Source organism: Salvia hispanica, chromosome 2 (genome assembly GCF_023119035.1).
Source record: "Salvia hispanica cultivar TCC Black 2014 chromosome 2, UniMelb_Shisp_WGS_1.0, whole genome shotgun sequence".
Lineage (NCBI taxonomy): Eukaryota > Viridiplantae > Streptophyta > Magnoliopsida > Lamiales > Lamiaceae > Salvia > Salvia hispanica.
This window is the reverse complement of record NC_062966.1, coordinates 17434704-17506792: the sequence shown is the minus strand read 5'-3', so window position 1 is coordinate 17506792 and position 72089 is coordinate 17434704. Positions and strand designations below refer to the sequence as shown.

Sequence of the window (72089 nt, the reverse complement as noted above, 5' to 3'; positions counted from 1 at the left end):
CATCATGCTCTACACCGGCGACACCACCGACGCCGTCCAGGTCCAGTGCCTCGCCTACCCGGCCAACCTATCCGACCCGCTTCTCATCGACTGGGTGAAGAGCCCCAGCAACCCGGTCCTCTTCCCCCCGCCCGGGATCGGCTCCAAGGACTTCCGGGACCCCACCACCGCCTGGCTCAGCCCCGGAGGCGACAAGTGGCGCATCACCATCGGTTCCAAGGTTAACAAAACCGGCATCTCCATGGTCTACGAGACGGCCGACTTCATCAAATACGACCTGTTGGATGGCTACTTGCACCAAGTTGCGGGCACGGGTATGTGGGAGTGCATTGACTTCTACCCTGTCTCGTTGACCGACTCAAACGGGTTGGACACGTCGGTCAACGGACCCGGGGTGAAGCATGTGATGAAGGCCAGCATGGATGATGACAGGCACGACTATTATGCCATCGGGATATATGACCCGATCGGCAACAAGTGGACACCCGACAACCCAGAGCTGGACGTCGGCATTGGCCTCCGATATGATTATGGCATTTTCTACGCTTCAAAGACGTTCTACGACCATAATAAGCAGAGGAGGATTCTGTGGGGTTGGATTAGTGAATCTGATGCTGAAGGGCTTGATCTCATGAAAGGATGGGCTTGTGTTCAGGTACATTTCATTTGCTAGTTTTGCTCTTGCATTCGAGCAAAAATTCAGTGATCTGGACATATATATATTGTCATGTAATATGTGTCCAGTAAATCATAATAGCAGAAAGAAAACAGAGAAAAAAGGGGAAAAGAGAATATTTCTGCAATTGTGATTGGGTGGACATACCACGTAACAATATGCTTGGACCATTAACTTTTCATTCCTTGTTTTCTGAGATGACAATAACTCTTGTTTTGGTTCAGTCTATTCCGAGAACGGTTGTGTACGACCAGAAGACAGGTACGGACTTACTTCAGTGGCCAGTGGAAGAGCTTGAGAGCTTACGAGGTGACAGTGTTGAGGCTGATGTGAAGCTTGGACCGGGATCCATTGTGCCTGTTGCAATTGATTCCGCCTCTCAGCTAGATGTGGAGGTGTCGTTTGAGGTCGACCAAGAGGCCGTTGAGGCAGCCCCTGAAGCTGGAGCGGGATACGACTGCACTACCAGCGGTGGTGCTGCCAATAGGGGAGTCTTGGGACCATTCGGAATCCTTGTTCTTGCTGATGACAATCTAACCGAGTCGACACCAATCTACTTCTATGTAGCTAAAGGGCCTAATGGCAAGACAGAGTCTCATTTTTGTGCTGATGAATTAAGGTTAGTTTCTGGTCAATTCACATTCTGTTGGATTTCTTAGTGCTTACAAATTAGGAGTATCCATTAGTGTAATGTTTGTTTTGATTTAGATCTTCCCAAGCTCCTGATGTTGTGAAAACAGTTTATGGAAGCACTGTTCCAGTTTTGGGTGGCGAAAAGTTCACTATTAGATCATTGGTATGTGAGAAATGAATGAAACTCTAACTAACTTGTTTATTTATTCTATTTGTTTAAATGTTGATGGTGTGGGTGCAGGTGGACCACTCGATCGTTGAGAGCTTTGCTCAAGGAGGGAGAAGAGTGATCACTTCAAGAGTGTATCCTACAAAGGCCATCAACGGCGCAGCTCGAGTTTTCTTGTTCAACAACGCTACTGGAGCGAGCGTCACTGCATCTCTTAAGATATGGAAAATGGGGTCTGCCGATATTCGCCAGTTTCCCCTCTGATTCATTTGCATCTGCCTCATGCAATTCTTCTGCACAAAAAAAGCCTCACATTTTCAGAGATGATTGCTTTAATTATTTTTTAGAATCATTGGTTTTTTCCCTTCTTTATTTTGATGTTTTGTATCACGTAGATTATGTAAGGCTGTAATAGAGATCCATGTTGATTGTGCAACGCTGGAAATAATATTGCTATTTGAGTTTTTGCGATTTTACTTCATAACTTCACTTGCTTTCACACACTTTCGTCAATATTTTATTTGTGGTCCAATAAATGAAAATAATGCTGGTTTATTGATATTTTGTTAATTTTATATGTTGTCCTATTTTATTTATTTAATTGTAATGATTTTATATTTATTAGCCAAAAATATTTTTCATGTAATTTTCTAAAATATTTATTGATATATTTAAGGGAAATTGGTCTCTAAAACCATGAACTTTGCCCAAAATTTGGTATTTCCCATGAACTTTGAAATTGGTATATAATATCACGAACTTTGTATTTTGTTTGGTATTTCCCAAATTCACTCAAATAAGATATTTTCATCAAAATCTTATTTAACATAGGCAACCGTGATATGTTTTATAATATTTGAAACCATTTTTTAAGTTCATAACATGTAGCATAAAAAGTCACGTTGAAAACCACGTTGATTTAATTGTGTCAAGTATGATAAAAGCCTCGTAAGTTAGTCAAATATAGTAATAAACATGCCATGGGAAATACCAAACAAAATGCAAAGTTCGTGATATTATATACCAATTTCAAAGTTCATGGGAAATACCAAATTTTGGGCAAAGTTCATGGTTTTAGAGACCAATTTCCCTATATTTAATGATTTCTAGTGAATCATTTTGGGCTTGGGCTTGGGCTATCCAAAAGGCTTAATGAAACACCCAAATAAATTGAACTTGAACGGATTCTCTTAATTGGGTGCAGTATATATTGGTGAGCTTTTGAGAGGTAAAATGCAAAGTTATCACGAATCAAAGTCTTTTAAAGGTAACTTAAGGGGTGTGGTTAAGTGGCAATAGACTCATTCATCTTTAATTATATGGTCAGTGAATCTTACCATTCAAGATGCCACATCAGCAAGGAAAATAGTGACTGATTCCCCCAAGTGGATACCCTTGTCTAATAACAAAAAGCACAAACATTTCATCACTTAGCAATTTTAGTACTAATATTATTTTAGCCCGGTCCTTGAAAATAGATGAAAAATCATTTTAATTTTGGAAATGATATGCAAATCCAAGAGCATCAACGGAAGCATAATTCATCTTGGAGATAGAGGGTTCTTTGTTTTTTCTTTTTCTCGTAGCATCCGCAGGATATACTATTTCAGTTACTTGTGCTCTTTGTTTTTATATTATACTTTTTTGTTTCTGATTCTTTTAAGAGTGTTATAGATAAAAGTGCTCGTAGACCGCATGCATTCCCACACAATTTTCTCACCTCTTCCTCGGTTTCATCCGCTCTCAATTCAAGTCAAAATACATAATCAATTGATTCAAATTAACGTGATCATTACAATTTTATAAACATGCTTACAAAACCATGTGCATACTATATAAAACAAGAAAATTTGTTATGCTGTCTAAGAAAGACAGGTACGAAATTATAAAAACTTCACTAAAGCATCATAATTCATAACTCAAAGTATTCATTTGTTTTTAAAACATGGATTTGCGGTGTAACTGTGACAATATTATGGCGCAATTTAAGGAATCAAGGGCGAAATTTTGTATTTGTCCCAGTGGACCATGTGTTATCCTAGTACTATTAATCAACATACTGAAAGCATTTAATTAAGGTTATTAGTACAATTATATAGTACTTTTTTTAATTGCAAAAATTATCATTACTATTCATAACTCATTAAATTAATCAAAACATCAGTATGAAGAATAGTCACTAGGCTTGTCGTAGATACCCTTAGATCTAATAACCAAAAATTATCAAAGCATGAATAATACTCCATATAGGCAACCGTGTTATGATACAATCTTATGCTTCTCAAGTAATGAGCTTAAGCTTGTAATAACACATGAAGTCAATTTTCACCTTTTAAGTTTTAACCTTTTAGAACCAAAATGTTTGTAAATCTTAAAGATATTTTAGATTTTATGTAATAGATTGAGTATCTGACTTGTGAGTATAATATTTCTATTAGGCACCTAACCTAAGGACTGTGATCAATACATAACCAATCTTAAACGCTAAACGTCGAACAATATTATTATAAGATATTCTGGAGTTCATTATAATGAACTAATAAAAAAGTTATAATGATCTCTGGTTTTTTAAATTATTACGTTAGATGATGTCATTGTTTTTAAATCTTTGAATTTTCTATAATGAAATACAAATAAAGTTGTAATCAACTCTGTGTTATTTTATAACGGTGAGTCTGACGTTTAGCATTTTAAACTAGTTTTGTACTCCCTCCGTCCCAAGATAAGTGACCTACTTCTTTTGGGCACGTGATTTAAGGAATGATATTTAAATAAGTTAGAGTGGAGAGAGTAAAGTATGAGAGAGGGAAAAGTAGAGGAGAGAAGAGAGAATAAAGTAGGTGGAGAATAAAGTAAGAAAGATGACTTTTTGCTAAAAATGGAAATAAGTCACTTATAGTGGGACACTCCAAAAAGGAATACAAGTCACTTATCTTGGGACGGAGGGAGTATATAATACTAGTAGAACCCGGGCACCTGATATGATATTTAAAAGTGTTTTTAACATATTTGAATTTACTTGTATTTATTTAATTTTTTTCAAAGTACATCAAACTGTGTTAACATAATTCTTCTCTACTAAATCTAATTCTTTTAGAAAATTTTAAATTATATATATGCTGTATAGATATTTTAATTTTTGCAAGTCAATTTTGATAATCAATGAACATGCCTACTTTAATCCATTATATAAACATGCATGTAATTAGTTATAGTTTAAACATGCATGATTATCTGGTAAATAGTGTTGTGGCACTATTAGGACTACATTAAAATGGCATCTATAAAATGACTAAACTGATTTAAATACATATTTAAGTTTTTTAATAGTGCTGTTAAATTTGGTAAAATACAAACATGACAGTAATCAAGATGATCCATATAATCAAAATTTCCAAAATCAATCCGTGGAATTAAAATAAAGAATAGATGGTAAATCATACACGTTGATGGATTTAGGCTATATATGAATATTAGTACTTATTTGAATAGGAAGAGAAACAACTATATCAAAATCCAATGTATTTGAATCATTAAATTTAACTTTTAGTAGTTATTAAAAATGCAGTAGGAGGTGCCATGTATTATTATGAGAAAAGAAATAATACCAGACATAATTATCCACTCAGGAAAATAGTTGTGGAAATGATTATGTTTTTGTTTTGGAGTTGACTGTAATATATAGGAAAAGAACACAGGGGAGGAAGAATGATGGACAGAAGAATGTGCTGTCTCCCTAGTGGCAGACTGACTACTAAACATGAAGAAATATATATGCACTATTTTATTATACACTCCCTTTTCGACAGGGGTCGGTATTAAGGAAATTCACATTTTTTATGTTCCAATACTCACTTGGAATATTATTTCGACTTAGTATATATTTCTATAACTCAAATCATTTATAGAGTAGGGTATATATACATAGTTGGAATTAAACGCAAAATGTAGATAAAGAGACATCACTTTTAGTGATGAACATATTTCTTGTATTGAGTGTGAGCGTAGATACTACCTAGTACTTATAAGGGTAAGAGAGTAGATGGTACAAAAATGGGGTAATATTTGTGAGAATGCAGGCTGCGGAGAGTGGTGGTGGAACATTATACCATTTCACATGATCAGTTAAGAGTGTTTAATCATGTTTACTTCCGCGGCACACAATATATTAATCACCCCCATCATCATGCTGCTCCTGCACCTGCACACATATACTATAAATCTCTCTCTCTCTCTCTCTAGATAACACACATTGGTTTGACCGTAAGAAACATGCATTGACTAGTGGATTCCTTAGATTCAAGTCAAATGAGTAGTGGGATTTCAAACCATCTTTTCCCAAATTAGAAATCCTGCGACATTTCTTGATAAGACACTCCAACTGCGCCACCATATCTCCATATAAACACCAATATTTTTCTTAGCATCTCCATACTTGGGGGATTGCATGCCGCAATTCAACAAACTGGAAACTGCCAAAGAAGACTCCCCACCCACATCTTGGTAATGGTATACGATCGCACATGCATTCATTGCATTTGCATACATATGTATTCTACATGCATGGACATATCTATATATTTCTGGCCTTAATATCTGTAGTCTGTATGTACCATTAATTCTTCAACTTCACAAATTTTAAAGCATGCACATGCAATGCCTCTTCTAATACATTCTGGAACACATTTTTGCCTAATCCCCCTACCCTTCTGAACCTTCCACAAGGTAAAGCGCCAGATATTTAAATTTCTTTTCTTAAAATATACTACTACTGTATGTCTCTATTTTTTGCAATTTCGGGCATCCGACACTTAGCAATATACACAAATGCAGAATGAAGTGCTGCAGAAGATTCAACCGGCAAATGTTAAATGTTACAACTATATCGTTGTTGAATTAAATATCATACAAACTTAAAAAGGTTTCTATACTCATGCGTCGTCGTTTATATTTGATCGTTTAACTCATTTCACCCCACAGATATTTCACCTATAGTTTCATTTGTGGTCACTTTTATTTGATCGTTCAACTCATTCAATTCACTCCACATATACTTCACTAATAATGTGTGTGAATATATATGCAGAAAGTAGGTAGACAGGCATTGGACCATTTGTATCTTCATCATCATCGATCAATCAATTAAACTCGATAGCTTTTACAAGTAGATGAGTTTACTTATGTGTAAAGGATAAGAAAACTTTTGTAAAAGTATCGGACCATCCTATACCAACTATCAAGATCACAAAACCAAATATTGCACAAGCCTGCCCTTCTAAGTGACGTTCTTTTCGGACACCAAAAGCAAACAAAAGAAAAGGAAATTATTCTGTTGAGATCACTCACATTCATTTCAGCACTGCATAATTATTTTGTATCATTACCCATTAACATTAACGCGCTTTTACTATTATACATTTATGATTTTTGACTCCTCCTTATTGATGAAGTTTGGTAGTGCTTGTATATTCATAAATACTACTACTAGTAGTATATCTTCTCATTTCAATAAGCAAAATTTGACACTCAATCAACATCGCCTACATACAAAATAAAGGAAAATAATTTAAAAAATATCTAAGTTCATGAAAAAAATGTTCTTCCCACGTTTGTTCCACTAAATTTCTTGGTTAATGACATAAAAATAAAAATAAGTCGTTTTTACAATAATAGAAAATGGAAATATATTTTTCACCGATGAATACAGAGGCATTACACAGATGATCTTCTGCAACCACAATTACAACATAAACATCTGTGTGGTTATATGAGATCAAAACAAATAGGCAAACGCTGCCGTTTCAACTCATGCAGCAGCCAAGGCTAGCTTCCTCGGACCACTTCAAATTATCTTACAAGAATAACATATGTACTAAGTTTTTTCAGCCCACTTTTTTTTTTTTTTTTAATTTATCTTCTATAGTAGTAGTATTGCAAGATCAATAGCTAGGTCATATTATCAGTTTTATTATTTACAAGAAACAGTATAATCGATCGCCACACTTGATCCACTCGCGCGATCACTTCCACAGATCAATCTGACAACTGGAAGACGAGGTGGTTGCATTATCCGGCTTGCTCAAATCCCCGGAAATCAGACCGGCCTCCTCAGCAGCCGGAAAAGTCTCATTGTCCTTAGAAGCCTCCTCATGGCTGAGCTGCGACGCCACGAACTTGTCGAGAACCCTCCAATCCGTGACTTGATCCACAGATTGGTCGTTGGTGTTCCTGAATGCTGAGGGGTAACCTTGATCGAGGTGTTGGTGGTGGTTACCGAAGCCGGAGGAGCGGCAGTTGATGGAGGAGGGAGGCTGAAGAACCTTGGGGCTTTCTAGAAGGGGCAGCTGGAGGAAGTGGTCGGCCGGGATTCCGTACTGCAACGACATCTCCTTCTTGTACGGATAGCTGTTGTATGCGAGATTCGGATTGAACGTCTGCTGTTTAGGGGATTCCATATCCGGCATGAACGACACATGATCCTCGTACCACACCGGAGAATCGTGCTCGCTCATTTTCTGCGTCGTCGCGATCCTCTTCTTGAAAACCCTGCACACCACCCATCCTTCTTCCTACATTTTTTTAAAAAAGTTTTGATTACTTAAATATCACAAAAACTGCAAAAATGGAGGAATTAATTAATACCTGAGGGGTTCCGTTTTCGTCTGTTTCGAGGCGATATTCGTGCATGATCCAGTCTGATTTCTGGCCATTTGGAGCTCGGCCTTTGTAGAAAACTAGGGTTTTTCTCATTCCGATCAAGTCATGCTTGGAGTAGATGGCCTTATCGCGGCCGGTTGCTTTCCAGAACCCGGCTGCTGTGGCTCGATTCGTGCGCGTTCCCGTTGGATATTTCTTGTCTTTGTGGCTGAAAAAGTACCATTCGTTTTGCTCTTCCGTTCCTATTCTGCATAACTCTACCAAAATCAACCATAACTAAGTCAGATTTCAGTATGTACTGTTTCAATTAATGGAATGATGATATTGTACTACCTTGGAGATCCCAGGGCTCAATTTTGTAGAGATCAATATCTTTGATGACGTCCATGTCGATACTCCTGTTAGTGATCTTCCTCCGGAGATAATAATCTACGAGTTCTTCGTCGGTGGGATGGAAACGGAAGCCCGGAGGAACGTGTGAAAACGTATTCATGATCTCTCAATCAATTGGTTTCTTCGTCTCACACCTGCTGTTTCAGCAAAATTAATTATTACTATAAAGTAAAGGGGTTTCTCTTTTTTCATTGATTGTATAAAGGAAAGAATTCGGCGCATCATGTTCATCAAATACCTGCCTAATCATCCAAGAACTCAACAAAACCTACCGTGGCTGGTCTGCTTAATGTTCATATTATAATTTGCGCGTGTTATATTTTCCTAATTTTTTATGTGCTAAGATTTTGTTGCACTACTTTATATGTTTTAGGTTGTTTATGTGTAGGTAAAGAAACAAGAACATACATGAATGAATTACTTAGTTCTTGTCTAGCTAGAAGCAAACATGCTTATCTAAGATCACACTGCTTCCGTTTTGAATTTACTATCAACAATATAACATCATCTCACAATTACATGCCTGTCCACTTTTATTTAATTAGTAAAGTGGCAAAAACAAAAGGTGTCTTCACGAAAAATAAATGATCTTCATAGAATGCTAATAATGGTACTAAGTACTTATCCATTTGGACCAACACAATCAGAGTCTTGTAAACTATCTAAATATGGCACCATTTGAAATTCATATGGATTGAAATTCTAAAGTTTTTTCATACACCTTCTAAGGCTAAAAAAGAAAAATATCACAAAATAAATTAACGTGAATATTGAGTCTTAAGTGTGCAGTCAATGATGAGGGATTCCAACTAGAAATTGTAAGGCTATAATAATCTCATCTTTCATTACCGAAAAAATTTCTCAATGCAAGATGAATGGTTAAATCTATATTATATAGTGCTGTGATCATTATGATAGAAAAAAATAAAAATAGGCATGTGAGATGCATGCAAAGTCTCATCACTCCCGTTATAATTATGTACTACATTTTAAAAGAGATCATGTAGAATCAATTTGCAGTATCAAATACTATTTCCATTGCACACTCTTATTCATAGTAACAAAAATACTCATCACAAAAGTGAAATGAAACTAGATGAGAAACAAGAAACAAACGTGAAACATGATTTGGATCAAGCCACAAGAAGTATTACTTTCTCAAAAATCAAAAGATTGAAAACCTCAAATTCTTTTGCAAGCACGAATCAATCGATATATCAACAGCCTCATTCTTAATAACATGAAATAATAATCATCAGCTAAATCTAAATCAGCAAGTTATCAAATTAACCTTAATCAGCATAAAGTAATAGTCGTCAATATACCCTAAAATCACATTTTTTTAGTACCCTCTAATGGCTGATCACCTACATAATCCATTTTTTCTCACACACACACACACGAGAGAGAGACAGAGAGAGATGAAGTGAATAAAAACAAACCTTGATGAGATGTATGGAAAATAATACAAGTGATGGATGGATCTGGGATAGAGCAGTTGAATCGGGGCGTTGGCGAAGTGCAAAAAAAGGGAGGCCGAAATGAAGTTGTAAGAAAGCAGCAGACAAAGGTCAGAAGAGGAAGAAGGTAGAAGTAGATCTTCTCGGGACCAAGACTCCGTGCACGCAATGTCTCTCAGGTGTCGGGTCTGATCCCGAGGAAGAGAGTTTATGTTATCAAAACCCTACAGGCTGAGCAAGGAGAGAATGGAAAGCCTAAACGGGACTTATATATATATATAGTTATATATTTATGTCGATTGGAGCCCTAAATGATGAAAGGCTAACATTTATGTTGATTGTCCCTCGCTCGCTGTCAAGACTCAGCTGAATTGCTGGGAAAGTTTTTTTGGGCACGAGAAAAAGGTGGCCACCCGCAACTGATTGGGACCTCTCTCTATATTTCTTCTACTACTAAACACCTTCCTTTTCCAACTCTATTTCTTTTCCCATTTTTTCACAGATTATACTATTATTTGTATATGTGATACATTTATTCCCTTTTGTAGTTTTCAATTTTTCAACACTTATTTTATTCCCTGCTTGAAAGTACACATTTCATTTAACTCTATAACTAATCATTCATTACTTAAATGATTAAATTAGTCATCCTATATCAATCCACAAAAAGCAAAAAGAAAAAAAAAAGCAGTAATTATCTGTCTTTTTATTTGTATGAAATATGTGTATGTGTTCGCCTCCTCGTCATCCTTATAACTGAAACTTGTCATTTGTACTCATTTAAACATAGCCAGATTTTTTTTGAATTAGTAACTTTTATGATTATTATATTGTAGTACTTAAACCCACCACGTCAGGGTAAATTAATCACACTACTTGATGTCAATAGTATTGGCTGGTATTGGCATTCTCCAATTCGTCACCAATAAAGATCCTTTTCCCATTATAAATAAAATCTCAAATTATTAAAGTTTCTTGGTGCTTTCTCTTCTTCTTTTATGACTACATATATTTTAAAAAAGGTAATTCAAAATTTGAACTAGAAGCCCTCTGAAGATCCTTCAGGAAGATTGGAAGAAGCTTTTCATGTTAGGTTCATTAATCTCAGTAAATTGTTGCTTTTCTATTATTAATACTAATATTTCAGTTAGCCGTATTTTTTTGAATTCGAGTGTACGAGACAATTCGTTTCAGTGGAAAAAAATTAAAACCTACCAACCAATAGGAAATAGTCTACTCCAAGACTTCAATAAGACACCAAAAAGGGACAGTAAAATATTCATTGGTCCCTTGTATTAATTTTCTATTATTTCTTTTTGTGGGTTTTTGATGACTACAAATTGGAAATATTTAGCTCTCAAACGCAATTAAAAACCCCATGTGTCGAAATGGGGAAAATGGACCCCTATCAACCCTAGATATCTATGTTAGAATTTGTCCCTACCAAATTCTTGTTCATCACTAATGAGCCAGCAACATGGGACCCAAATGCGCACGGTGCATACTTGATTTGTTTGGGGATTTTTCATTTTTGATAATTATGCCCATAAATACTTTGTGTGGTGACAAATAACTTTGGTGTTTGTTATGTGAATCATTGTAATTAATTCTTGTCCTATCTTTCATTTATTTTGAGGGTTGTTAGCTTGTTAACTTTCTCAATTATTACCACCATCATTGTCCCACCCATCTCGTCCCCTCAGGTTAAAATCCATAATTTATCTTTTTCAACACTTTTAATTTCTTACACAATTCAATGTCACAAAAGTTTTACCAAGATTGTATTTCTATCCAACCGTGTTTGTGGCACAATTCTTGATCATGTGATGCTAGATATAACAACTGAAGTGGCTAGCAACCTTCTTTGTCGTTGATCTCAATCACATTATCACATAAATTGCCACAGTTAGAAGAAGCAAAAAAAAGGAAACAAGAAAATCTTACCGCTCCCTGGAGTCGTATTCCTTTTTGATTTGTCCCAAGGTAATTGAGTGATTTCCTATTTTTGGTAAAAACATTATAATCTCTCTTGCTTTGCTCTCATTTAGTACTTTATTCCTTTTCTAACTTTGTTCTCTCTACTTTAACCTTTAACAAATCAATTTCTTAAATCTTATGTCCAAAAGAAATGCTCCATCTACCTTGGGATGGAGGGAGTATAATAGTTTCACAATGTTGGTACTGAAATAGGTAAGATAAAAAAAAACAGAGGCATCAAGTGAAAGATGAAAGTATAATGTATAGATGGTCCAAAGGCAATAAAAATTTGGTATAGATATTCACTCTTTCATCATAATGAACATATATTTGCATGACATCATTGAAGTTACCAGCTGCTTCTTCCTCGTGAGCTATACGCCTCCCGCTCCACCACCGACTGTCATCATTGTACCCCGTTATGTCTAAATATATAACTATATTTTTCATATATTATTATTTGTCATCATCAAGTACTTTTCATCACTATATATTTTAAAAACAAGTTCCAATATTGTTCACTTAAGCTGACTATAACGGAGCTTCAGCCTGTTGGATTATCCCCGTTTTAATTTTACATAATAATTAAACCTCAATTAATTAATAAAGCACCTAAGAATTTACTAATATTCACGATACATACTCGCACAAAAGTATAGCAATTGAAATTTCATTCCATAAAATTATATCTAAATGCTACTTACTACTATTAATTTCCACAACTTGTACACTTTTTTTTCTCCACAAATAGAATTGAGACAGCGTAATTTAGCCGCTAGAGAAGCCGGCTGAATTATTTAATTAGCGAAGCGCGCCGAGCTGCGATGAAAAGTGGTAATTAGGAAATAGCGACATATGGTGGTTGTGGTGGAAATAACAATTAAGTTGAGTAATCAGTAATACCAATTTAGTGGTCCGGCGTGACATATTTTAAGCTTGTTCGGCTTCAATTAAGTTGCCAATGGCGTTGCGTTCCATGTGTTGTCTTATTTGTAATTAATTACTCTAATTAAATATCATATCCTCACAAATTTAAATCATTATATTATCATAGATGCAATATAGTAATTGATAACTTTCACATGGAATTAAGAGGAACACCGTTTTATATTTACTTTAACAGATCAGTGCGCTCTGTTCACTGTTATCTAATTATCATATACATATCCCTCTATGAAAACAGATCCCGTGGATAACATATATTTATGACATAAAAGTACAGTGTAAAAGAATTGAAGATTGGAGCATGATAAAAGTAAGAAACTGGGAATAAATTGAATTTTCACAATAAATATATTTATCCGCTAATGAAATTTGCTTTTAAAAGTTTTTTCTTCAATAGCATAATCTCCCTTTATAATTTAAAAAATAAATGATATTGCGAATAATGCACCGTATTTATAGCTCAATTAAAAACACACACACAAATGCATAAACTGCAATTAGATATGGAAATCTTGTTAAATTTACTGTTCTAATTAATTTTTGTGTTTCAGACTTTCATTCCGTAATCTCTATTGAACAACTTATGATTTGTTTTTAAATTTTTAATATTTTATTGGAATATTGTAAATTTGTAATTACTATCAAGACTTTATTGCATCAAATTAGAAAGTGATATTAGAGTTGATAAATTTTGAAGTATGGCATATATATAATTTTAGAAAGTTAAAATTTTATAAAATATATATTAAGTTAATAATTAAAAATTGCATCTTATTGACTTAAGATCCAATTATTCACTTTTAATGTCCCACTTTACGTACCAATTTCAGGTTTTCATATACTCCTTATAATTCGATTATTAAGAAGCTTGAATTCAACTGAACAATAAAATCTTCATTCTAGAAACCCTTTTTGTCGCATTATTGTCAAGGAGGTTATCAAGCACTAGTCAAAAAATTTATGTTTTGAACAACATTTAACGATTCAAAGCTCTACCAATTTGTTTATTAAAATTTAAATGTAACAACTTCGAAAACTTAGCGAATTAATACCATCAACATATGATAGCTTACCCACTAACGGCATAAATGATTGTTGGGCTCTTAAGTCTAAAATGTCACGAGGAGTTCGAAGTCAGGCTACTCATGTGGCGTCGGTCTCTATTTACAAATTCATAAAACATTAAAATTATTTGAACTCCAAAAAATTGATGAACCAATTGCAAAAAAAATGAGAATAATAATAATAATAATAATAATAATAATAATAGTAATAATAGTAATAATAATAATAATGTAGTGAATTTGGTTATTTTTCTAAAATTAGTTCACATGAAGATTATATATTCACATGCATTTATTCCAATTGACTGCAGGTGTGAGATGTGTGTTAAGATAATATAAATTCTAGGAACACTAGAGTTTGAAATAAGTACTATATATACTAAATACTACTCCCTACTACTGTTTTTGGGATGAATTTTTTGGCTCTATAGTAACTCGTTCTTAAATGAAATATTAGGTTTGTAGTGTTGCAAGTAATATAATATATCTAGAGGTAATTAGGTAATATAATCTTAATCTATAGATGATCCAAATAAGTATGTACTCTCTCCGTTTTGTAAAAATGGAGAGATTTGAAGCGACACTGGTTTAATGCACAATTTGGCAAAGTAAGAGAAAGAGGGAGAAAAATTGGTAAAGTAAGAGAGAGGGAGAGAAAAAAGTAATGGGATTAATATTAGTGGATCATGTGGTCCACTTTAAGTTGTTAATTGTAGTGGTATAAGTGGTAAATAAATTGATGTATAGAGGTGTAAAGATTTCCTAAAATAAAAAGTTTGAAAGTTGTTATTTTTAAAGAACGGACTAAAATGAAAAGAGTTGTTATTTTTAAAAAACGGAGGGAGTAGTATTTAAATCCAGAAATGTAGCCCAAATCGTGGTCCTAAGATTAGGCGATCTTATGGTCAATAATGAAACAAAAAACACGGGAGATCATTATTAATCAGTTTTAGGCCACTTTATAAAATTCAAGTTTGATGCCATTTTTAGATCATTTTAGATCATCCTTATTTAAAATGACCTGAAAATAAATAACAATGACCTAAAAATGCACTACGTATGTATGTATGATTTTGATCGGCATTTGTATTAAGATCTAGTTCGACATAAATCAAAATCCGATGTAAATCGAAATATAAAAATAATCCAGAAAAGAAAAATAAAAGAGCAAGGAGTGAATCTATGGTATTGGTAGCTTTCCATTGACGAAGGGAAAGAGCAAGGCAGAAGTAGAATAGTGGCCGTGTTAATGGGGCGGGCGGGTGGTGGAGAGACGGCGTTAATGGATGATGAGGTGACAATATCTGATTGGATGGATTTTACGGCAACCAATAGGCTTGCGGGATCCGTACTATTTGAATGGACCCACCAACCTCGTAAGCTAAAACGGTGTACCTACTCCAAACCCAGTTCTCCTGCATACATGGAGAGCCCTTTATTGGCCCACCCGGCTATATATTGCTTTGGGTGTTTCCTAAGTCAACAACTAAATATTATATTTATATATACAGGTTAAGCTAACGTCTAAATATTAAATTTTTGTGGACAACAATAAGAAGTTTCTCTTGCAAACAATTGAGATTATTACTTAGCTAGTCTCGGAACCATTCTCATGTCGGACTGTTTAATCAATTTTCTCACTAAAATTAAACAATAAGTGATGAAATGTAGAAAAGAACCGAAAATGTTACTGGATATCTGAAACAATGAAGTGACAAAATGGGACTAGGGATTCAAAATCCCAATACTAGAAGGATGAGACCCAAACGCGAACCAATGTATGCTCCACAGTCTCACTTATTTTAAAGAGTGAACTACGTAAATGATACATGATCTTTCATTTTCGCACGTAAATGGTATCTGATCTTTATTTTATATCGATTTTGGTACCTATAAATCACATTTTTGGTACCTGACACAATTTTCTTCCCAAAATGTCCTCTAAACATAAACATTTTCTCATTTATGCCATAAAGAATATTTTAGGTATACATAAAATTAGTACCAAAAGTAATATTTTAATATCTTTTCTCATTCTTCTCACTCTTTACACTATTATTATTAATCAATATTAATATGGTTATTTTGATGTTATAAATTAATAATTAATTTATTTTTAATATCATTCAAATATAGTTAATTATAATTATAGTTATAATTATAGAGTATTTAATTATTATAAAAATATTATTATTATAATACTAAAAACTAGTAGTAATTAATAAATAATTATAGTATAATTATATAAATTATCAATCATATAATATTATGTAATAATAATTGTGAATTGTACTCGTAATGATATAAAGAGTTGAATATTTTTAGTTAGGTGTTTCAATCTTAAAATGAGTATAAAGTAATTTAATAAAAAAATATTCAATATTTAATTATTTTAAATAATTAATTGTATTAGACATTTTGTTCTTGATTTATATTATGAATGCAATTGATGTATGTATAAAAAATTAAAAGGAAAGAAGAAAAAGAAGATAAAAGAAAAAAGAAAGAAGAAGAAATATAAACTAAGATGACCCACTTTCCTTTTTGGTTTGTCCCAACTAAGATGACTCATTACTTAAAATGGAAACATCTTTATCTCTACTTTATTTCTCTCTCTTACTTTACTCTCTCCTCTTAACACACAAAATATAACTGCATAAAATCCCGTGCCACCCAAGAAAGGGGTCATCTTCCTTGGGACGGAGGGAGTACTATTTAATTGAAATTTCCAAAAATATCCTCTATAACAAAAAAAATACTCCCTCCGTCCCACTTTAGGAGTCCCATTTACTACTTTTGGGTGTCCCACTTTAGGAGTCCCGGTTGGAATATTCCATAATTGGTAATAGGCCCCACATTTCACTCACCTTTTTCCACTCACATTTTATTAAACTAATATATAAAAGTAGGACCCACATTTAACTATCTTTTTTCATCAACTTTCCTTTGTATTTCTTAAAACCCGTGCCGAACTCAACCAGGACTCCTAAAGTGGGACGGAGGGAGTAACATGTTTGGTACCTTGGGTTAATTTTTGTCACAGGGAACCAAAAACGATATAAAATAAAGATCAGATAACATTTATATGTGAAAGTGAAATATCAGGTACCATTTATGTAGTTCACTCTATTTTAAAACATAGTATACTAGTACTAGACTCCATAGGGAACTAAATGGGTTCATGGATTTCCATGCACATGAGGCAATGGCATTCACATCCTATAAGGGTCAGGGGCTTACTATCATATGGAGTATGAAATATTTTTTTCTATGGTTAATTTTATCAAAATTAACTAAAATCATCTTAATCTCATTAAAGTGATGCAAATAAAGACCAATTTCAAAGGTTAGAGGCGCTAAAATTAGAGAATAAATAAAGAATAATTGTTGTAAAATTTTAGTTAAATATCAAAATGATGAATAGAGAGTAAAAATGGCTTTACTGTTTTTAGTGTGATTAACGTGTACTAGTACTACTTTCTCCACCTTTCCCTTTTATTTTGTTACACTCAAAATGTCCACTTGCTGTATTTGGAAATAATCATTCTCTTTTCTCTTCTCATTAGAATACTATTTAACTATTATTTTTTTCTCTACTTATTCCACTTGACAATTTCTTATAAAATTATGTGGCACTAAAGAATATGGATATCTTGAATGGAACAGAGAGAGAGTATGATTTTATATAAGATTATGTACATATTTATTCAACTATAAAAACAAGTCTTGATAAACTCTCAGCTCCACCAACATATTTTTTCTGCGACAACCCTCGTTGATCACCTTCCCTATTGTGACTCCACCACTTCAAATAGGTATACTATTAACATGAAAGTCAACTGAACTATGATTAACACGATGAATTCTAACATGAAAATCCAAATTTGAATATTCCGATACCTTGAATCAGAAACACGACAACTATTAATAAGCAGTGGATATATATAGATGTGGTTTTGTTTACTGTACTTTCTGAATATTAGATCGATGCATGCAGCAGTGAGTTTAAAATGACATATACTAAAAAAACTCGTTTTATAAGGACACAAAATCAGAGACACAAATACTTGCCTTGATTTTTTAAAAAAATTACTAAAATTACCAAAATTATATCTTAATTATTTGCTTGTCTGGGATGATTTTATTTGCGTCCTTTACTTTTAGTTGGAAGACCAAAAATGAGGATGCTTTTTTTGAAGCACAAGTGATGTTTTAGAAGCACCAATTAACATCCTTAATCAAATAAAGAATATCTGTAATCATTGTTTTGGAAGTAACATGATTCTTCAACAAAAATAATCTGCATAAATCCGAGTCCTTGCTCTTGTTTTTCAAAAGTAGCAATTGATAAGACTACTTAAGGCTTATTGCAAATTATACTGATGAAACAGTTAAAATGTTATAATGGCATTCTAGAACACTAAACAATGACGTATTCAATTCACTTATTCATGTCATTTTTACTTTCTCAAGGGAAAGAGCCTGAATAGTGTTGTACATTGATGACATGAGTTAATAACTGCCTGCAAATGAAGTTTTAAAAAGGATATTAATGCCACTTAAGCAGGTTGACAAACCAACACTATAATTACTAGGAAAAGATATGGAATGATGAGGATCTAAAATGGCTAAACAAGAGTGGGGGAAAACTATGGCATACCTAAACATCGTGAATTTCAAGCCAACGCCATTTGCAAGTGTCAGCCACCATCATCAAATCTATACTCATCACAACACATCCATTAAAAAACATAGTAAATCACATATTACTTTTTTACTTTTACAAATTCAAAATATTTGACATATGAAAGTATAGTATGGATGAAAGGACATTTCCCTACCGCGCGATATATGAAACGCCAATATACTTTGTTTGTGACACTCCAAACAATAATAATTGGTCTTAAATAGATTATATAGATCGAAAATGGCAATTCAAATTAGAGTGTTAATGCAACAAAAGAGTATTAATAAGTACTCCATCCGTCCCAAGGAAGATGACCCCTTTCTTGGGCGGCACGGGATTTTATGCAACTTTATTTTGTATGTTAAATGGAGAGAGTAAAGTAAGAGAGATGAGATAAAGTAGAGATAAAGGGGTTTCCATTTTAAGTAATGAGTCATCTTGGTTGGGACAAATCAAAAAGAAAAGTGGATCATTTTTAATGGTACGGAGGGAGTATAATTTTTCAATTTTCGCCCCATTCGACGTGTGTATTATTATATACGTACATGTGTATTTTCTTATGAAATTAAATTATTCTCGTGTGTACTCAGTGAGATGAAACAATCATTGTTTATAATTAATATGCCCAAACTTATAAAAGCATTAGTGGAATTGGAACAAGAAACCTAATTATAGTAATTTAGTCAACGTCTAAAAGGATTGCGCATCAATTTCTTCTTGTGTGTACCTTATTTATTAATTGGGCTGAGCCCAATTAACAATCCAGTGACTCCTACTACAAGATTGTGTAGCCCAGCCCATATATAAATCTGACTTTTTCTTAACTTAGTTGAATTGCTGTGGACAGCTTCTACTGGACATCTATATTTATTTATCATCGATTTATGTCTTTTCTTAACTGCATTTAATAAAACGGTTAAATAAAAAAATGATTTATACATATAGTATACTATGAAATATCAATATGGACGTTGCTTCTACTGGAATACTGATAGGGAATTGAAACAGTGGGCATCTATACAATTTAGAATAACTTTTTGCATCTATTTAATTCAGAAATACAAATAAATAAATAGCAACAATGTACAACAAAAGAAAGATAGAGGGAAAACAATTCCGATGGAGTGAAGTTTGATTAATAAATATAATGTCATAACGGTATGACATGTACAAAACTAAATCACTAAAAAAATAATGTCCACAATGATAATAATTAAGGCACGTGCATATATAATGAATCACAACCCGGCCGTAAAGGGTACGCCCGTAGACGGCAGCCACGCCCGACCCGCTATGAGGCTCCCGACCGTGAACCGCGACGCCACATTCGTACCCGTTATGATATGGTAACCGGGCCACTTGACCCGCTTCCTCGTGGACCCGCCCGGCCCGAAATTCATATACTCCCCGTAATACAAAGTGGAGAGCGCGAAATCGGAATCCTCCCACCTCGACCAGCCCTCCGGCACCACGAAGCCGTCGATGAAGCTCTTCATGATGACGGTGCGGGAATACTGCTGCCACGGCCGGCCCAGATAGGTCTTGAACGAGCCCACCACGGGTTTGAGATCGGGCGCGGGCATGATCCGCGAGTTGTGGATGGATATGCCCGTGTTCTGGAACGGGTCGCCCCGGCCCTGCGCGGTCACCACGTTCGCCTGGCCCCACAGCGGCTTCCGCACGTAGATGATGCAGTTCTGGAAGACGACGGCCGCGTTGCCGAAGATGAAGTCGATGGTGCCGTAGATGTAGCACGATTTGTAGAATTGGCGCTGCGCGTGGACGAACAGAGTGTCCTGATACCCCTCGAACCCGCACGCGTAGAACACCGACAGATCCGAGGCCGACCGGAGCGCCACCGCCTGCCCTCTCTGTGGGCCCGCCGTGTTGCGGAAGGTGATGCCCCGGGCTATGAATCCGATGCCATCGATTCCTAATCATCAATTTACAAATATTTTCAGTACTAATCTAATTAATAATTATCCAAGTCAACTAGTACACCCTTAGTCCCGTGACCCAATTTTCCATTTTGGAATGTCTATTACTAGTATTAATTGTCTTATTTCAGTTTTTACAATATTTAGTAATGGAAAATATATTCTACTAACTCACTTCACTTATAAAACTTGTACTATTATAAAAGGGAATTCATATTAACTAACATTTTTCTTTACATTTCTTAAAATTCATGCCGGTTCAAAGTGGAAACATAATGGGTGATGGGGGAGTATAATTTTCTTTAATGATGAGATAGTAGTAGTAAGTGAAGTAAAGAACTGTATGAATTCAACGTAAAGATACAAAATTACGTTTTAGTTGGAGCATCTTGTTAGGTAGCTTCAAAGATATGATGATTCAAAGGGAAGTTAGTAATATGACCTTGGACAAGAAGTAAGGTGTCGGGTTTATGGTATTGAAATTTGTGAGGTGTATATATTTTATTAGCATAATGAAAAAATTATTGCAAGGGAAAAGAAAATAATACTAGACGATCTATTAATCATTTACTAGTTGTTTTCAGATCGAGCAGAATCTCAAATGTCAATTAATTAGTTTTTTAGTTGATTAATGCCTATTGGTTCATTCTGAGAACTGTACGCGCACAATTAATGTAACATGCATTGTTTCCATTGCGATAATTAAAATAGTGGGGAAAGAATTTTTCGGGCCAGAAGGTATATATATTGATTTACATTACATATCATACCACTGAATAAAATAAAATCCCCTGTTTAGTCAACTGTTTACACATGAATTGTTATTTATTAATCAATACAGACTCTGACTCTAGTGCAGCACAATTATTTTATATATGAACTTGAATATTGAGATTGTAATTCATTGTACTAATTTCGTTCGTGATCATCTTCATTGAGATTTATTCCATTTTTATACTTGCACTACTGATAATAAATACATATATTTGCTCAATGTGTGTATTAATATTAATAGTTATGATAAGGATCAGTTGAGTTTAACTTGTATTAGTACGAAAAGCGCTAATTATAGATAATTAACCAATTAACTAGCTATAACAAAATACCTAATTCTAATTATAGCCACAGTTGCACATGCAATTTAACTCACTTTAAAAGTAGTAGTAATTTACTAATTATTGGGTTAATTAACGAGGACGAAACTCACCGACGGTTGCAGAACTATAAGTAGTGAAGCCGGCAGAGACGCTCCGGCTGCCGGTGATGATGGTGTACCTGAGGCCATCTCCGACCAGCATCACCTTATTCATGGTCCTGCTTATCAGAATATTCTCTCTGTAAACCCCTCTCTTCACATACACCACCACTCTCCCATTCCCCACGCGCCTCGACGTCGCGTAGTTAATCCCCGCCTGGATCGACTTGAACTGCCCCGTCCCGTCCTGAGCCACCACCACATTCGCCCTCGTCGCCAGCTGCAAATCCTGCAGCATCTTCCTCTCCCGCTTCGTCACCCACGCCGGGAACCCGCCGCGGTGGGCCGTGCTCGAGTTGGTGTCGAGCAGCGCGTTGTTGGTCGCGAGGCTGTTGCTGATGAGCTCGGAGACGTTTCCGGAGAGGATCGGCGAGCTGAACTTGGTCACGTTGAGGTCGTTGGAGCTCCGGCGGCAGATCTCAATGTTGGTTAAGGCCGTGCTCAGCCACGTCTGCGCGTCGAAGTCGGTGAAGCTGGCGTTGTTCTGGATGCTCTGCAGCGTTGTGTTTAGTTGGTCGACTGTGTTCTCGATGAGTTTGTTGCAGTCGCGGTACACGATTGTCCTTCGCTTGCTCGTGCAGTGCATTTTGCTTGCTAGGGACTGGACGTCGGCCGCCCTCTCCAGGGCGGCCATGATCGTCATCGTCCTGAAATCCTCCCGGGAATTGGGGTTGAACCTGGCCGGGTCCCGGCCCATGAAGTAGTTGCATGGGTCTGGGTGCGGTGTGGTACTACACCACAATGCTATGCCAGTGTTGCTACTACTGTTAGTTGTAGCATCACTGGCATGTACTATTATGGGGAACAAGAAGAAGAAGAAGAAGAAAGAAGATAATAGTATAGAATTTGAGGTCATGGTGATTAATTAGGGTGGTAGCATGAAAGGGGAGATTGAGGGAGGTCTTAAAAGATCTTGGATTTGTTGGAGGGTTGATGACTTTATACAAGTAAATCATGTTGTGACAGTTGGAATAGTTTGAAAAGGAGGGAATGGGAGAGTTCAATTGAATAATGAATTTGAATGAAATTTCAATGATATGTCTTTAAAATGAAGAGATCCTTGTTTCATGGATCACGGCCATTACACTCAAGGTAAGATGGCGCATTTGGAGAGAGAAATGTTTTGCCTCATCATCGTGTCAGGAGCCATTAATTGATTGGAACAATTTTAATTTGTTGGAAATGGCTGGGAATCTATTTCTAAAGTCTACTGTATGTCCTATTATTGCAAACTTAATTCTCCTGTCTCGACCTAGTATTTTTTAAACACTTTGTGAGATCATAGCTGATGCATGCAATCAAAGTTTTATTGCATATTTGCAGGGGCAAACCAAAATTTGAAAGTTAAGGTTTTTCCAGCCATATTTAGTGGAAACTTATAGTACTAATAATTAATAATTTTCAATTATAGTATTGGAATCTAAATAGAAGTTATTTTTTAATTAATCCTGACCGACAACTCATGTAAAATGAAATTGTGTATAAAAGTCCTTTGAAAACCATAGTTTATAGATAGATCTAACTCGATCTGTCTGCAATAATATCTTTCGTGCATAATTAGGTTTAAACAAAAGCAATTAAGAAGTTAAGTGCGATTCCGTACCTCATCTGATAATCGATGGTCAAGCAGTACACATGAGGGAGATCTGAGCGTTAAGTAAGGAGCCTATATTCCACCTTTAAATTAGATAACACAAATGTCTGATCACCTAAGCATTGAAATTTGCAGGTTACCCCATGTGCTTAAGAGTTTTAATTACGCTAATCATGCTTTAATTAGTGTCTCAGGAAATCACAACTTTATTTCTTCTTTGTTTTATGGTCAACACACCGATAATTATCTTGAAACTCATCTGCCAAGAAATAAGGGAATGACTAATTATAATAAAGAAAAAAGATCATTGTGGGACTCTGTTTTTCAAGTTTTAGTTCGCTATAGATGATTTATTTTCTATCTTTTAATGACCACAAATGGTGGGATCGGCTCCTCTATTTCGATATATTTTCTGCATTGAAATTTTATAATTCTCTGTTTTAGTAGCAATGCATCATATTTGCATTTGAAAGGGTTTGTGGATATGAGTTCTTATAGCCCATTAGCCAACCAGTAGAGCCCATGCAGTTTACTGGGCCAACTACCCAATTCCTCACATGACTAATGGCCCATTTTCTCATGATCAGTCGAGCCCATATAGTTTACTCAGCCCAAACTACAGCAGCCTGTCACCGTTTGACTAAGCCCACCTACAGCAACGCCGATGGCCCACCACAGAAATTGTGTATAGGCGCTCTTAAATAAATTAAGATATAATCATAATTTCTATTCAAAGCCCAAATATAACACCCATATCAACAAATATGTCAGTTTATTAGTCAACTCTGTGGCAACACAACTTAACTTTTTATTCACTTGATATCGCCCCTTTTTTCCATGTCAATGATGCTACTTTATATAATTGCCGAAGTCATGAATCCTTTAATTAATTAATACTACTACAACGAAAACGCTCACCAGTGAATATTCTATGTATATTTTGTCAACCCTATAAGGTAAACGTCCAAATAAAAACGGAGTATTATGAGAAGTGAATGTGATCGATCTGAGGTAAATTATCACAAAGATGAAACCAATTAATCACCATACTGAGGTTTAGAGCAAAATATTGACTTTTGCATGTGTAAGCTTCACTTAAAGAGTTAAAGTTGATGTTGATTTCACTTAAAGAAGCAAATTAATATTTGCCCTCAATCTTTTACCCATACTAAACAGCCATTATATTAACAATAGGAGAGGTCTTCGGTTCTTATTCAAAAGAGAGAAGTCTCTTGTTTAGTCATACTGTTGAGAAGGAATAGAAATCTGACAGTGATGAGAAAATTAATAATATATGTGGTGATAGTATTAGTAGGATTGAGTAGCGGAAATGCAATATTGCATGATTATGGAGATGCCCTTGCAAAAAGCATATTGTTTTTTGAGGGGCAAAGGTCAGGGAAGCTTCCCGCTTCTCAGCGTTTGACATGGAGGAAAGACTCGGCACTCGGTGACGGTCTCGATAAGGGCGTAAGTGTAAATTTACGTCGTAGTTATTGATATAAATCATCTATTCAGCCAAGTAAATCGATTCATATCCTTCCAAATTCAATTCTCTCATTCATTTTTTTTATATATATACTTTTGTTTTTCTTAATTTATTTTACATTTATTTTCTTTTTATCAAATATTACTTTCTTAAATAGCGTGATAAAAAAAACTTTGTTTTTTGTGTTGGCCAGGTAGACTTAACAGGTGGGTACTACGACGCGGGAGACAATGTGAAGTTCAATTTTCCGATGGCATTCTCAACGACGATGATGGCATGGGGAGTAATCGAATACGGCAAGTCCATGGGCCCGGAGCTGGCGCATGCGGTGGAGGCAGTTCGGTGGTCGACGGAGTACTTCCTGAAAGCCACCGCCACTCCCGGCGTCGTGTATGCTCAGGTGGGAGACCCCAACGCCGACCACAACTGTTGGCAGAGGCCAGAAGACATGGACACTCCTCGTACGTTGTATGCGGTCACTCAGAACGCACCTGGATCCGAAGTATCGGCTGAGATAGCCGCGGCGCTGGCCGCCTCGTCTTTGGTTTTCAAAGCTTTCGGAGATAAGGTGTACGCTAAAGTGCTCCTCAAAAGGGCCTCTGAGGTAAACAAATATATGAGACGATATTTTGTGTATAGATGAGACAATTGTTATAGTTAACCCAAACCAAACTTGGCTATTTAAATTTTAAATAGCTATTAACCCAAACAAATAGGAGCAAGGAACTAGTATAGGTTATATATTGTGTGACTACAGGTATTTAATTTTCATGGTTTATATATTTTGTGACTACAGGTATTTGAGTTTGCAGACAAGTATAGAGGCTCATACAACGACAGTATTGCTGGAGGAGCCTGTCCTTTTTATTGTGATTACAGTGGCTATCAGGTATATATATCATTCTAAAGTAAATGGGAAAAAAATGAAAAATAAAAGTGTAAGATTTAATGTTTGCAGGATGAATTGTTGTGGGGGGCAGCATGGCTATACAAAGCTAGCAAAAAATCAGTTTATTTGAATTATGTGATGCAAAACATCATAAACTTCAAACCACAGATTGAAGCAGGCATCTCAGAATTTGGATGGGATGCAAAGCATGCTGGAATCGGTGTTCTTATTTCAAAAGTAAGTTTTAAAGTTCCCCTCATTTACTAAATTTAACTTCAATGAGCCTTAAAAAGTAGTACTCCTAATAACTTGGGGTTCGATATATGCAGTTGGTGCTAAATAACACCATGGAAACTTCTACACCTTTTCTCTCCTATGCGGATACCTTTATCTGTTCAATACTGCCAGACTCTCCCACCAATATCGTCCAATTCTCTCCAGGTATATCTATATATATATACTCACTACTATATGGAGTACTTAAATAAAAAAGAAACTAATGTATATGTTGCAGGAGGGCTTCTAGCAAAACAAGGAGTTTGTAACTTGCAACATGCAACCGCGGTCTCATTTCTCATATTAGTATATGCACGTTACCTGAAGAAATCGAAGCATGTCATTCGATGCAATGATAAAATCATCACTCAAAAGATGCTCGTTGGTTTCACAAAAAAGCAGGTAGGTACAAACAACGTACAAAGTGTATTCCTCCAAATACTATAAATCTGATGGGTGATGAGTGTGAGAATTGTACTGTATTTGTATTATTGTATACATAGGTGGACTATATACTAGGAAGCAATCCGTTGAGCATGTCTTACATGGTGGGATACGGCAGTAAGTTTCCACGGAGAATACACCACAGGGCATCATCGCTGCCATCGGTGGCTCAGCATCCAGACCACATAGCCTGCAAGGACGGAACGCCTTATTTCATGAGCGCCGACGCCAATCCCAATGAGCTCACAGGGGCGGTGGTCGGAGGCCCCAACGTGGACGACTCCTTTGCTGATGATCGTGTCGACTCCACCAAATCCGAGCCCGCCACTTATATCAATGCACCACTTCTCGGACTATTGGCTTATTTCAAATCGCGTTCTTCAGCATGACGAATCGCATACCATTTTTTCAATAACAATTGACACATGTGAACAGCAGATTATCTAAGCTATGAATAGCTAGGTGAGCGACATCAAAATTGGAAGTTTTGGCATATTTGTGTTGTTTCACTTGGTAAATTTTTCTAGTGTAATAGAATTTGAAAGTAGATATGGAAGTGTACATGTAGTAAGTAATTGTTTGCTTTATATCGGAAATTATGGATGCAAGAGTAGTGGTGGTGCAAAAAGACATAGCATGGAATCATCTAATTAAGCTACAAAAGTCATTCAAAATATTTGTGTGTCAAAGTGAGTTTGGGTTGGGCTCGACCCAGATTTATAAAATTAAATACCAACCCAGTTCGACTCATTTCAGACATGGACTAAGACGGAGCTAGGACAGACCGGTCCAGCCCACATGCCAATTAGTAATTTAGTTACTGGCAGAGACTTATATAGTAAGTAGTACTCACGTATATTGTCATATCAACATGGAATCAACTTAGAAATCTTTCATGTACTAAGAGCATTATTTTACTCATTCACATTGATCTCCCTTTTCTAACCCATATTCTCTTCCTCCGTCCGGCACTCAGAGCATCCGCTGCGTTGCCGCTGTGAAGAGCTGTGCTCGTGCCATTGGCATAGCACGCGACAAGCTCGCCATTGTGCTCATGCCAGCGGCAGAGTACCATTTTTGAACAATTTTTTTTTTCATTTTTATATCCTCAATTCATCCAAATCATCTATAAATACCGACATGTCTTGTTTGAACACGAAGCCATCACCGCCGCCACCGGAAGAATAATATTTTATTTTATTAACCTATGTTTTTATGTGACTTTGTAATTTCATTTTGGATTTTTTAATGAAGTTTTATTATTAAGAAAATGTTTTTAGTAATTGCAGTTTTAAAATTGAATAGTGGAATTCATGAATGGTGAAAAACATGCTCTTGGAAAAGAACATGATCATGGGTTTTGTGCCTTTGTTAAGATAAAATATACTCCATCCGTCCCATAGTAGATGTCTCACTTGAGAGATGACACGAGATTTTAGGAGATGTTATTTTGTATGTTAAGTGGTAAGAGAAAATATAATTTTATAATTGATGTGAGAGGGAACTTTTTCTAAAAGAAGAGATATGCCACTTTTTGTGGGACATACTAAAAAGAAAAGTGTGACATCTATTATGAGACGGAGGGGTACTATATAAAAGTGGGGTCGGGCCTATTAATAGTGAAGAGCATATTCTCCGTGGAGAGCATGGATGTTGATACTCTAAGAATCTCAGTCTAGTTCGATAATAGTTTTAAGAAATATAAAGAAAAAGTGAGTGAAAAAAATAGTAAAATGTGAGACCTATTTTTATTTACTACTCCTTATAATATAATGTGATGAGAATATGTTAATGAAATTTGAGACTTAAATTATATTAAAAGTGAACTAAGATTTTTAATTGTGGATATATGAAAATAGTAAATTGGTACTCCTAATAACTTAGGCCAGAATTAGTTAACTAGCTGATATCGATACCAGTCTCTCGACTTATTAATGGGAAAGCAGATGTATTTGAACTGAGTTGTATATTTAACCATCCACACCTAACAATTTTAATAAAAAATATACCCTGCGTCAAACTAGAGGGGTATTTTGTAGAAAATCTCTAATTTGGTCTAAATCATCCTACTCATAGCTTTTTCACATAAATATATATTCAAGTCGTACTTATCTGATCCACGAAATATGGATTGAATATCTTTCTTCTTTACCCCTAATTTCGATATATTCATATATACTGTATAAATCTTGCCATATGCCCAAATAGTAGTGTACAGTAATATGTATCTACTTCAAAATAATATTGGATTTGATGCGTAATTATTTTATCATTAGGGCATAATTAAGATAATCATTGCCTAGCTGTCAAGTGATGGTATACGATTTACTCAGTCTAAATTGTTGTTAGCGAATTTGAAATTGACATCGTTCGATTAATAAAGCTAAGACTAAATTCCCACCTTAATTAATTGAAATAAGTATGAAATAGTATATGTATGAATGGTCACGTAAATGGAAGTGGATTGAGATAAGCGCAAATTTCGTGGAGGTTAATCCATAAAAGGCGGCATTGTTTGAGCAGCACCTTACGCGCATGTGCTCACAACACATGCCCCTAACATCCACCATCGCATGATGTAATTAAGGATCACAGCAACGTATTAATCTAATTCCAATTATATCAATCATCTAATTCAAATAATTAGCACTCTATACCTATACCTCCAATTAATGTAGGCATACGACGGCCCACGTTCTAAATATTATTGGAGGCAGCTTGGAGCAATTTAAATTGACATCATTCTGGAAAATAAATTTCTAGGATTAACTTTTTTATATTATGCGATACAATGTACGAACATATTAGAAAAATATACGAACCCTGTATACCCTTAAACTTGAATTTACATGTATTAGTACTACTACTATACTTCACCGGTTATCAAGTCGGAAAGCATGCATATGAAGTTAAGCGGCGGAAACATTACTTGCATACAATAAAATTGCATAAATTATTATTTGACTCAATTCATCCAATTTAGTGCTTCTAACGTAATTGTGGCCAACCCTACATATAATATACTTCCTCCGCTTTTTAGAAATAGAATCTCTTTCTTTTTGGACCATTTCCTAAAAATAAAAACATTCTATTTTAGAAAGTTCATTCTCTTTACCAGTATGATCCATTTTCCACCTGACACTTTTTTTATATCTCTCTTACTTTATCAAATTTGCATTAAAATTCGTGTCATTTCAAATGTTCCTATTTTTAAGAAACGAATGAGTACTATACAAAGGAAACATGTACACCTATTATAAAGAATATATTTCGCTGCTCTTCTCTTATCAGGGAAAGAGAACTGATCACAAAAAACTTTCATACTCCACCAAGTACTCCTACATTTTAGAGGAAATTGCAGACAAAAGTTACTTTCTTAATTGGTATAATTATATTAATAATAAGATAATGAGAAACTGCTATCACCCTCTAACCCAAAAGTATACTCTTGTTGTACTTCTCACAATAATAAAAAAAAAAAAATTATGTAATCGACAAATAAAATATATCAGCAATTTTCTTATATTACTCTTAAATATGTATACTGACAATGCAATTAAACAAGAGTACATCTTAAAACAACGTATATAGATCAATGATCAGAAATGATGAACAAGATGGCTTAGAATAAGCATGTGACTTGAACAGATGCTAATCTTTTGACAAAACGCATGTGCCTTCGGACTATCAACAACCTAAAATAGCAGTTTTTAAATACCTAAATTATTCCCGCTAGATTCAACAATTAATTCGCCTGCTGACAACTTCATTTCTACATTAATTACTTATATAGATGTTATATGTATAGTATATATACCCCTTGCGTCTTCTCTGCAAATCCATCCTCACAAATTAAAATAAATCAATATCATCACACCAATCGATCGAAACCAAAGATGGGAACTAAACATTTCCTCACAGCCATCCTCACACTCTCGGTCTTAATCTCATGCAACACTATTCCAACCTCCGCCGCCACGTCAAAGAAAAGCTCGACCAACTTCGTCGTGAAGAAGTGCAAAACGACGACGTACTCGTCGCTGTGCATCAAGACGCTGGTGCCCTACGCGTCGACGGTGGGGACAAACCCCTTGAAGCTGTGCAAGGTAGCCCTGAAGGCGGCGGTGCAGGCCACCTACAACTGCTCGGCCACCGTGACGAAGCTGGCGAAGCAGAAGGGGGTGAAGAAGACGGAGGCGATGGCCGTGAAGAACTGCATCGGCGACCTCAAAGACGCGGTCACTGAGCTCAAGGACACGCTCACCGCCATGGGCCACATGAAGAGCGGTGACAGGGCGTTCGAGTGGGCCAATGCAAAGACCTACGCCAGCGCCGCCATCACCGACGCTGAGACGTGCATCGACGAAGTCCTCGAGCGGAAGGTGAGCGCCTCCGTTAAGAAGAAGATCACTAGCTGTGTCACTGGAGTTGAGAGGCATATCAGCAACGCCTTGGCCCTTATTAACCATCTCTATTAACGAATACTTTCATTTTCTTGTGATCCATTAGTACTATTATTCTATGATCAATTTATAAATGACTTTTTGTGGTCTTCTTCCCAAGGTGGTGGTCAGTTGCTTTATTTGGCTATGAAACGAAAATACTAGTAATATTTTGACTGAATATTGATCAAATTTCTTAAAATACTGTAGTTATATTTATATACCAATTGAATATTACTCTATTTTCTTGGTGGGAGTGAAATATTGAAATATCGGTATCAGACTTATCTTATAGGAAAAAAAATATTAATAATATTTAATTTTTAGTATTTCATAATTTTTGGTACAGTACGATACCTAATTGAAAGAATTTGGTATTAGTAACGGCCGCGATACCAAAATTTCATTATATATATATACCTTAATTTACGGCATAATGTGTATATACCGATATCAACATATATGGTAAAAACAATATATGCCGTGACCGTAACAAAATTTGATTTGTCGTGAAATTATTGATATTGAAATTGGTCTTACCTACAAATTGTAAGAGGTTAGGGAAAACAGTAAATTTCTGGAATCTACACCTAATATTCAGTGTATGAAAGCTTCAGCCACGGAACACGCCTGAATGGAGCGTTCCGTCATGCGCGCAGACTCGCTAATGATTCCGGCGCCGACAACATCATTATGCTTCTTCAACAAATCGGAGCAGGCGGTGAGATCATTCCTTGCGGAATTGATCATCTTGATCACGCTCTCTCTGTGGCTGCTTCGCTGCTCGCCTTTGGCAGCGCGAAACAGGTCGAACTCCTGCGAGGCGTTGCGGAGGCTGTCGTCGCTGTTGCCGATATCTCCGAGGCACGACGTGACGGCGGAGCGCTCCTTCTCAGTGGCCGTGGGCTCGGTGGTCTGGCGCACCATGTACGCCCTCGTGGACTGCACTTGGGCGAGGGTGGCGGAGATGGCGGCGTACCCCATTTTGTCGCCGTCCTTGTCCATGAATTGGGAGGCGTACGGCACCAGCAACTCCGCGCAGAAGCTGGCGTTCGAGGTCTTCTCGCACGCCGTCACCACTCCGTCGTCGGCGGCGTAGACGATGGGGAAGAGGATGAGCAGTATGTGGAATGCGGCTTTAGCCATTTCGTTTGAGAGTTTCTTTTCAGCAGTTTTGATTGTTGAAAATGAGGGAGATTGAAGAATTAGTTATGGCTAATTGAATGAAGGCGATTGTTCTCTTTCCTACTATTTGGGATTAAACACCGGAATTTTGATCCGTGATTTTCTATGGTCCAAATTTATTTGGGTTTTCGGTACTAAGTTGTGTAGGAAACATTTTTAAAGATGAAAATTAATTTGAGCTTTTCTATTCAATATATTAGTATCTCATTTACTTTTTGTTGAATCGAACAACGTAATGAGTGGTACTAAATGGGCTGCAACCCTAAGGTTTAATCCGTTCAAGTTAGCCATTTTTGCCCATTGCCTTACTCCATCAATAAATAAAGCCCAACAAAATCATGTTGCTATTAATAATTGACTTTTAGATTTAAATTGTAAGTGAAAAAATTTAATTTTATAATGCTGTAATAAAAAAAAATTGGTGATACATATTTCTTGTTGAAAATTGTATGTAAAATACTGTGGCGAGATGCTTGAAAGTTGAAATAGAGAATCAGAAATGAAGCTAACAAAATTCATGAGAATGTTGTATATTGGCCGAAATAAACACAAAGCGACAATAAACACAAGAATATAAAAAACACAAACAAGAAAAGAAAAGCTAGAAATTATTTCGGCATTCCTCTAAACTTTAATATACACAAGAAAAGCAAATTAAAAGCTAGAAATTATTTTGACGTTCCTCTCAACTTTAATGAACGCAAGAAAAGCAAAAGCTATAAATTATTTTTACATTCTTCTCAACTTCAATATACAGACACTATAGTCCAATAATATAAAACATAAATAAGCGAATACTATAAAAAGTTCTGTTTGCCATTGTATAGGTCAGCCCATTTAGCTCAAGTTTTGGACTTGAACTACCAAATCCAAGATCTATCCCACCCGTGAGACACAAAATGCAATATCCCTCACTCACTCACTCTAGCTAGTACTCTCTCCATCCCTCAGTATGTATAGCACTTTAATCCATAGAAATTTTAAGAAATATAAAAAAAAGTGAATTTAAAAAGTTAGTGACACGTGGGTTGTACTTTTATATATTATATTAGTTTTATAATACAAAAATTTAGTAGAATATTTGAGTTACTGGAATGGCAGGTCCATTACTAAAAGTAGTATATTTGAAGTGTGGCAATAAATAAGGGACGGACTAAAATAAAAGGCTAAGACACATAATTGTGGACGGAGGGAGTATAAGGTACATTATTAACATAATTATATAAAAATAATATTGGGTACAACTGCTTGTTCTAGTATGGGTCCATCACATTAGACGTCACCACGGTTCATGAACCGCCGGTTCCGGTTCAAAAAAATCCCGAACCTGAACCGGCCCGCCTAGCTTCTGGCGGTTCCGGTTCATGAACCGGTTCATTCACGGTTCGTAGCCGGTTCAAGACCGGCGGTTTTCAGACGGTTCCGGTCCGGTTCCGGGCCGGTTCACCGGTTCAAGTTCGTTTTTTTTTTTTTAATTTATTCATTTATTCATTTATAGTGCTAATTACAAATTACATCTTGTAGTTGTAGTGTTCTACTTACTAATTACTATCGAATAAATAAATATAACGAAAATGACAATTGACAAATAGAGTAGAAGTCGACATTGGAGTTGGACAATTGGAATTTTATTGATACAATGATTACAAATTACAATCATACAATTATACAAATTTGAACGATATGTTGATATTACAAATACAAATGTTGAAAATTGAAATTACAAAAGAGTCAAAAGACTTAATACATAACATAATACATGCTTGTTAGCTTGTATAACAATTTAAATAAAAAATCTTGAAGTAAAAAACAATAAATTATAAATGCAAATAGATAGTATAATATATTATATATATACTCTTAGTCGGCGAAGGAGATGTTTCTACATAACTAAATTGAGGATACCTTTAGCAATTCAACCTTAATTGTTGAGTTTAATTTAACCATCAACAATCATGGTAGAATTGTCAAAAGTCTCCCGGATTTAGTCTTATAGAGAAGTCTTCTTCATCGATTAGAGTATATACAAATACAATTATATAATTGTATTTGTATATTTTAAAGTTGAAACAATTGGAAAAAAAAAAAGAAATAAAGGAAAAGGACTTGAGCCCAACTTAAATTTAAAATTTAAGTTGGGTTGCCTACGTATCCTTAATGCTCAATTACATTAAGGAATCAAAGTCCACGTAGTTCTCTTACCTTACTTACCTATTCGGCAATCGGCGGTAGACCTCCCACTCCACCTCATTGTTCTTCTTCTTCTTCGTCGGGGTAGTAGTCTTGGTCGGTTTGTACTTGGGTGTTCCAATCTAGCTCTTGATCTCTAATGTCAGCCGAACACCAATCGTCAAGTAACATGGTGGCTTCCATATTTTGGCCGGATAGTCTACTTCTTCTATCGTCCAAGACGTTGCCTCCAACACTAAAAGCGGACTCGACGGCGACAGTGGAAGCCGGAATTGAAAAAATCTCCTTGGCCATTGATGCAAGGATGGGAAAATCTTTCTCATGTGTTCCCCACCAATCGAGGACGTCGATTTGGTTGGGAACGGGACCTTCATCTTCATTCAAAGAAAAGCGTGAGTCAAAATATAAATCTAACTCACTTACCGTACTCCTTGCCGACGAACTACCGCTGGTGGTGTAACCGTATAGGTCGGCCAATTGGGATTGTGCGTCGGGGTCATCAACTTGAAAGAACCCAAAACTGTATTGTTGATGAGGGGTGGGTCGTTGTCTCACTTGGTGGGTACTGTTGTACTTGGCTTCGTATTCGGCAAAGAGAGTTCGCAACTCAAACTCAAATGCATGTTTGATGACGGAGAGATTGGGGAGGTTTATTTGGAATATTTCGGACAAACGTATGTTGTTGTTGTTGTTGTTGTTGTTGTTGTTGTCCTCATTGATTTTGGATTGCAAATCCCGAAGTGGTTGAAGATCAATAGAACTCAAATTGTTGTAATAAAATTCTAAAATCTTCAAGGTACCGACTAATTTCCATTTCGGATCCAAAACCTTTGCAATCAAAAACACCGTTGGAATCTCACTGAAATACTTAAGCCATTTGTCAATCATATAATATAAAACACACATCAACTCAGGATTTGTAATGGAATTTTTCATAGCCGTCTTAAAACCAAGTGATATATACATGCAATGCTCTAAAACACGAACAGATGTGCAATAATAAACACCCGATAACTCAACAGTCGCATTTTTGAAACCTTTGAACAATTTAAACAAACTCATGCTTTGCTCCCAACATGCATGCGATAAATATAAATCAGGAACGGGATAAGTCCTAAAAAAATCAATCAAATAATCTATATGCTCCAAAGTAGAGTTCAAACAATCATATGTGGAGTTCCATCTAGTAGACACATCAATTGTAAAATTTGTGTACCTGATCTTCTTTTGATGACAATATTTCTTCCAAGCCTTACCAATGTGAGGCTTCCAATGGATCAAATTTACGGCAGTTCTAATAGGATCAACATGTTTTTGCCACAAAGAAAGAGCATCTTGTACACATAAATTTAAAATATGACAAATGCATCTTTGATGAAAGTACTTACCATTTATAACCGGGGCACAAGCCGCAATTAAGTCGGCAATACTTGCAGTGTTAGCGGTTGCATTATCAAAACCAACAGAAAATACCTTATTGCACAATCTATATTCATTCAAAACTTGAATAATTAAAGCAGCAATTGCGGGTGCGGTGTGTGGCGTAGGAAATTGTCTAAAACCAATCAAACGCTTGTGCAATGTCCAACTATTGTCCAAAAAATGACATGTAATGCCCATATAAGAATTTCTTTGAAAAGCATCAGTCCACACATCAGAGCAAATGTTTACTTTGTGACCCAAGGTGGACAAAAAACGTGTTACTTCTTTTTGCTTCTCAAAAAATTGTCTGTTGTTAGATCTTTGATGTGAAGTTGCGGGTATTCTTTTAGCACCGACATTAAAAGCGGTTTGCATAGTAACTTCATATTTTTTGTCATCAAAAAAATTGAAAGGCAAATGCTTCATTGCAGCCCATCTAACCATAGCATCTTGAGCGACTTTATGATCATATTTAAAAAGAGGCGTACCTGTTGTTTCAGACGCACCGGATGGGAAGTTTAGTTGGGTTTGGGATTTGGCGGTCCCATATTCGATCGGATGCTTTGCCTTTAAATGACGATGGAGAGTACCATAGCCCCCACCGACAAAAAAGGGGTAGGATTTATCGCAATAGTTACAATATGCGACGAATTCATTGGTCGGTTTTTTGAGTGGTTGCATCTATTACCGGGACTTTTTTATAATGTTTAACAAAAATATCCGATTTCAAGGCCTTCTTATTAGCCTTACCCCGCTCGGTTTGAGTTTCAGGAGGAGGAACCGCTTCATCATTTTCACCAACTTGTCCGGCGCTCGTCGGAGGATATTGTGCAGATCCTCCACCATTATCACCGTCGTCGTCGGATGATAAATTCACGTTACCATAAGAGTGATAAGACTCGTAACCTTCGCCGCCGCTCATGTTGCTAAGTGCCATGGCAGCCCTATGATCTTCTTCGGCCTACAAATATTATATATAAAGTTATAAACGGTATAAATAATGTATAGTACCAAAAATAAGAATTTGTAAAATTAATATTCGAACAACTTACTTGCAAACGCATAGCGGTTTGTCGGGAAACCTCATCCATAACCTCACGACGACTAGGGCGCCTTGATTTCCGACGACCACTTTGATCTTGGTCTTGGGCAATTCCCTTGCCCCGATCACCACCACGACGAGATGAAGACATTTTTTGCAAATTGAAAAATAAAGAGAGAGTATAACAAGAGTAGTGAGGGATGACCGGATGATTATGATAGACAATTGAAGTAAATTATAAGAACAATTTGCACAAATATAGTAAACAACTTGAACAATTAGAGAGAATGGAGATAGAGATGAGAGAAATTGTGAGATTGAGAAGAGAAATCCTTGTTAACACAAGAATGGGGTGAGTAGAAATGAAGGGGAGATGGGGTATTTATAGGAGAAAAAATCAGATTTAATAAAAATAAAAATAAAAAATTGAATTTCGAAAATTTGAAACCGGCCGGTTTACCGCCTGAACCGCCGGTTTCTGGCCGGTTTCTGACACGAAACCGCCGGTTTCTGCCCGTTCTGCCACCCTACGCTGCAACCCTACGCCTAGACCGCCTGAAAAGCTGCCGGAACCGGCGGTTTCTGGCCGGTTCCCGACCAAATCGCCGGTTTGGTCGCCGGTTTCTGACAGAAACCGTCGGTTTCCTGCCACCCTACGCCCGGCGGTTCCGGTTCCGGTTCTTGTTTTTCCGCGAACCTGAATCGGCCCGCCTAAACCGCCGACTCCTATCCAGTTCCGAACCGCAACCGCGGTTTCGATTCACGGTTTCGAACCGCCGGTGACAGTTCCGAGCCGGTTCAGTATGGTGACGTCTAATCACATACTATACGACAATACAAAATGAGAAATATATTCCACAGTGTTTTGCTGATAAAATTAAATCCACATTAATCACCAATACTAATCACCAATACTAATCAATATATTTAGTTATTTACTTTAACATTTAAAATTAGTAACCAAATGAAGACATACCTCACTTACTCTATTGTAATTTTAGATTGTTGTATACTTGCATTGACATAATTTTTTTTTAAGCGAGTAAACAGATGTCTATAGAAATTTTATAAAAGCATATGCTCCCTCCGTCCCCTATTAAAAGTCACACTTTTCTATTTCGGTCCGTCCTCAATTAAGAGTCACACTTCATTTTTACCATAAATGGTAAGTAGGTCTCACATTCCACTAACTCAATTCACTCACACTTTATTATAAAATCAATATAAAAAAACAGATCTCACATTCCACTAATTTTTTCAACCAACTTTTTTTTACATTTCTTAAAACCGTGTCCGGTCAAAGTGTGATATCTAATTGGGGACGGAGGGAGTAACTAACTACTACTGATATAGTCCACGTATGAGACGACGTTCAAACAGTAGTACGAAACACATTAGCCGAAGCCGAATCCTAATTTGATTTCCAATAATTAAAAAACGGGTGTGAAGATTTGCAATCTCGAGGAGTGATGTTACGTGTCGGAAACACCGAGAATCACGGTGAGGTGGTGAAAGTTGTTTTCCTCAAACCGAAAACAGAATCGCCAGTCGCAGCCCACTAGCTTTGACTGTTGTTTTTATACCCAACCAATTGCCAATTTTATCACCTTCATGTCTTCATACTCAACTCACAACTTTTTTCGCTTCTTAATTTTCTTCCATTCATATTGAATTACTCCCGACTTTTAGTGCAACTAGTATTTCGCTTCTCTACCCATACTATATGTTATACTCCACTAACCAACAAAATTACATATAATTCTTTTAGTATGTATGATTGACAAATAAAAATATTTTATAAAAAGGGGAAATATTATTGACCACCAAAAGATCAATAGGATTGTTATTTTAATTGAATCCATCACACCAAGGTTTTCGTTCTAATTCATTGAAGTTATTGATCAACTAGTCTAGGATCTACTGTGAGTTATGATACCCGAACCGCATCAAGCTGAGTTGTGAACTTGTGACATACTACAAATTAAATATTACTAGTACTAGTAATAAGCATTAAAGCCCGTGAAGCAATTTAGTACTAGTAACCATATGCGGATTTTCCGCAAGTCCTTGTGCAATCTAGCCCACCAACGGCTATTATTCAACAAATTATTAGCGCGCCATTGGCTGTCAAGTGGTTGCATTTAATTTGTTTTCCACCTATTCTCAATAAGTGACTCATTTCTGAATTTCATGGTGGCACTAGTATTAATTCATAATGTTACTGTTACTTGTTCAATTAAATTGCTCTAATTAGTATAACTCCATCAAATATCACTAGTATAATTTCATTATATTACAAAACTGGTGCGAGATCACCATCATTATATATCATACCACAAAACTAAAACATCGACGGACAAAACCACTCACTCAACCTCGTAAAAAAAGAAGAAGAAAAAAACACATTTTACAGTTGAAAAGAAGCACAACTTAAGTATACTTATCCGCAAACTTATTACAGAGAGCGAGCGCATTACTAGTAAGCTGCGCCACATTAGTCATCCGGGTCCGGATGGAATTCTTGATCCGGCCATTCAAGGCCTTGCCCGCAAACCCGTCCGAGCAGGTGGAGTCATCCGTGAGCGCGGCGCTTACCCACGTCTGCAGATTGCTCATATGCCAAGTGAACTCCGGGCCCTTGCCCCGCCCCAACTTCTTCAGCTCCTTCACCGATTTGCTCAGCCTATCCACGCTGTCGCTCATCTCCTCCAAGCAGTCCTTGATGGCGGACCGCTCCCTCGGCTTCAGCCCGCGAAACTTTGTGAGCTTGGCGACGAATGACTTGGCCGATTCCGCGGTGTCGACGCTCACCGTAAGCGCCGTCATCACCAGCTGCCGCGGGCTTTTTTTGATGGAGGAGGCGTATGTGGAGAGGGACTTCTCGCACACGGCGGGGTATGTTGTGGCTTTGCATGAGCTTCTGATGAAGCTGGCCGCTGGGTTGGCGGCGGCGGCGTATGAGAATGTGAGAGAGAGGATTATGAGTGAGAATATTGTGAGACTGTTGGGAGACCCCATTTTTTTCTTGTTTCTACGAATATGCTCTTCTTCTACCCTCTATTTATACACACAAATTTCATCCTTATCTGTAACTCTTTATTATGCCCATAATCAGGCCCACAACTGCTTGTCGGAAATTATCTTTTCTGAACATACATTTTTGAGATATTTATTTAAAATATTAGTATAAAATATTTTATGTGAGACCACTCATCCTTGAATAAATTACATTCGTCTTTTTGTACGGATTATTTGATAAAGTTACATAAATTCGATTGACTGTCTAATTAGTTAGACTTAATTTATAGTGTAGAGATTATACTATCTCAAGTTCAAATATTTGTTCTTTTAAGTCAGTTAGCGAAATGTCGCTACGATTTCATATCAGATTTGATGTGTATCGACTTTAGTATTACGACTTCAACTTCCGATATAGTCTTTTCATCGAAGATCTTTGAGGGAGTAGTATTATTATGAACATGCTGTGGTTAGGCCCATTGGGCCCACTTAGTGGAAATTTCAATAAGAAAATACCTGCAATCCGGCACTAATTTATGGTACGGTTTGGTAAAGTATTTAAAACGTACACAGCATAATATTATTATCATATTTTAATTTGCATTATTGAGGGTAGGCAGATTTGAATATTTGATCGGAGAGACATTAATCTTTTTCTGAAGTGTAGTATGTTGACAAATTTTGACATTTTGCTACCGACATGAACTTTGTGTGTGTGTGTGTGTATTTGTTATTTTCCTATTAATTGTAGTTTTGAAGACTCAAACAACTGAAAATTAATTTGACGTTACTGATCGACGCTTCGTCCTAATCAACAAGCATAAAAAATTAAACATGGGCACTGTTTTCCGCTAATCCGAATGGACCGAATCTACAAATTTGTCTCGAATATGCGCCAATAAAGAAAAATAAAAAAAAATACTGTAGTACTCCCTCTGTCCCATTAAAAATGCAACGTTTTCCTTTTTTGGTTGTCCTATTAAAAACGAAACGTTTCCTTAAATAGAAACAACTCTATCTCTACTTTTTCATCTCTCTTACTTTACTCTCTCTTCATTAACTCACAAAACAATACTATATAAAACCCCGTGCCGATTCTCAAATATTGCATTTTAAGTGGGACGGAGGGAGTATTAATGATAAAAATTATTTCCATATCTATCATATTTCTTTTGACACGTATGAGCGTGGAGTATTTAATTTCAACTTTTTCCCAATATAGTACGATCCTATAATAAAAGATGGCAGCCCTTTTGTTTCACCAAAGGAAAAGTGAAAAAACAAGAACACTGGTTGAACACGATTTTCATTCTGTGTGTGTGTGTGTGAGAGAGAGAGAGAGAGAGAGAGAGAGAGACTAATTGAGTGAAGCTTGTAATCAAAGCGTTCAGACGCTGCGCGTGAAAGTAGTGGGAACAAAATATTTATTCTTTTAATAAAGAATAAAGCAAGTGTATATCTTTAACTCAAAACAACCACCGTCCACACTTTCACATACCACAAACAAATAATTACATACACGGATATTATATTTTGGTACGTGCCAAAACTGTCATTATTTTTATATTCAAACAAATGCAGATTTTGGTAACTAATTTATAAATTTCCTGAATAAAAAATTTCAGAAACGATTGATAAGTGATAACGATAGCAACACATTCGTTATAGCATTGAACATTGGTTAATGATGAATTCCTAGGCCCAAATAAGCCCATATACTATAAGAAATTTATAAGAGTTTGTACGTATTTGGGCTGAGTACTAGTTTTGCAGACAATTTATGAAGAACAATATTGTAAACCCCCCTAATTAAAATAATCTTATGTGTATCATTGGTATAATCTTCGTTTCCCTTTTTCTAAAAAAAATTACATTATTTAAATTAAAACCAACTGTAATAACAGGGATTTTCATTAATATTTAGTACTAAATATTCATTATCTTTATTTAAGTCAATTTGCACTCACAGTTATTTTAGTATTGTGAACTCTTGAATTGAAATCAAAGAATACAAGAAAGCGAAAATTAAACTTTGTGTATCGAGAGGAATGTGAAACAGAACAGTATCAAGAGAGAACAATGAATCAAACTAACTTGATGTAAAAAATGGTGAATTGAATCGGAAGGAGAAATCTCCATTGTAGGAGGAAGAAAAAACTGCTCATAAACAAGACTACCGTGACAGAAGAGAGGAAAGAGAATAAGGGGAATTTCATTTAATGGACTACATTTTTAATGATTAATATACAAAAATTACAATAAGAAGCCTTATATATAAGCTAAGTAAACGAACAAAAACTAACTAATCAACTTAACTAATTAGTACTGTTAGAAATAAAAGGGTCGGTAGAATGGTTCGTTCTTATTCAATATATCAACAAGTTAGAGTTTACATGATTATATAGCCTAGGATATTCTATACATGGTAAACCTAGATTACATTCAATAAATGTGAAATATTCTTCCATATCAATTCCTGATCTCCCATATTAATTCCTGATTTTGTGCAATATCTTCTAACACTCCCCCTCAAGCTATGTAACGGGGTTGCCGATACTTAGCTTGCCAAGTACTTCTCGAAACGACTTCGAGTTCACCGCCTTTGTTAAGATGTCTGCCAGTTGATCTTCGGACTTGACATAGGGCATATCCACCACCTTAGCCTCCAAATTCTCCTTTATGAAATGTCGGTCTACTTCTACATGTTTGGTTCTGTCATGTTGTACCGGGTTTTCAGAAATACTAATGGCTGCCTCGTTGTCATAGAATAATCGACAAGGTAGCGTAGAGCGGAGATTCAACTCCGTCATCAACCTCCGTAGCCATAATATCTCTGTTAATCCACTCTTAATTCCTCTGAACTCTGCCTCCGCACTTGAAAGTGCTACTACTTTCTGTTTCTTGCTCCTCCACGTTACAAGATTCCCTCCAACAAAGGCAAAGTATCCTACGGTTGATTTCCTATCATTCGGATTTACTGCCCAGTCAGCATCAGTAAAACCATGTATCTCCATGTGTTCGTGTTTCTCAAACATGAGCCCATGCTCGGCTGTTCCCTTCAAGTATCGCACAATTCTTAGCACTGCCTCCCAGTGCTCTCCTTGTGGCGCATGCATGAACTGACTCACCACTCCTACTGCGTATGCAATGTCTGGTCTTGTATGAGAGAGGTAGATCAGCTTTCCAACAAGCCTTTGGTATCTCCCCCTGTCGGTCGGTTCTCCATCTTCCTTAATTTGTAGTCCGTGATTTTGCACCATAGGGGTATCTGCAGGTTTGCAATCTAGCATCCCAATTTCTGCCAATAGATCGAGTATATACTTCCTCTGGTTTATGAAAATCCCCCTTTTTGATCTCAGTACTTCAATTCCTAAGAAATACTTGAGGAGGCCTAGATCCTACATCTCAAATTCTTGGAATAAGTTCTTTCTGAGTTCTGCCATTTCTTCCTCATCATCTCCTGTAATGATCATGTCATCTACATAAATAATTAGGCACGTGATCTTGCCTTCCTTCTTCTTGAGGAACAGAGTGTGATCTGAATTACTCTGTTCATATCCATACTTCTTCATAACCTCTGTAAACCTCCCAAACCACGCTCTCGGAGATTGTTTTAACCCGTATAACGTCTTCTTGAGTTGACAACTTCTCCTCTCTGAAACTCTTCGGTGAACCCAGGTGGTGGTTCCATATACACAGGCTTTGGTAATTCCCCGTGTAGGAACGCATTAGTTACATCAAACTGATGAAATGACCAATCTTTGTTTGCTGCGATCGAGAACAACACTCTTACAGTGTTAATCTTGGCAACTGGGGAAAAAGTTTCAGCATAATCTACCCCATAGGTTTGAGTGTACCCCTTTGCCACAAGCCGCGCTTTATACCTCTCAATTGTACCGTCTGGCCTTCTCTTTATCGTGAACACCCATCTGCACCCAACTGTTTTTGATCCATCAAGCAACTTCCCTTTCACCCATGTATTGTTCTTCATAAGTGCCTTCATCTCAGTTAGCATAGCTTCCCTCCATTTCTTATGTTTCATAGCTTCTTCGGCTGATTGTGGGATCGCTTCTTCTTCGTATAGTGCAGCCTCAAAAGCTCGTGCCATCTTGGTGAGATTTCCTTGCACAAAATTCGCTACTCCATACTGACTTTTCCTCCCAATCCTCTCGGGAGAGTATCTTTTCGGTGGAATTCCCCTTGTAGTTCGATAAGGAAGTATAAATTTCCCGGTATCTCCGTCAACAGTGTTATTCTCCTCGTGGAGCTCTGTATCAACAGGGTCAGAAATAACTGGACTTTCAAGTGTCGGTTCAGGGATTACCTCGGATATCGTCGGAGGGGATCACATGGGGGCGGATGAGATGGCTCTTGTGAAGAGACCTGCTCGGCGGTAGTGACAACTGGTTCTGGTGGTTCCTTAATTCGGGAAGTTGGCAATAGCACCACCCAACTTAGGTAGTCCACAGAACTATCTGGAACACTCTCCCCCTGACTACTAAGGTGGGTGTGGTAAAAGAATTCGGTTTCCAAAAAATTACAGTTCATGGTGGTGGTGATTTTCTTGGTTTAGGGGTGAAAGCATCTATATCCTTTCTGGTTCACCCCATATCCCACAAATACACATTTGGTCGCACAGGGTGATAGTTTGTTTCTCTCATGTTTTGGGATATGAATATATACGGTACACCCAAATACCTTGGGTAAAAGGTTCATATTGTCTGGAATTTTGGCTTGTTTGGATAGTATATCGAGGGGAGTTTTCATGTGGAGGACTTTGGTTGGTAGGCGGTTGAGGAGGTAGATTGATGTGGCAATGGCTTCTGGCCAGAAAAATTTGGGAACTTTGGATTCAATCATAAGGGCCCGAGTCATTTCTAGAATGGTCCTATTCTTTCGTTCAGCTACCCCATTTTGTTCGGGTGTATAGGCACAGGAGGTTTGATGGATCACAGCGTTGTCTTTGCAAAATTGGTTCATAGGGCTGTTAACAAATTCCCTCCCATTATCTGACCTAAGGGTTTTGATGGTGGTATGGAATTGTGTTTGTATCAGTTTAAAAAAGGTAGCAAATTTATCAAAGACTTCAAATTTATGTTTCAGAAAATAAATCCAAGTCATTCTAGTGCAATCATCCACAAAAATCACAAAATATCGAAAACCATTTCCCCCAATAACTGGTGCAGGGCCCCATACATCAGAATGCACTAAAGAAAACATGGATTTCATACGAGTATTTGTAGGTTTAAATGATTGTCTGTGGCTCTTAGCCAAAACACAAGTTTCACAAGAAAAATCAGAAGGAATTGAAAGGTTCGGATAAAGTAATTTAATGTAACCAGGAGAGGGGTGTCCTAGTCTTCGGTGCCAAAGCCAAGTTTCCTGCTTTGTGGATCCGTGAGCCAGCATCGCACTACCATGTTGAGCTATCTCGTCCACGTAGTAGAGTCCCTGCTTCTCAGTGCCACGCCCAAGAATCCCCCTCGTCTGAATATCCTGTAAGATACAAAAGTCGGGATGCATCAGTAGTGTACAGTTTAATTCCTTAGTCACATGACTAATAGACATCAGCCTCTGAGATAAACTGGGAACATATAGACAGTTTTTAAGACGGAGAGTAGGGGAGATCTCAATCGTTCCAGATCCCATAACATTAATCAAATCCCCACCCGCGGTTTTAATATATGACTTTGGAATCTCACTAAAATCAAGAAAATCATTTCTATCAGGTGTCATGGTATCAGTTGCCCCACAGTAAAAAATCCAACCCTTTGAATCTCTCTCAGATAAATCTTGAACATGGTATGCAGCGGAAATTAAGGGGGAAAATTATTTTTAGACACAAAATTTGGGTAAATTTGTAATTTCTGGGACGTTTGGGGTTCAATTGCAGATTTATCAAAGCCTGGGGTCCTAAATAACATGTATTGGGGCTTCTTATAATATTTCGAATTCTGGATGGGGTCAATTGCAGAATAACAAAACTTATAATTAGGGTCTGGTTTTAACCCAAACCCTATACCTCCTTGGGCGGCGCCGTCTCTCGATTCCGTTCTCTCTGCAAAATTGCCCGCTCCTCGCACGTTGCCGCCGGTCACGCCGGTCGGCTGACCCTCCGATCGGACTCCGGTCCCCTGTCCAGTAGTCTCCCCGTCGTTTCTCCGTGAAACTCCTTCGCCGCTCACTCCGACGGCTAGCCTCACCTGGGCTTGAGTCGATCTCGCCTTTTGTCGTTCCTCCCACCATTCTAGGTAGCCCAATCACTTAAAGCAAGTCTCCCATGTGTGTTTTTGCTTCCCACAATGAGAGCACCATAGTTTCGACGTGTCTGGGCGATTTCCGGACGGCCGGCTAGTAGCGGCGGAGCGTGATGGTGGCAGACCTCCTCGATTTGGCGGTCGTTGGCTCTGGGCAGCGAAACCATGTCCGATCTCCCCCCCAAATGACGAATCGGTTCCTCCGATGGCTTCTCCGGTAGGTGATGGAGACGCCGGTGGCATGATGTGACGTCGAGCCGCCTTCTTCTTCACCATACCGTAGGCAGCCTCCGCTGATGGGGGGAGGGGGGTGGTTCCTCCTTCAATATCTCCCTTCGAACTGAATCATACTCCTGATTCAATCCTGTCAAAAACTTGATCAACCGCTTGTCGCTTGAGTGTGCACGGAATTGGTTGATTCCTTTGTCGCAGCAATCAATCGGTTGCTTCTGGCACCGATCGATGTTGATCCACAGCCCGTGAATCTTTCGATAATGCGTTTCTAGGTCAAGGTTCCCTTGTCTAATGTTTATTGCTTGTTCTTCCAGATCGTAGATGAGGTATCGATCTGCTTTGCTCTCGAAAGTCACCATTAAGCTGTCCCACAGCGCTTTGGATGTTTGGTGGTGTGCGAAATCGGCGATGATGTCGTTTTCAATATTGTCGACGATCCACGAGAACACCACCAAGTCGTTCTCCTCCCACACATCGAACCCTTTGCTTCCAGGCTCCGGGGGCTCGTTCTTGATGTATGAGTAGGCTCCTCGGCCTACAATCTTAACTTTGATCAACCGAGACCAAAGGGGGTAGTTTCTGCCATTGAATTTGAATGCAACAGTGATACTTTTGCTATTCCTCAAGCTTATTATTTGTTCTGGATCGGCTTTTGTGTCCTCTGTATCTGACATTTTGGTTGTAGGAACTGTTTTCTGGGCTTGATTTGGTCGGAAAAAGGGTCGAGAAAATGGTATTATTGGCTGTGATGAAGGTTTTCTGAGCCAAGATCGATCTGCTCTGAGGCCATGTTAGAAATAAAAGGGTCGGTAGAATGGTTCATTCTTATTCAATATATCAACAATGTAGAGTTTACATGATTATATAGCCTAGGATATTCTATACATGGTAAACCTAGATTACACTCAATAAATGTGAAATATTCTTCCATATCAATTCCTGATCTCCCATATCAATTCCTGATTTTGTGCAATATCTTCTAACAAGTACTAGTACAATTTATTTTCAATTTCAACACTTGTCATAAAACAGAAGAGAAATAACCAACGACTAGTAAGATCCTACGGCTCAAATTAAAACATCTAAACTAAGCCAAATCTGACGACTGCTGAAACTCCTCATCAGTTCGACCTCTTCTTGATTCATCTCAGCTTTAATCAGCTTGAACCACTTCGATCCAGCTTGAAGCAGCAAGCACACCAACAAGTACACTAGGACTGTTGATAACAGTACATTCGTCAATAATGGAGTAATATTCTTAGCGACACGATAATCAAATCTTGGTCGTACTATGTTGCATTGTTGCTCATTTATATATTAAAAAAAAAGGGTGCCGAAATTTATATTTCGCGGGAGTTAATTCGTATCACACCAATTAATAGTAGTACTAAAATATTTAAGAATTTTACATTAAAAAAATACTCCTCTAATGTCCTTGGACAATTCCATTCTATCCATGCATTGGGCTCAAAATCCAGCCCAATTGGCCACAAATACAATGTAGGAGAATTTTAACATTGCATTAATTGGGCTGAAGGTTGGGCTATCACACTAAAGTTAGTTAAATGGGGTATAATCTGTCACCTTATTAATTAACCAGAAAATACAGATTTATCTTTGTAACCTTATTACTAATTAGGTACTACTGTCAACCCGATTTAATCGTTCAGCAATTCACCTGATTAATTAGGTACTACCAAACCAATTTGTTCCTCGTGAAACCATGGGAGTTTTGAAAGTTGTATATTTCAAATTAGGAAAATTTTAGCCAGAAAATATGTACAGTATGATTTTGGTCCAAGGATTGTGTCTTTGGGGCCACCGCCTCTGTATTATGAAAGAATGATGATAGAGAGTCACTCAAGTTGAAGTTGGTCCTTTTTTCTCCAGCCAATTCATTATGGGGTGGCTTTTGTCTTCAAATTATCCATTTCAATGAGGTCCCCTCCAATTCCATTGTCATTTTCCAGTTTATTTCTCTTGTTTTCTCTGCTCTCACTGCCTCCTTATGACTTTTAGGGCCAATCACTCCCCATCCAAACTCACACTTATCAATCATAATTCAAACATACAAGAAAATTTCCATGTCATAAACCATATATATGATTGGAGTTGCGTGACTAAAATTCAATACTCCTATATAGCAGCCAACTTGGACTACGTAATAGTACAAGCTTGTTTGATGTTATCCTCACCAATTGCCTCGATTGTCCCTGCCTAAAAGCATATCCAATTTCATTTATTGTTTTAAGATAATATACTTATATTAACTAATCACACTCTAAAAGTTATACACTTATATCCCATCTTAATAATATTTTGATCGTTGTTTCAAACTTCTCGTTCAACTTGGAGTTACTACAAAATCTTTCATTTTTTATGGATGAGATTGACGGATAACCGGATAACGTTAGGACGTGTATTGACTCCAATTACGGTGCATCATTAATGAGCCAGCAATATGGGACTCAAATGGGCACGGATACTTGATTTGTTAGGGATTTTTTCATATTTGAATAAATACATAGTGTGGAGACAAATTACTTTGGTGTTTTATGTTGTAGTAGCAACTTGCATTACATCACATCTCTTAAAACATCTCAGTAAAAATAACTCTTACTTTCTCCGTTTTAAAAAAGATGATACTTTCCTTGGGTAATATGAGATTTTATGCACTTTTATGTTTTGGGTTAACTAGAAAGAATAAAATAAGAGGGAAAGAATAAAAATGTTTCCATATTTAGTTATGAATCATCTAGGTTTGGGACAAACTAAAAAAGAAAGTGAGTTATCTTCGGTGAGACGGGGGAGTATTTCTGAATAGATAAAATATTATTCTTTCCTTTTCAAACTAATTAATGTAATTACTAGGGCTAGGGAAAAATACCGAAATACCGGCCTTATCGTACCAAAAAAATACCGAAAATACCGAATTTTCCGTATACCGTGACTTTCGGTACGGTATGATACCTTACCGAAAGATTCCGGTAAGGTAACGGTATGAATTTTCAAATACCGCGGTATACCGCTGCATACCGAAATTCGGTATATACCGTAAACTAAGGTATATACCACAAAAATATAAACACAATTATATTTTATATTTTTTTAAATTATAAAATCTATTGTGAAATATAAATATAATTATGAATAAATGATATTTAATTTATTTTTAAAATTATAAAATATAAATAATATTCTAAATACTCTAATTTTCTATTTTAATTGATGTTGAAAGTCAGGTATACCTCAAAAGTAAGGTATACCGAAAATAAGGTATGGTATCGGTATGGAAATTCGTCATACCGAAAATAAGGTATACCGAAGTTCGGTATACCGAAAACTTTGGTAAGGTAAAAGTCTTTTCCGCATATCATATTTACGGTAAGGTATACGGTATGGTGGTTTCGGTAAGATATACCTTACCTACCCACCCCTAGTAATTACTCTATTGCTCGTGACTTTTTTTCTCTTTATCCTTTCTTTTGTAAAACGATGTGCTTCAACAAATGTTTCACTCTGACATGACATCCAAACCACTCTCCCAAATGATAGAAATTACCCCAAAATATAAATAATAAATGGTGGCCCGTCCCACAATTAAAAATGCAAAATTTGAGCTCTAGCTGTAACCCAAATAGGCATGCATTAATATGAATTAGTAGTTAAAAAGAGAGTGAATTAAAGATCAATGTGGGGTTGAGAGTCTTTATTAAAGACAAAAATCATCATCAACAATGCAAAGAGAGATGGACTACAGTACTGCAAAGAAATGATTAGTTATCACATAAAAAAATACGAAATGATTATTTATGAAATCAAGCACTTCAAAAAAATTGCTCCCTTGTTTGTTATTATCAAGTCAAACAAACAACATCTTTGTATTTAGGCGCCGTTGCTGCCTTTTCCGCAGATGTTGACTCCCGAATTAATTTTCCCTATTATAATTATTCTCTCATTTTAATTGGAGATACAGTTGTTTTATCGCTTATAATATGTATTATCATATTGTACACTATAAATATGCCTAATGTCACAGACATTATTATACTTTTATGCTTTTAATTATATGAACTCTCCATTGCTTTCAGTGGAAGCATGCATATATCACCATTGGGGGCCAAGGCATTCATTCATTCCCTAGCTAGACTTATCAGTATCTACTCTTTCTATGATTAATTTTTAGGATTAAATTAGTTCAAATACATTAATCTTGTTCCAATGTTTGATCTTGCGCATGATTTTCAAAATCTAACTCTCAAACACAAAGTTCACGTCAATAATTTGTACGTTTTCTTAATTTCAAGATGCCATGGAAAATAATTATGTGAATTTAAAAATGTAAAACGAAATCATTGGTTGCATGAAAAACTATGGTACCGTTCCGGCAGCAAAACAGGTGAAAGTTGTAATACTCCTATAAAATAATTTAATAGTAGTCTCTATGTAAAACTAAAATTTCATAAATTTTAATCCAACTAGCCAGATAAAACTAAAAATTAGAGTGTATTTTCCACTCTAACTCGCCTAGTCATTTTTTATATGTAAAACAAAAGGCTCAACTCACCCAAAAAGTAGTGAGTGATAATTTGATTCCTTTTAAGCAAGGAACTAGGACGAGTCATGCTATCAAGCAAGGACTAGTGCAATTAAATGACTGAAGTACTCCTATTCTTTTTCCTGATATATTTAAATTAAATTATTACTGTTGTAATTGCTATAAATGGTTATCAATTAATCACACTTAATCCCTTGTTCCTTACAGACGCCCATTAAACAATTAAGACCATATATAGAATAGGGAGCAAATCATTATTCGTATGATAGAGGATCGTGTCCAAAGATTGTACATGATTTTTTCATTTTAGATGAAACAATATAATAACAAATATTATAAGATGCAAACGTATATATTTTGATTGGAATTCCGGTAGAGTGACTTGTCTAATACTATCAATCACCATCCTTAGATTATTGCATGATGCAATTTTTAGATTGTCGCATCATCACTATACGCTGTTTATCCCTATTTGGGTAGACATGGAAAATACTATGAAAGGTGATTAAAAATTAGTACTCCTACAAAAAAGCTTTTAACATAAATAAAAATACTACTACTATTAGTAATTGAAACATCACCCAAATTGAATCCACCAATGCATGTGCTGTACGCACACATATAGCATCTTGTATCACTCATACCCATTTTGGAGGCCAATTATGATCGATATTAAAGTAATAGATCACATAATAATTATTAAAAGCTGAACTTTGAATATATTGTAACAACCGTGATGTCAAATTAACCCCATTACAGCTAGTACATTGTTTAACTACTAACAAGTAACAATAGTTGATGTAATAAAGTTGATACCAATTGTATCTCAAACGAATGAAGGCATTTACAAGGAGCCTGAAATATAAATCAACCCAGCCTATAGTTATCTTTTTGTTACTAGTTGGTAGGTATAGTAACTATTAGTATAACTTTAACTTTGATGCAATTAAGTTTCTGATAGCTATTGCCCATTGATATGGTGAAACCTAGCTAATAAATAATACAATGAAAAGGGCTTTCTTAATCTTTGCATTATTTTTTGAGAATAATAAAGACAGTAAGTAAGTAAAGTCTTTGATTAATAGTCGCACAATTTGTCAAAATTTACACTATTTTGAGCGCATATTACTAGTATTTATTATGAGTATGAGATGATTTCAATGGAGGTTGTCTTTTCGGTTTGGATTTATCTTAGTTGGAGATGCGTTTTGTCTCCGCATAAGTCTGTCATTTCAAAATTTTAAGATACTAGTAGGAGTATAATGTTAAACGTTTCTTTTCATCTTTTTCATTATTGAAATTATTTACTCCGTATTTTAAGTTATCCAACTTTTTATGCAATATTTTGGTCATATAAGAATAAAATTGTCCACTGCATGTCTACATAGCAAAAATCCCAATGAAAAAAAATGAAAATAAATATAAAATGTGAGAGGAAAGGCTAAAATGCTGAATATGCGGACTCAAAGAAACATCAATACTTCACTATGTGTCTTTGAGTACATGTTATAGGAGTACAATGTACTCCCTCCGTCTACGGTCTCGGTTTACCATTTTTGGGTGTCCCACTTTTGGAGTCTCGGTTGAAATATTTTATAAATAGTATCAGGCCTCACATTCCACTAACATTTTTCCACTCACATTTTATTACAAAAATACTATAAAAAAGTATGACTCACATTCCACTACTTTTTTTCACTAACTTCCTTTACATTTCTTAAAATCCGTTCCGAACTCAACTGAGACTTCTAAAATGAGACGGAGGGAGTAATACTCACGAAAAGTGACGGAGGAGGTCTATATGTAATTTGTCTACACGGTTGGGTTCAATCAATTCGATTCGGTTTGATTGGATTAGATTAATTTCTTTCACCACAATTATCTACTAGTACTATGATAAAAGATCGTAATGTAAAATTGCACAACATTTTTAATAAGAGTATAAAATAAAATACTAGTATTTTTTAAAAATGAAAACAAACTAAACTCTGTGAGATATCAAAAATAACATGAGGTCATCTTTATTATGCTTTTAGCAACCGTAACAATAAATAGAAGTCTCATTTTATCATTTTGATCGTATTTCATTATATATCTCTTTCATTGTTTATTAGTCTAAGTGATAGACAGTTCACATTTTATTACTAACTTATTTTACTGAGATTTTTATTATTAAAAAATAAATTTATAAAAAGAATATTCACAAATTACTTTTTTCACATTTGTTGACATCTGAAAAGAGATACTAGTACCTGTTGCCAGACTCCAGGCTACACCTGTGTGTGTATTGAAGATGTATTATCGGTGAAGCTGTATACACATTGTATAGGTGTGTGTATTGAAGCTGTATTTATACTCCATATACTCTGTATTATCAGAAAAGGCAATATATATACATTCATTCATACACGCAAAGTGTGCAAAACAAAAACTGATCGAAAAGGCTTTTGACAATGATTACCACTGTAAGTATTTTTACCATTGGTAAACTTTATCACAAAATAGCTTCTGTGTTTACCGAGAAAAAAAAAGGAGAAAATAAAGGAGACTGAATAATTAGCACAGAGGCTCAAATCCCAAAAGCGTCCGCGACGACCCTTGGGATGTGATAAATCTACCACTGTTGTCGCAACTGTGGGACCCTCACTTTCAATGCCTCCATTTTCAAATTACTCTTACAAATTCTGAACATTTTCAAATATCACACGAAACATTGGTTAAATTTTCAACCCAAAATTTTAGAAGCTTCAACTATAATATCCCGTTTACCATCTTGTTTTTTCAATTCTATCAAGTGTGGCAATGCATTATCAAAAATTAAAATGACTTTTCATCAGTACAGATGATGTAATAAAGCGAATGACCCAACTTGAACAGAAAAATCTCACAAATCATCTCGAATTTTCTTTCAATGGTGAAATACTTTCCAATTTCGGAAAGTTATTTTGATACTCAGAAACTCATTCAATCAAACGTATTAATTCCCAGAACAAAATATACTTGAAAATTTTAATGAACATACATACATACATACAAAACCGAAAAATAACGGATTAATTAAACAATAGTTTGTTTATAGTCAAAAGAAGGCAACACAAATTCATAAAACAGAAATGAAGCGTTTAAAGAAAGTTTACTGATCGAGCGCATTAGGGCCTGTGCAGTAATTGAAGACATGATTCCAAACCCACTGCACCAAGAATCGGCGTCGGATTCCGTTCATGTTATACGTGGCGCCATCCCTGCCGTTCAACATCTGGCCCGTGTAGGACCCGCCTCCTCCAGTCCCGTAAATGCCCTCGCACAAATCCGCTATCTCGACCGGGAAAACCGGGTCCTGACCCGCATACCAGGCGTTAATTAACGGATTCGTGGACAGCTCCGCTATCTCGTGCGCAATCACGCTTATCATCCCGTCCACCCCGACGTCACCGTTAGGCGACTTAACGGCCTTCAAACCCGGGATATAATCCGGTACGGCGAAGGGGTAGGCGCAGACGCCGGGGCAGAGCTTGGCCGAGTTCCCCACCCAGGCGTACGGCAGCGTGTAGCCGACGATGGAAGGGAAGGTGAAGTAGTGGAAACCGCAGACGTTGTTGCAGAAGTCCTGAACGTAGACGTCGTCTGACGTCAGCAGGAGGTAGACCCCGCTCTTGGGGTTAATCGGGAGCGGGCGGGTTGAGGCGGAGACGGCGGATTTTATCACGGACTGGACGGAGAGGCGCGTGAGGGACTTGCCGTGGGAGTAGAAGCGGTCGTTTTTCTGCTCGCCCACGTGGACGGTCCGGGAAATGTTGTTGTCTGTTTGATCGGTGTAGAGGCGCACGGTTTTCCACCACCCGGCGACGGACGGGGATTTGGCGTCGCCGGCGGAGATGGAGTCGATGAAGTCGCGGATTATCCGCTTCTGTGAGCTTTTCCAAGTGCCGTACCAGATTGGGTAGACGGTGATGTTGGCGGTGAGGACGGGGCCCATGTGGTACTTCAGGTGGACGAATTCCGAGGAGCCTTCGTATTTTTTTGAGCCGCCGTAGAGCGAATCGGTGGAATTGGGCCACGGCCGCCAGCATAGGACGGGCGCGGCGAAGAAGAGGGTGAGGGTGAGAATGAGCGGCGCTAGGTGGGACATGATTGGAATTGTGAGAAGGGTTGGGCTGGGAGAGTGAAATTGGATTGGGTGGGATATATAGTGATGAAAATATTATGCATGTACGAACAAAAGGAAATAAATAAATGGAAAGTGGAGACTGGGGAATAGAGGGTAATGTTCGGACAGATGGATTCTTAAAAGGTGTAGGTGGAGCCATGGGGCCCGTGACGGCATGATTGTGCAATTCGCCGCTGCTAACGTGGCGCTGCCGGATTCGCTCTCACGCTCTCTTTCTGTCTCTTTTGGCGGGAAAAAGTGTCCATGGAGGGTATTTCGGGAATCGCGGGTTTTGGAATTGGGGGCACGCCTTTTTTGGGACCGCTTCCTGCTTTGGATTTCTGTCTTGCGGAGGCTTTTGAATTGGAGGTTCTACTAATTTTTTGTTCCGACCTTTTATTTTATTTTACTTCTTTTGTGTCACATTTTATGGTATTTTGATATTCTCTTTGATTGTATATCTTTGAATGATAGAGATGATTCAAGTGTTGGGGAGACAGTAATTAAAAAAGAGGGGGAAAAAACTAGAATTGCAGTGGATGTGATGTTTTTTAATGTTGGAATAGACATCTCGATAAATTTTGAGGTGATTAAATTTTTGAAATTGGTATTTAGATGGTCGATGGAAATAGAACAACAAAAATTGAGCCGAATCAATCAGGCAACTACATATCAGTAGACTTAAAAGTATTAAAATTTTAAATATTTATACTACCATAAATTGTGTACATTATCTGTATATATATCATCATATGCATAAAAAACACTTCAATTTTAAGCAATCAACATTATTAATATTTATTCTTTTTATTGATTATATACTTCACTTAAAATATATAAATAAAATAAAAAAAAAGTAATGATTTTAGTAAACAACTAAAATTTACAGTAATATAATTAATTAGAAATCAAAATAAAATGAAAATAGGGTACTACTCCGTAAGTTAATCAAAAGAGTTGTGGGATTGTAGGAGTGTTGAGTGCGTGGATATATTTATAGATAAAATAAGGAAAAATAAATAAAATATTCTGAAAATGATTGTTTGAAAATATGTGGATGTCTATTTTTAATTAAATTGAATATCAATTTTCAAATTAAAATTAATAAAAAAATTTAATGATGATCTCATAATGTTCATCCATTTTTCTACTCCTTTGCCTGTTTTTGTATGTGTGCACGCAATGGAGCTGCGTGCTTTGGGCAGCTGCACCCACGTGCTTTAACGATAAGCACACGGACTCATAATTTGGGGCTTGGGCCGTCTCTAGGTGCACGGCCTCCATTATCTTAATCATATGCTTCCTTTGTTTAAAAAAGTCCACATGCTAATGAGGTGTGTTTAGGAGTATATTTTATGAAATAGTAATCCGTTATTTATGTCGATTAATATCGATAGTAATGAATATATCTCAATCTTTTTATAGATATAATGTAAGAGAATAATAGCTAGAGTATAAAAAATGATCTTTTCGAGTATATATATAAGGATTAATATCGTTCGAATGGTGGGCACAGCCTTATCCAATTAATTGGCGGGCCTAAGATTTTATGTGAATGTTTAAATGCATAATCCAACAAACTTACACATCAAGAAATATAATCCAACAATGCTTCATGTGTTTCATAGTTAATTATCTCGATCGCGTATTAAGAAACTTATAGCTTAATTAAAAATGCACTTAAATAGTATTAATAATTCCCTAAAAATAAGTAACTGACACATCAATTCTCTCTATATATTTTATTTCACGACCCTCAAGTATGCTTTATCATTTAATTCAATTTACTTGACTGCGAGCTAAACTCAAATTTTGAAAATAGTCAATGAGGATATTTTGCCATAAAATAAATTAAAAATCGTACTAGTATACAATAATAGATCTATTTAAATGAGTAATTAAGTGAGCGTTTTTAAGTTTGATATGTACATAGGCAATAAATCAGCCGTACATGGTACTAGTAATAGAAAATCTCATGAATCGGTATAAATTGATGGTTATAATTTATAAATCATGAGGATTGAAATAATTTGTACTATTGGTTAAAGTTTTCTTACATGTAGTTTTACTATTGCTTTTTTTTTAGTTCAATATACTATTGAATTGCATTGGGTAATATTATGCTGGATGTGTCTTAATTAACCCATCAGCTTTGTATATATATATAGTCAATGAATGAACTTTTTCTTTTAATAAAATTTTGGCATATCTACGTGTATTTATTTTTAAACTACTTTATGGGCAGCTCAACGTTTTCAAACTCAGACTTTATGATATGACCCAAACTTAATAAAAGAAATAATCAGTTTAAATACAATAATTATAAGGAAGCTTAAATAATTTCTTCTATACCACTGAAGCAATTTAAAGACGTGGGTCCAATTATATATGAATTCCGATCCGTAATTTTTTATTTTTATCTTCGGACGAAAATGTTTCTAGATATTATATAATATTGTATATGTTTGGAAATTAAATTTTATCTCAGTGAATGCAAATATCTCTGAGATAGGAGGCGATATGAAGATGGTTCATGATATAGGAGTATATATCTTTTATATAAAGAATTGATATTGATGGAATATAGGCAGCCCATGAAAATTATGATTTGTCTTTAACAGACCTACTTTGATCTATAATTATGAGCAAGAACTGTGTAAGTCTTCGCATCACCATTAAAAGACAGGTAGAAATTTAAATGAGTTGGGATATGATGTACAAATTTCTTAAGTGAGTGATACCCCACTTTCACCCACAATTTTTAAGCCATCCCACATTATTTTGTTCGTCATTTTCCAGTACAATATGCTATAAATTCCTGCCCATGAAATTTATGAATTCGGTCATCACGATTCTATCAGTATTCATGCACTACCCATATGTCAATATATTCATTAATTTTTCCTTTTATTATGCACTGTATTTATTTTTACATCTAGACTTCATCATTAATGTTGCATGTCTCTATGGACTATGATAGGAAGAGGGAAAACACTAACACATACACGGAAGTTATGAAAGTACAATTTTGGTTGATAATGGGAATTGGAGTCTTCAATTTCATATCGAATACATACTACATTTGATATTATAAAAATATTTGAAATTGAAGTTGGATTTATAATTTCAGATTTCTCGATTCTACGATTTGAAAAGTAGATAATTGAAATTTCATATGGTTATAAATTAGATATATTCATGCATATATCCATAGCATACACTAACACACATATACACAAAAATACACACAATGCACTCACTACACATATTGTGCATGCAATACAAACAAAATACACACCTACAAACATATATTGCAAGTGTGTGTGCGCGCAATGTTGTTGTGTGCGCGCAAATTCATCAAATGCAATTTTATAGTATTAATTACTTAATTTTACGAAACATAGAATTTGAAATTGAATTGGAATCCAATTCCGTACAATTCAATTCCATAAAATTCCAATATCGCATACCAAACTAGTCCAATGTGTAAATAATTTAAATTTGATCCGGAATCATTTTACGTATTTATAATCACCTACATCATCAGTAGTTACAATAATATAAATAATGTTGTATATTAGTACAAGGTTGTGATCAGTTGCTGACTATTCCCTCCGGTGGCGAATAGAAGTGTCGTTTTTCCATTTTAGTTTGTCCGCGAATAGGAGTCTCGGTTCATTTACTATAAATAGTAATAGTTCTCACACTCCACTAACTCATTCCACTCACATTTCATTTAAAACGAATAAATACAAGTGGAACTCATATACCACTAACTTTTTTGCATCGACTTTACTTAACATTTCTTAAAACTCATGCCGAAAAGAAACGGGACTCCTATTCGTGGACGGATGGAGTAATTAGTAATAAAAAACTAAGATTAATTCTTAGGCATTATATTAGGAGATTAAGATAATGACAATGGAAAGACTGATCGGAAGGCCTCTACTACTGGAAAAGGGTCGATCAACCGCCCCCTCCATATGGTCGGCCCTAGCCGATCGACATTGGTCGATGATTAGCCACCCATTGCGGGGATTAGGCCGATCATCGGCCCTAACATTTTTTTTTTATTCTGTTTTTATTTCTGTAAATAGCCCATCCCATTCTTTTCATTTCACACACCAACATCTTATCTTCTCTCATTTTTCTACACTTTTTCTCTCTCTAGTAGAATATCAATGTCTTCAGATAGTGATTCCGACAAGTAATAAACCGTGTGGTACAACGCGTGATTGCGAGGGCAGAACGACGCCGTGAAGAAGCAAACCAGGAGGCGATCCCATGGCCAATCCGGCACCGTCTGTCGGTCTCTCGTGACCACGTTGCCGCTCACGACCGGCTATACGCAGATTACTTTGCCAATATTGTAATACAACGAAAAATTGTGCATTAAAATTTTTGCATTTAAGTTTATTTAATTTGATAACATATTAAATATAGAAGTGCAAGAAAACTAAAACAAAATAGTGATAATGTGGAAACGAAATGGAAGTGGGATAGGCCCTTTGGAAGGGCCATTCCATTGCAGGGAGGTAGACTCTTGGGTAAAATGCTAATGTGGAATGGAAGGATCCTCCACGAGAGCCCTTACATTGTGAGTGCTATTAATGGTTGAAATAATGTCAAGTCAATTATAATTTGAATTAAAAAATTATTAAATAAATTTAAGTAGTACTAAAGTCAATTCTAATATACGGTAGTAAAACTAATAACCACTTTATCTCTGTTGGGTGCAAACCTATCCCACATCGAATGAGTGAGGAAAATTGGATTAGTATATAAGTGCTATTCATCCCTAATTACTTTAGGGCCTTTTAGGAGTGATCCAAAAATAAATCCGTGCGGGCTTGACCCAAAGTGGACAATATCAAACTAATGTTGCAGTCGACGATCCTAACAATCTCTACTCAAAATCATCTTGAAACTTTAAATTTATGTAGATCTCTTAATTTAAATTAATTTTTTATAAAAAATAAATCAAATTAAAGATAATTTTATAAGGATTCAAACGAGATCTCAATTACATATGTTCCGATAATGATGAAATTTAGTAATTTTTATTTTAATTATCATATATGTTGATAAACAGAATATGTAACAATAATTGCATAAAAAGTTTGAATATAATGTATGTACAATACAAAGGCGTAGCCAGGATTTTAGTGAAGGAGAGGCAAAAATATACTCCACCCGTCCCCCATTAGGAGTCACACTTCCGTTTCTGTACTCGTTTTATGGAGATAGGGGAGTACTATAGATCCTATTACTACATTTTTAAATTTTCTATAACAATCGTACCAAATTTATACTCCTCAGATTTAATATTAGTGCACGCTAGAAGAACTTTTGTTCAGTCCTCTCTTCTATATACAAATACAGTAAAATGTTGCTGCAAGAATGAATTCCATAAATTGAGAAAAGAATGGTGTGAATAATCAAATTAACGTTATAAAATTTGAGTTTACACATTTTGTTATTTTTATACCATCTCCAAGTTAAAATCTAAAATAAGATTAATTAGATTCGATAGTACTTCAAAACTAATCTCATTATTTGTTTTTAGGAAAAAATTTTCTATCTTGAGATTTACACTACATCAAAACTAAGTTTTCTAAATTTTATGAATAGAAAAAAAATAATATAAAGAATAACTTTTTAAGTTTGAATTTAGTATGAATAACTGAAGATACTCCTCACCACCAAAAAACTTCACAAGATTATTTCTAAAGTTATATGAACAAAAATAATTTAAAATATGTAATTTATTTATTTATCTTCTCTATTAAACTGTTATTAAATTGCGTTTTGAGTATTTGACGTAGATGAATTATTTAAGGGATGGAACAAACGACAAAAGTTGATAAGTGAATCACGGAGTGAATGGCTCAAGTAAGCAAATGAAAATTGAGGCCCACTGCACAAGTGACCAAGAAAGCGAGCTGTGGGGCCCGTGTTACGGCCCGAACCTCCAAAACAAACTACAATCGCCCCCGTGGGGCCCATTTTCTCTGACTGATTACCATTTCCCTTTTTCTTTTATTCTCCGTCCAATTCTCTTGAACGATATTCCAATTTTTTCGGCCAATAAAAACGACACAACATTAGTGTAATGCAAATAATACTCAATACTCCATTATTATTTTTATTAAAGGGATAACATTTATTTAATCATAAAATTTGATTAAATTTTAATTTATTAGAATATTAAATTATGAAGTTTCATTTTTTTAAAATTGTCATATCCATATACAAATCATTTCTTTTATGATGTTATAAATGATAATATTTTAGTAGAATAAGAAAAAAAATGAGAAAGAAAAAATATTTATATTAACAAAACACCTCATTTTCAATACAGTCAAGAGATGACATGTTGTGCAAATATGTAAAAGTAATAATTGGAAGAAAAAAAATGAATTTTATTAAGTACTCCGTATTTAATAGGAGCAATTCTAATTTCAAAGTTTATGAATGACATATTGTGCATGTATGTAATCATTGCAAAACATTTAATTTTACTATTTAATAGGAGTATTCTAATTTTAAAATTTATGTACTGATTAAAATTTAACCAAATTTGAACTATTAATATGAGCTCAGCCGCGTATTCTAACATTTCAACTATTTTATATTTTTACCCTAAAAAGTAATATTATCAAGTTAATATCACTGTATCATGACTATATTCACCAATATAGTACTATTGGATCACGAGCAAACTATAATATGGATAAAATCTGTAAGGCATCTTCTTCCTTTGTATTGCAGCACTCAGTCTTTCTCAAACGCGACGCAAACAGACGTCAAACTTGTAGATTTATTGTTTAAAACTTACCATTGGTATTCACATACTCGATTGACTTATTAAGAAGCAAGAAAAAGTAATTCAATGAAACACATCAAATTTCAAACCTCATTAAAGTTGCTATAAATGCCCCTTCAGTCCCCGTGATTTTATCGTCACTTTATTAACATTGAATTAAGTAGAGGTGTAGAGCATAGTAATTCACGTTTTTTTCATTTACTTACCTTTTTTCGTTGTAAAATACTAGTGTGCTTTAATTCTAAACAACTTGGCAATGTTTTAATTTCTAAATCAATAATGTTTTGGAGACATAATGTCTAAGACATAATGAGGTTAAAGTAGTCTTTTTAGATTGTTTTATATTTTTTTTAAATAAATGTTTTGTACATATACCATACTACCCTTGTGCATATAAAAACATTTATTTATATTTAAGAATTACTTGCTTAGGAAAGTTAAATGCATTTATACAGATGACATGATTTAAGGCAAATATTCTCTCTAATCTCACATTAATAATATCTCGACTGCATCGTATATTGGATTTATTCTAATTTAATGAATTTAAACTTTATTTTAAATAATACATTATACAATTAAATTTTTTAAATTCTATACTTATAGGTACTAAATAGATTTGATACTCAATCTTAATTTTATTATTACAAAACATTATTGAATCTAGAATTTATATTTATAAAATTAATAAATCAATTTAGTTGTTTGAGTTCTTATAGCATCAAATAAAGATTCGAAATTTATACATGCTTTATTTTATTAATGGACAAAATGTTAGGGTACAACAATTTGAATTTGTATACTATAAATTGTTACATGGTGTCAAAATAATGTGTTTTTGAATTTTAGAATTTAGAATTTTAAACATTATTATACAAAAAAAGAAAGTTGATGTGAGTGACTATTACTATTTCGTTGAACAATGACACTAAGAAATTAAGTATGTATATGCATGCAATCATTTTTATGATTCGGAAATTTCGTAATTATTTAATACTGATAAAATAATTTGACGCAAATGACTATTATTCTTTCATTAGATGATACAAGTAGAAATTAAGTACTATATAACATATGTATACTACTGGAGTACTATTTTACAATTTAGAATTTTAAATATTATTATAAAAAAAAAAAAAGTTAATGTGAGTGACTATTACTATTTCGTTGAACAATGACAGTAAGAAATTAGGTGTGTATATGCATGCAATCATTTTTATGATTCAGGATTTTTGTAATTATTTAATACTGATAAAATAATTTGACGCAAATGACTATTATCCTTTCATTAGATGATACAAGTAGAAATTAAGTACTATATAACATATGTATACTACTGGAGTACTACTCCCTTCGTCCCACATTTATAGTAACATTTAGCTATGACACGGGCTTTAAGGAATTGGTGGAGTGTGTAATTAATGAAGTGGGAGGTGGAGTGATATGATGGAGCGTGTAATAAATGAAGTGAGATGATAGAGTGTGTAATAATTGAAGTGAGTTGGTTGAAGGTGAGTCCCTCTTTGACTTTTTGGTTTTTTATTTTTGTTTTGATTTATTTTAATATAGATAATGACATTTAGGTGTAAGTTTAGTGAATAATGGGGTAAAATTTTATGTGCAAATATGGTAAATTCTAAATGTTACTCAAAATGTGGGACGGACTTTTATGGCAAAATGTTACTACAAATCTAGGACAGGGGGAGTATTTTAAAATTTAGAATTTTAAACATTATTATACAAAAAAAAAGTTGATGAGAGTGACTATTACTATTTCGTTGAACAATGACACTAAGAAATTAAGTCTGTATATGCATGCAATCATTTTTATGATTTAGAATTTTTGTAATTATTTAATACTGATAAAATAATTTGACGCAAATGACTATTATCCTTTCATTAGATGATACAAGTATTAAAATACTACTGGAGTACTATTTTACAATTTAGAATTTTAAACATTATTATACAAAAAAAAAGTTGATGTGAGTGACTATTACTATTTCGTTGAACAATGACACTAAGAAATTAAGTATGAATATGCATGCAATCATTTTTATGATTCAGAATTTTTGTAATTATTTAATACTGATAAAATAATTTGACGTAAATGACTATTATCCTTTCATTAGATGATACAAGTATTAATTAAGTACTATATAACATATGCATACTACCGGAGTACTATTTTACAATTTAGAATTTTAAACATTATTATACAAAAAAAAAGAAAAAAAGTTGATGTGAGTGACTATTACTATTTCGTTGAACAATTACACTAAGAAATTAAGTATGTATATGCATGCAATCATTTTTATGATTCGGAATTTTTGTAATTATTTAATATTGATAAAATAATTTGACGCAAATGACTATTATCCTTTCATTAGATGATACATGCAGAAATTAAGTACTATAACATATGTATACTAACTATTACTATTTCGTGGGATGAAAATAATTACAAATTAAACATATTTATGTATGTGTATACTTTTTACAATCTAGAACTTTAATTATTATTTAATAATAAAATAATTGGATGCGAATAAATATTTTTATTTCGTTGGAGGATAATATTAAGAAATTAAGTATTCCTACATGACTATTAGATGATTGAATTCAAATGTTTTTATATAATGCAAATTTTGTAGAAAGTCCATTTATGATATGGACTTATGGAGTATCCTACTAAATTATTGGCTAGCGCTTAGAATCAGAAAATAATTACAATTGCAAAATTAGTGCGTTGATGTGAAATATTCAAATCTTTACAATACTAGTGAATTAATTTGACATGTGCATTAGTTTGAAAAGTTTACATCTTACCATCCGAAAATGGTGAATAAAATCATAGACCTTTTTAAATCTTTACGGTAGTAGCGCATAAATTCGAGTAAGTTTCAATTAATTTTCCTTATTTTAAAAGCCTTGCATCTTCGCATAATCTTGATAGGCTTTCATAAGGCTCTCTTTTGAATCATATTCCATTCTTGATAGGCTTTCATAAAGCTCTCTTTTGAATCATATTCCATTGAAGCAAGCAAGCACGTAATACTTAGACGACGAGCTACGTATTGCAACAGAAAAGCCTTGCAGCTTCGCATAATCTTGATAGGCTTTCATAAGGCTCTCTTTTGAATCATATTCCATTCCCTTCATAGGAACCATGTTGGCTGTAAGATCTTCACCCGAAACATCATCATCATCGTCGCCGTCTACACCATTAGAATCTAGGATCACAGTAGCTTCTTCTTCTCTGTTGTTATTTTTGTCCTCTTCTTCTATCACATCATTTCCTTCTTCATAATTGTTGTTACCTTCCTCTTCCACTGTCACATCATATTCTTTTCACCATTGTTGTTATCCTCTTCCGATAACTCATGATTGTCGCCAAAAATTTCCTCATATATCTCGTTCATCATACTCGAACAAGGATCTAATCGAACTCGCACCTAAGCCAACAATGAAGTAAATGCAAATATGTTATCAAGGATAAAATCATCGGCTAAAAAAGAGAAGAAAAGAAGCATTAGAAAATTGAAATCAAGGATAAAATCAGCGGCCAAAAAAGAGGTTCCAATGCCGATAAAAAAGAAATTAAAGAATTATAATTTGAAATAAAATTTATTTCTTCTACTCACATTGACACTAGTGATGATGAGAGTAGTACCAAAACCCAAACAAGTTCCATTTAATAATAGTCTAAGTAATAATATTATAATATTATTAATTGTGATTAACAAGTACTCCATCTTCGTCTTCTCTAGACATCGAAACCAACTATGGCTGCTTTCTCTGTAACTTGAGAAATTTCAACTCAGTCCTTTGTTATACTCCAATTTCTATCCATTTAATCTTTCATAACACTAATTTGGTAAGGGCTGAACTCAATTTTTCAAAATTGAGAAAATTTTGTTTATAGAAAAATTATTAAAATAGACATTTGGGTAAGGGCTTAACCATGAACGTAGAAATGCTTGACCATGAACATGTATACGAAGCCTAAAACACATATGGCCGGTACCTTTGATGTTTTCTTATATCGTGGCACCAATGATTTAGATGAACAAGGCTGAAGATGCCGCAACCTGCGACGCGGAGGGCCGAACGTTGGAGGCTGGTCGACGGATGGAGGAGTGAAGATATTTCTGCCGTTGTAAATCCTTATATTTGATTGAGTGTATTAGGTAAAAGGGTATAATTTGATATGAGTTTGACTTTGATAATATTTGATTGATGTATATTTTGATAATAGATAATAATTTGATATGCCTTTCCTTTTATGATTAATTGATATATATTTATTTATTCAATTATTATTTAATTTAAAATAAAGGTATATTAGTCCATATTATAATTTGGCTTATGTCAAATTGACATAAGGGTACTATGTCTTGGAGACATTATGTCTCTAAATCATCACTCTTTTTAAATATAGCTATCGATGTAAGAAAAGAAAAATTGGCATGTGGTTTTAAGAGAAGTTGTTAGGTGGAGTAAGTAGAAAGAAAAAAAGAAATTGAATATTTAATGAGAGATGAGAGATAGATTTATTTTCAAATATATACCTATTTAAGTGTGATAAACTCCAAGGAAAGGCGGACATCTTGAGTGGGACAGAGGTAGAATTATTATATAGGTTACATATCACATGCAAATGATGCATGTGAATAACTCTTTTACGAGGTGTGACCCGTTGCTGACTTTCTTAACTCTGCTAACTCATTAACGCAGTGTACGAAAAATGTCAACACGATCATATTGAATTGGAGCGTGATCCGTTGTTGACTTTCTTAACTCTGCTAACTCATCAACGCAGTGCATTAAAAATGTCAACACGATCATATTGAATTGGAGCGTGATCCGTTGTTGACTTTCTTAACTCTGCTAACTCATCAACGTAGTGTATTAAAAATGTCAACACGATCATACTGAATTACCAACATAAGCTTAATTAGTTTATATTTTAATACACTATATTGACATTGATAATTATAATGTCAACACAGTATATTAAAATGTCAACATAAGCTTGTGTTGACATTTTAGTGTAATCGTATTGACATTTTTAATAATACAGTGCATTGATGAATTAGCAAGTTAGCAATTTTAAAAAATTTAACGTTATAACGTACCCCACTCTTTTATTTAGTCTATTTTACATATTTTTGTTTTGTCATGTACATTTATTCTGATTTCATAATATTAAAAATTACTATTGATATCATTATTTTAAGAATTATATAAATATCAGTGTCGATTTATAATTCATTTTTTATAACTTCAAATAAATGAATAAGAAACAAATGAAGTTACAATGTTTACTACTCCATAAAATTAGAAAAATTAATAATGCTAATAACATTTTTTTAAAAATTATAGTTTTATTATTTTATTATGTATATTTACTTTTGATTTCAAAATTTGAACATATCTATTGAATTTTATTATTTTTACAATTACTATATAAATATCAATGCCTAGTTTATTCATTTTTTATTAGTAGTATGACTTAAAATAAGGCTATTACATGAACTTTATTTTAATTTATGAAATAAATATGTCAATTAAACTATTAAAAATTAATTTTAAAATATAAAATAAAAATAAATAAGGCTAATACATGAACTAAACAAGAGTTATATTCACCAGAAGTATGGATTATAACATTTTTCACATACTTATAAATTCATCAATTTACTTAATCAATTTTGTAATTAAAAAAATAAAAAATTTAAATATCATAAATGACAAAAACATCATACATTTCTTGCAAATCATAGGAAACTATTTTTATTCCAGGTTTTATTTGATGTACTCGCTAGATATAAAACTGGAATGGGAAAAGTAAAATCTACACCCGTTGAAGTAATTTGAATAAAATAAATGAAGCAATTTGTACACCTATTCAGTACTCCTTAATAACCCAAACCTTTTAAAGAGAGTGAATCATGCAGATCAGTAACAACACACCTGATGAACATAATTTTAAATTGGATTTCTATTTATGCGTAAAATATAAAACTAACTACAAACCGCCATTTAAAAATTAAATGCCCTAAAAAAGCATTGTTACAAAACTTAAATTCATTAGTCCAGAAACACTCTTATATTCAAATTTCAAACATAAAAAAGGTCAACGAATAAACAAGCTTCAAACTAGCAAAAGCAGAAATACAGCAACAGTGCAGATCATCTATGAGTCAGCAATGGTAACTTCGACCTCTACACCAGGTTCAATGGTGATTGAAGTAATCTGCTTCACAACATCTGGTGAGCTGAAAAGATCAATCACTCGCTTGTGCACACGCAGCTCAAACCTATCGAATGTGTTTGTTCCTAAAGAGTAAATTCAACAAAATGTAAATAATTTAAACATAAAGAAACATCAAGATTATGTGAACAGATCAGGAAACTGGAAATATTGAGAGGGAAACTAAATTAGCACTAAGATGTGAATCCAAATAATTTTTACAAGTAGATGTGAAACTAATTTAACCAAAGAACTATGACATTAACAAAAGTTAGGTTTTTTCAAACAACAAACTTTCATTACATACATGGACAAGAACTTAATACTTAAAAATTAGGTTGAAATTTCAAATTAAGAAACAATACAAGATCATAGTTGAGAGAGTTTCACATAAGCAAACAATCAATGGGGAAAATGATGGCAATATATAATTTGTACAGTTTATATAGGATCCATACCTTCACCGCAAGGAGACTTCCTGGTGGTGATTTTGAGAACCTTGGTAGGCATTCTGACTGGTCCTTTGACCCTCAGCCTTTTGTCCTTGGCACCACGTACAAGGTCAGCACAAACTGTTAACAAGGACCTTCAGGTCAACAATGCTTTAATCTTATAGGAACCATACACAGAACAAAGTAACATTGGTAAAGCATCATAACTCGGAGCACAACCAGGATTCATGAATAGCTCCGTTGGACTAACATCAAGTCTTAATATAAACAACCAGTTTAAGAGTTGATGAAGCGTTGTAAGACAGAGCATAGTATAATTGATGACCGGCTAATACAGATTAAAAAGCACACAATTAGACATTACCAAGAAATCAATCCCCAACCATATATGGTTGATGAGTATCAACCAAATAAACAGTAACAGCCTATTCAGACAATAATGTCAATCAAATTGGTAGGTAAAAATATGAAAACTTATTCACTAAGATGACTCATATAGCATCATGCCATTAGCACATTAGAGTAATATATGAAGCTCACTGGCACATAAAATAACTTATATGATTATTACTACTTAAAGTGGTGGTAATCATTATTTAGAAGAAATTGCTCCAAAACTATGTTATTAGAAACTTGTAAGTGTTTTTCAAATCTAAGGGTACTCAAACTTAATGCTTAATCACTGATCACCATTTGCATAGAAAATCTGTCATTATAAATATACCATTGATTTAACATTTTATATGACCTTATCAATTATCCATATACTTAAAACTACTACTAGTATTATTCAAAGGTGCAAGTGGACTGTAATGCTAGCCAGCCTACTTCAGCAAGGCGCTTAGTAGAATTATGGTAGGCAGGCATCGCAATACTGAATTTTATGCGACAACAAAAATAAATTCTTCATAGGAACATGTCACCTGAGAAATCTAGAGAGTACAAAGAGCAATCAAACAATGGAATCCAATTAAAATAAATAAATAAAGGTCATGCCTTTCTCGAGATTTTTGACATTTTTGGAGGATAGAGTGATGCGGATCTTGTGAATCTGCTCTAGGGGCTCCTCCAACCCCGGCTTTGTGGGCTTCATTGTTGCGAACGCCATTGTTTCGTCTGCCCCAAACATACACACAGAATAGTGCAGTCAATCAATCAGAAAACGTAAATTCATATTCGCGAAACAAAATTCTAATAAGAAGGCGATCATGAAATACATTTTAGTTAGTGAATTTACCGGTGGCGGGATAGAGGGGTGCGGCGGCAGCGCTGAGAAAACTGAGAAGAGTTCGACGAAATAGAACTGTAGCTGATATGTAATTGAGATTTTAAACCTAGGGCTTTTTTCCGTTTCAGTTTTTTGCGTTTGCGTACCCTGCAATTTGGTTATTTATAAAAAGCACCCAATAGTTATTTATCTATTCATCTTCTTTAAAGGAAAAGTTATTTAGTGTTTATTTATAGGTCAACAAATTAATTAACTAATACTACTCCCTATTTATAAAAAGCACCCAATAGTATTATTTAAATTCTTGTTAAGATACCACAACATAAAATATACAATTCATAATATTTAAATTTCATTAAGATTTACTTGACAAGTTATTAATTGAGAACAACATCATGATAAGAAAATTAATGAATACTAACATTATAGTAATCATTACTATGATAAAAATGTGCTCCGTAAGTTAAAAAAATTGTATTTTTGATTTATATGTTTTATTCATAATAATAATAGTAGTAATAATAATATTGAAAAATAATAATAGTATTAGTAGTAGTTAGTAGTTATCATTATTATAATTAAGTAGTATTAATTTTACAAAATATATTGTAATTTTTTCAATAAGTTATTAATTGATAGCATTATTATTATTATTATTATTATTATTATTATTATTATTATTATTATTATTATTATTATGTATAACCATGATTACTATTCTTGTTTTAAATTATTAATATTATTGTTATAATTATTAATAATATTTTAATAAAATAATATTAACCTTAAAGATGTAAGAATTTTGAAATTAGGAAAAAGAATATTTAAGAATTGCTAGGAAATACAACTAATCTTGAAAATTTGCACATTCTTATTATTTTTTTTATTAAGTTAAACTTCTTATCATTCCACTTTCGGCATTTGTGAAATTTTAACTAAAAAAATCATTATATTACTCTATATTCGAATATACCATTCTGATAATTAAAATAAAAGGGATGTGATCAATTGCTAATTTTCTTAAGTTGCTAACTTGCTAATTCATCAATATTGTGTATTAAAAATGTCAATACGGTGACATTAAAATGTCAACACATAATTTTGTTGAACTTCAATGTAATGTGTAGATATTATATTTTGACATTTTAATGTTGACATTTTTAATACACAACATTAATGAGTTAACATAGTTAGCAATTTAAATAGTTAGCAATATAACTCACCCCTATAATGAAAAAGTATGATTTCCATATCAATCTATCCACAATTCCACATGAAGTACATTACTCCTACTATATATCAGCAGAATTACCACTATTAGTTGGGCTGCTCTGCTCTGAAAAAAATCATTCTTCGGCATAGGAGCAGCCTAATGTTTTCCTGAGACTGCACAATGCTTTCAAAATACCTAATTACTTTTGGGCTCCATTCATTCAATGATTTCACATTATTTTAAGAAATGTTTGATATGGCTAATAGGCCAGAACTTAATCTCACAATGTGCTTTTTTGTTGAAACAAAATCTAACAAAACTTTGAGAATCTGAGGACAAGAATAATGAAATTCAAATAAATTAAGCACAAAAACATCTTACTATGATGTTTTACATCTTACTATGATTTTTTTGGAGTAACCAAAAATTAATTAAACCAACAAGAACTGAATTGCTGATTAATCATCATTCATAATAAGTAAAATTGTCGAATAAAAATGAACAAAAATCCAAATCAACATCTGTTTGCCAAAATACAAATGGATTTCCCCTGTTGACTCCAGATAGCCTAGACCTCCAGCTGCTCATCAAGACGGCACCACGGGGAAATTCCCAGCCTAAGCTACTAGGGTGCTGGCAGTGGTGGACTCGCTGTAGGAGCAAAGTTAACACCATGGAGTTAGAAAAAGGATAAAATCAATGTTATGATACTTTTTGAATACCCAAGTAAGGGGCATATAGAAATGCATGCAATCCAAAATGACATATAAGAAATGGCCTTGTTTCCTGCAAATCTCTAACTAAACAAGATTCATACACGAGTAGCACAAAGTTCAGATGACAAACTGCCCAAGGAGGTTGAACAACAGACAGTTTGCTACAGCATACAATAACAGTAATAGTTATGCCTAAAGAAGTATGCTAAGGCAAATATAACACAATTCACCAACAGAAATTGCCCAACCAACATTGTTAACTTTAAACTAGAAGAAGAAAATGAGAGGCAAGGTAAGACAACATGTAGAGTAAGACAAAAGGGGCTTACTATTTCCACACAGGTGGAAGCTTCTTGGT

At 35.0% G+C, this 72089-nt stretch overlaps 9 protein-coding genes across 10 annotated transcripts in view; 3 read left to right on the top strand and 6 right to left on the bottom strand.

Moving 5' to 3' along the window:
* Positions 1 to 1954, top strand: part of LOC125207264 (beta-fructofuranosidase, soluble isoenzyme I-like) — a 3807-nt gene extending 1853 nt beyond the window's left edge. Inside the window, exons 3-6 of the mRNA XM_048106531.1 lie at positions 1 to 655; positions 901 to 1295; positions 1385 to 1472; positions 1551 to 1954. The exon at positions 1 to 655 is cut by the window's left edge and continues 205 nt beyond it. Coding sequence (XP_047962488.1) covers positions 1 to 655; positions 901 to 1295; positions 1385 to 1472; positions 1551 to 1742 — 1330 coding nt within the window. The 3' untranslated portion in view covers positions 1743 to 1954. The remainder of the gene's footprint in view (positions 656 to 900; positions 1296 to 1384; positions 1473 to 1550) is intronic.
* Positions 1955 to 7123: 5169 nt separating this feature from the next.
* Positions 7124 to 10243, bottom strand: LOC125204318 (NAC domain-containing protein 7-like). Of its 2 annotated transcripts, none has more exons than XM_048102929.1 (4): positions 9971 to 10243; positions 8469 to 8665; positions 8121 to 8392; positions 7124 to 8047 (listed from the first exon to the last, which is right to left on the bottom strand). In XM_048102929.1, exons 2-4 carry the CDS (start codon positions 8626 to 8628, stop codon positions 7499 to 7501), a joined length of 981 nt encoding a protein of 326 aa, XP_047958886.1. In that variant the 5' UTR covers positions 8629 to 8665; positions 9971 to 10243; the 3' UTR covers positions 7124 to 7498. The 2 variants fall into 2 exon arrangements, with proteins under 2 accessions (XP_047958886.1, XP_047958885.1); XM_048102928.1 differs by having other exon boundaries at positions 8469 to 8662; positions 9971 to 10242.
* Positions 10244 to 19759: 9516 nt separating this feature from the next.
* LOC125204606 (probable pectinesterase/pectinesterase inhibitor 59) lies at positions 19760 to 22768 on the bottom strand. Its single transcript, XM_048103313.1, has 2 exons — positions 21806 to 22768; positions 19760 to 20594 (listed from the first exon to the last, which is right to left on the bottom strand). The coding sequence occupies exons 1-2, from the start codon at positions 22707 to 22709 to the stop codon at positions 19900 to 19902; spliced, it is 1599 nt and encodes a 532-aa protein (XP_047959270.1). The 5' UTR covers positions 22710 to 22768; the 3' UTR covers positions 19760 to 19899.
* Positions 22769 to 24722: 1954 nt separating this feature from the next.
* Positions 24723 to 27081, top strand: LOC125204607 (endoglucanase 8-like). The gene is made up of 7 exons (XM_048103314.1): positions 24723 to 24921; positions 25134 to 25540; positions 25733 to 25825; positions 25895 to 26062; positions 26155 to 26266; positions 26340 to 26503; positions 26605 to 27081. Exons 1-7 carry the CDS (start codon positions 24723 to 24725, stop codon positions 26932 to 26934), a joined length of 1473 nt encoding a protein of 490 aa, XP_047959271.1. The 3' UTR covers positions 26935 to 27081.
* A 3303-nt stretch (positions 27082 to 30384) lies between these two features.
* On the top strand, positions 30385 to 31107 carry LOC125204610 (pectinesterase inhibitor 4-like). Its single transcript, XM_048103316.1, has one exon. The coding sequence runs from the start codon at positions 30442 to 30444 to the stop codon at positions 31021 to 31023; it is 582 nt and encodes a 193-aa protein (XP_047959273.1). The 5' UTR covers positions 30385 to 30441; the 3' UTR covers positions 31024 to 31107.
* Positions 31108 to 39076: 7969 nt separating this feature from the next.
* On the bottom strand, positions 39077 to 39876 carry LOC125204609 (21 kDa protein-like). Its single transcript, XM_048103315.1, has one exon. It carries the CDS (start codon positions 39842 to 39844, stop codon positions 39257 to 39259), a length of 588 nt encoding a protein of 195 aa, XP_047959272.1. The 5' UTR covers positions 39845 to 39876; the 3' UTR covers positions 39077 to 39256.
* A 13977-nt stretch (positions 39877 to 53853) lies between these two features.
* LOC125204004 (protein EXORDIUM-like 3) lies at positions 53854 to 55099 on the bottom strand. The gene has a single exon (XM_048102543.1). It carries the CDS (start codon positions 55020 to 55022, stop codon positions 54027 to 54029), a length of 996 nt encoding a protein of 331 aa, XP_047958500.1. The 5' UTR covers positions 55023 to 55099; the 3' UTR covers positions 53854 to 54026.
* A 12811-nt stretch (positions 55100 to 67910) lies between these two features.
* On the bottom strand, positions 67911 to 69936 carry LOC125204450 (40S ribosomal protein S20-2). The gene is made up of 4 exons (XM_048103113.1): positions 69812 to 69936; positions 69571 to 69690; positions 68581 to 68694; positions 67911 to 68208 (listed from the first exon to the last, which is right to left on the bottom strand). The coding sequence occupies exons 2-4, from the start codon at positions 69680 to 69682 to the stop codon at positions 68066 to 68068; spliced, it is 369 nt and encodes a 122-aa protein (XP_047959070.1). The 5' UTR covers positions 69683 to 69690; positions 69812 to 69936; the 3' UTR covers positions 67911 to 68065.
* Positions 69937 to 71442: 1506 nt separating this feature from the next.
* LOC125204475 (40S ribosomal protein S13-like) overlaps positions 71443 to 72089 on the bottom strand; it is a 1466-nt gene continuing 819 nt past the window's right edge. Inside the window, exons 4-5 of the mRNA XM_048103139.1 lie at positions 72061 to 72089; positions 71443 to 71666 (exon numbers count right to left, since the gene is read on the bottom strand). The exon at positions 72061 to 72089 is cut by the window's right edge and continues 158 nt beyond it. Of these exons, the coding sequence (XP_047959096.1) occupies positions 71633 to 71666; positions 72061 to 72089 (63 nt within the window). The 3' untranslated portion in view covers positions 71443 to 71632. The remainder of the gene's footprint in view (positions 71667 to 72060) is intronic.

Bases quoted from the DNA above. Each gene is read 5' to 3' on its own strand.
- LOC125204450 (XM_048103113.1), bottom strand. From the start codon at position 69,682: ATGGCGTTCGCAACAATGAAGCCCACAAAGCCGGGGTTGGAGGAGCCC. The intron at 68,695-69,570 runs GCATGACCTTTA...CCTTGTTAACAG, and splicing joins TGTCAAAAATCTCGAGAAAG to TTTGTGCTGACCTTGTACGT. The intron at 68,209-68,580 runs GTATGGATCCTA...TTTACTCTTTAG, and splicing joins GAAGTCTCCTTGCGGTGAAG to GAACAAACACATTCGATAGG.
- LOC125204606 (XM_048103313.1), bottom strand. From the start codon at position 22,709: ATGACCTCAAATTCTATACTATTATCTTCTTTCTTCTTCTTCTTCTTC. The intron at 20,595-21,805 runs GTGAGTTTCGTC...ATTGATGATTAG, and splicing joins TTATAGTTCTGCAACCGTCG to GAATCGATGGCATCGGATTC.
- LOC125204609 (XM_048103315.1), bottom strand. From the start codon at position 39,844: ATGGGGTCTCCCAACAGTCTCACAATATTCTCACTCATAATCCTCTCT.
- LOC125204318 (XM_048102929.1), bottom strand. From the start codon at position 8,628: ATGAATACGTTTTCACACGTTCCTCCGGGCTTCCGTTTCCATCCCACC. The intron at 8,393-8,468 runs GTAGTACAATAT...TGATTTTGGTAG, and splicing joins TGAGCCCTGGGATCTCCAAG to AGTTATGCAGAATAGGAACG. The intron at 8,048-8,120 runs GTATTAATTAAT...AAAAAAATGTAG, and splicing joins ACGAAAACGGAACCCCTCAG to GAAGAAGGATGGGTGGTGTG.
- LOC125204610 (XM_048103316.1), top strand. From the start codon at position 30,442: ATGGGAACTAAACATTTCCTCACAGCCATCCTCACACTCTCGGTCTTA.
- LOC125204607 (XM_048103314.1), top strand. From the start codon at position 24,723: ATGAGAAAATTAATAATATATGTGGTGATAGTATTAGTAGGATTGAGT. The intron at 25,541-25,732 runs GTAAACAAATAT...TTGTGACTACAG, and splicing joins TCCTCAAAAGGGCCTCTGAG to GTATTTGAGTTTGCAGACAA. The intron at 26,063-26,154 runs GTAAGTTTTAAA...CGATATATGCAG, and splicing joins TCGGTGTTCTTATTTCAAAA to TTGGTGCTAAATAACACCAT.
- LOC125204004 (XM_048102543.1), bottom strand. From the start codon at position 55,022: ATGTCCCACCTAGCGCCGCTCATTCTCACCCTCACCCTCTTCTTCGCC.